This window comes from Magnolia sinica, chromosome 14 (assembly GCF_029962835.1).
Source record: "Magnolia sinica isolate HGM2019 chromosome 14, MsV1, whole genome shotgun sequence".
In the NCBI taxonomy this organism is placed as follows: Eukaryota; Viridiplantae; Streptophyta; class Magnoliopsida; order Magnoliales; family Magnoliaceae; genus Magnolia; species Magnolia sinica.
In genome coordinates this window covers 59,073,393-59,145,481 of record NC_080586.1, presented here as the reverse complement: position 1 = coordinate 59,145,481, position 72,089 = coordinate 59,073,393, and the positions used below count along the sequence as shown (strand labels likewise).

General features: G+C 42.2%; 1 protein-coding gene, 1 non-coding gene and 1 pseudogene across 2 annotated transcripts; all 3 read left to right on the top strand.

Moving 5' to 3' along the window:
* The first annotated feature begins 19,673 nt into the window (after positions 1 to 19,673).
* LOC131225846 (serine carboxypeptidase II-3-like) lies at positions 19,674 to 54,454 on the top strand. The gene is made up of 8 exons (XM_058221442.1): positions 19,674 to 20,376; positions 21,240 to 21,347; positions 21,439 to 21,713; positions 50,063 to 50,329; positions 51,839 to 51,957; positions 53,210 to 53,302; positions 53,526 to 53,631; positions 54,142 to 54,454. The coding sequence occupies exons 1-8, from the start codon at positions 19,905 to 19,907 to the stop codon at positions 54,286 to 54,288; spliced, it is 1,587 nt and encodes a 528-aa protein (XP_058077425.1). The 5' UTR covers positions 19,674 to 19,904; the 3' UTR covers positions 54,289 to 54,454.
* On the top strand, positions 37,224 to 37,330 carry LOC131226480 (small nucleolar RNA R71). Its single transcript, XR_009161861.1, has one exon. It is a non-coding gene; the product is annotated as a small nucleolar RNA R71 (small nucleolar RNA).
* A 143-nt stretch (positions 54,455 to 54,597) lies between the features above and the next one.
* Positions 54,598 to 71,675, top strand: LOC131224984 (serine carboxypeptidase-like 29; annotated as a pseudogene).
* The last annotated feature ends 414 nt before the right edge of the window (positions 71,676 to 72,089 follow it).

Below are 72,089 nucleotides of genomic sequence, written 5' to 3'. Positions count from 1 at the left end.
TCTTCTATCCCTCTCATTTCCTACGATTTGAGGGCACAAAACCTATTTTTCATGGCTCAACATCTCACAACTCAACAATCCGCCTTAATCCCACACTTTACTCCATCCAATGGTCCTTTTCGAACATGTGGCAGCAATCTTCTCCATTTCTACCTTTCTTTCTCTCATGGGAAGGAAGCGGGCTCCTACGGATGAAGTCGGGCCTAGTCGCCCAACCCGTCCAAGGAGGAGAGCGAGCACAGAAGCAAGCACAAGCGCCGCCCGTGAGCACAGGTCAAAGCGGGACCTAGATCCCCAAATCCCAATCGAAAGAGCGCTACTGATAGGCTTCAATTAGGGTTAGTTTAGTGGCTGCAGGGTTGTACTAGAAGTTCACATAGATGAGAGGTTGTTTGGGCTACACCCGATTATGGACCGCTTGGTGGACGTTGAGTGAGGTCCCATGTTTGAAGGTAAGTCTCATGCATGTGAGAATACGGTTCGTGCTTTCTACGCCCATATCCGAGACCCATCACTGGAGCCTCTCCAGTTCACTGTTTCTGTAAGGAGGCAGGAGCACACAATCAATGTGGATCTGGTAGCCCGGATTATGGGGATTCCACACGAGATACCTTTGTGGCCGACTGGCACCCTGGACGCGAGGCAATTACCTCCCATCGACGAGATTGACAGATAACTTCCGTTTGCTTCACCACATTTTCACGTACAATGTGTATCCACGGTGGGGCAACCGTACTAAATGCACGCGTTTGATGATAGACTTCTTGTACAGGATTGGACATGGGGACAAGTTGTGCCTACCCACGTTCGCCCTACTCCAGATAATTCAGACCGTACGCTCTGTCAGGAATGATGTCTCACTCCCGTTCGGTCAGCTGGTATGTAAGATTGCTCGAGAGGTTGGCTATAGACTTAACATGGATGCTATTGCGCCGATCCGATTCATAAACAACGCTACGCTTAACAACATGGAGATCAGCCCTCGACAACGTCGAGCCCGACTCGACGAGTATGGGGAGGAGTCCGATAGTGAGGGGGAGGAAAGTATTGATCTAGAGGAAGAAAGTGAAGGAGGAAATATGAATAGATAGTGGAGGAACAGGAAGAAGAAGAGGAGGCTCAGGACACAGAGGAGAGCTCCCCTCCTACGGCACCGGGACATGACACTGATCGGGCTGCTAGGGAAGCCTACTTAACTCAACTTGAGGAGGGCCAGGCTGCCCTGCGACAGGAGATATCGATGTCCGGGCCCTCGTGAAGCACAAGTTTAAGAAGGTGACCTGCACCTTGAAAACTATCCTATATTGCCTGCAGGATAAGGGCGCCCCTCCTCCATCGCCAGACTCGAATGTCTAGTCACCCATGTCATCGCCCTGTAGTTTATTTTGTTGTTATTTTAGAATATTTGCATTTTAATGTTGATGGGCCTAGTAGTATAGTAGGTAGGAAGTGTGTTTGTGTTTGGTAGTTTGTTCTACTGTTTACAGCCTTGCTTATAATAGCTCATATGCGTTTCCTGTCATGATTCATGTAATGTGTATTTCATGTATTGTGACAATTTTAGTAAATGAAATGCATGAAGTTTCTTTAAACTGTGTGTAAATGTTGTGTGGTTGAGTTTGTGGGCATGTTGAATCTGACCTGGGTTGCACCCTATCTTGTATATAGGGAATGCCACCTAAGGCCACACGGAGTACGGCACGGCTCACTCTTGGCGATTCGTCTGACGGGGCACCTCCCCTAAGCAGTAGCCATACGGACCCCAGTTCGAGCCCGTCTCCCTCTGACACCATGCCAGACTCTCAGCCAGCCACTAGCCCCACCAATGGGCCTACTCCTGTTGTACCACTGGTTCCAGAGGAGAACCGTGCGTCCTCCTCGACGCCACCTATATCTCAGTCGGCTCCCCCTACTGATAGGTTGGAGCAGATGATGATGCAGCAGCAGGAGGTACAACAGCAGCAGCAACAGGCACATCAGCAGCAGAAGTAGCAGTTTTTGACCACCATGGCAGGGATTTTCGCCCAGAGCATGGGCGTGGCTCCACCTGCATCACTTGTGCCCCCTGCTGGGAATGTGGGTGCTAGCAGCCACTTTGAGCGATTCCAGCGCTTACGACCCCCTACCTTTGAGGGTACTCACAGACCCGAGGAGGCCGAGTATTGGCTTGACCGCATCTCTAAGATGTTAAAACCGCTGCACTGCACAGAGCCCGAGTAAGTAGAGTTGGTCACCTTCATGTTCAAGAAGGAGGCCAGCTTATGGTGGGATAGTGTCCTCTGTACTGTTACGGTCGGACACATATAGACGTGGGCAGCCTTTGAGACCCGCTTCCACGAGAAATATTATCCCATCACCTATCACCACGAGAAGGAGAGTGAGTTCCTTCGCCTTCGACAGGTAGGGATGACAGTGGCAGAGTATGAGAACAGATTTATGGAGTTGGACAGGTACGTCCCGTTGAATCTGGCAGATGAGCCGATGCGTATGCGACATTTTTCTGAGGGCATGCGACCAGATATTTGCTTGAAGATATGCTGCGCTAGCATACCTAGTTATGCTGACCTAGTGAGCATGTCCATGAGAGCTGAGCAGAACGAGGACAGGCAGTCCCGTATGCGAGCACTGATGGCTCCTAGGCTGCGACCAGAGATTTCTAGCAGACCATTCCTCGAGAAGAGGCCGTAGGCAGACTCACCTGCCCCAGTTAGGCAACTTGATGTGTGGTGTGCCTACTGCAAGAGGCCAGGTCATACGGAGGTGAACTGCTTCACCAAGATGAGGGATAGCGGCTTCTCACCGCCCCAGAGGATCAACCGCCAACTTCCCCAGGTTATATCAGCACCACCTCTACACTCGGCACTAGCTCATCCATCATTCTGGCCACCCATAGCTCGATTCAGGCCGCCTCAACGACTTATGGCTCCTTAGCCTAACTGATCTCAGTAGGCGCGCATCCATACACTCACAGCGGAAGTGCCTGATTCTACAGCTACCGTACCTTTGGCCTTCGAGCTCACCGCCCACATTAAAGGTACCCATATATTTCTATTGGTGGATACAGGATCCACTATATCCGTGATATCATGTTCTGCAGTCTAGCGCTTAGGGCTGAATACGACTCCGATGGTTGGGGTGCAAGTTATCGTAGCACCAGGAACTTTTACAGATGCCACCAAGATGTGTGAGGGTTGCTTGATAGATCTAGGGAGCAGGACGATATGCATTGACTTGATTGTCACCACGATATACCATTTCGACGTCATCCTTGGTATGGATTGGCTAACTGAAGTGAGGGCCAAGATTGACTACGAGACCCGACTAATGACAGCTCACAGGCCTGAGGGCACGCCCTTTTCATTTCCCATGCAGGTCAGTTGCCCTTTTTGAGTTCTTTGTTATGCTTCCTTACTGAAGAATGTTGACGGCCCGGTACTTGAAAACACACTAGTGGTTCGAGAGTTTGAGGACGTGTTTAGTAAGATACCCGGACTACCTCCTCAGCGCGAGATTGACTTCACTATCGACCTTGTGCCCAATGCGATACCAATATCTCTTCCGACTTATTCCATGACTCCATGTGAGATGGAGGAACTGAGGAAATATATTGATGATCTATTAGATGCTGGCTTCATACGGCCGAGTGTGTCTCCTTGGAGAGCACCCGTGTTATTTGTGAAGAAGAAAGACAGTTAACTAATATTGTGTATTGATTATCGCAGGTTGAACCAAATGACGGTGAAGAACAAGTATCCCTTGCCCAGGATAGATGATTTATTCGATCAGTTGAAAGGGGCGCAGTATTTTTTGAAGATCGATCTACAGTCAAGGTATCATCAGTTGCGCGTTAGGGATGAGGACATGTAGAAGACGGCTTTCAGGACCAGTTTTGGGCACTATGAGTTTCTCGTGATGTCGTTTGGCCTTACAAACGCTCCGGCTATGTTTATGGACTTGATAAACAGGGTATTTCGACCGTTTCTTTATTGATTCGTCATTGTGTTTATTGATGACATCCTGATATACTCCAAGAGTCGAGAAGATCACGAGGAGCACCTGCGGGCAGTCTTCGATACACTAAGGAAAAATCAGTTGTTTACATAGTACAAGAAGTGCGACTTCTGAAAAGAAGAAGTCAAGTTCCTAGGACATGTGGTGTCCAAGGAAGGGATAACTGTGGACCTTGCTAAGGTAGTTGCAGTTCAGGACTGGGAGCAGCCCGGTTTGGTTACCGAGGTGAGGAGTTTTCTTGGTCTGGTAGGTTACTATCAACGATTCATTCAAAATTTCTCGAAGATAGCTAGACCTTTGTCTCAGTTGACACGGAAGGATCTGAAGTTCACCTGGAATGAAAAGGCCAAAGCATCTTTTTAAAAGTTGAAGGACAGGTTGACGTCCTCCCCTCTGCTGGTATTACCAGAGCAAGGGGTCAAGTATGTTATATACACAGACGCGTCTCGTGTCGATTTGGGTTGTATCCTTATGCAGAAGGACAGGGTGATTACATATGCCTCGAGACAGTTGAGAAAATAAGAGGAGAACTACCCGACGCATGACCTGGAGTTAGCAGACGTCATCTTTGCACTGAAGCTTTGGAGACATTACCTCTACGGAGAGGAGTTCAGGCTCTTTTGTGATCACAAGAGCCTCAGATACATATTCACTCAGCGAGACCTAAATATGAGGCAGCGGTGATGGATGGAGACCCTAAAGGACTTCAAGTTCGAAGTCTCTTACCATCCTAGCAAGGCCAACCTTGTGGCAGACGCGCTGAGCCGCAAGAAGGCATTGGCATTTGCAGCACCATTGATGATAGCAGAGTGGGACATGGTAGAGTTCGTGCGAGACTTTGAGCAGAAACTCACGGTGGAGGAGCCGTATGAGGGCATCGCACATATTCAAGTACAGCCCCTCATTGATGACAGGATTATCGCAGCTCAGGCAGACGATGAGCTGTTGTCGAAGATGAAAGAGTAGGTTAGTGCAGATGAGGACTCAGAATGGAGAGTTGGCACGGATGGAAGCTTACGTTACCGTGGCTGCCTATGCGTCCCGAACCTCCCTGACTTGAGGAATGAAGTTCTTGTAGCTGCTCACAATTCAAGGATGGCTATGCATCCAAGCAATACGAAGATGTATCGTGACATGAAGAGGTCATACTAGTGGGATAATATGAAGGCTCACATAGCAGATTACGTGTCCCGTTGTCTCACGTGCCAGCAGGTCAAGGTAGAGCATCGCTAACCTCCTGGACTACTTCAGCCCATGCCCATAGCAGAATGGAAGTGGGATTTCATCTCAGGGTTACCGAAGACGAGGAAGGAACATGACTCTATTTGGGTGATCGTGGACTGATTGACTAAGTCGGCCCATTTCCTCCCAATTAAGGTCTCGAACTCTGTAGACGAGTTGGCCAAGTTAAACATTAGGGAAATAGTGCGCTTGCATGGAGTTTCCATGGAGATCGTGTCGGACCGAGACACGCGATTCACATTTATCTTCTGGACTCGCATCCAGGATGCGATGGGTGTGAAGTTGAAGTTCAGTACCGCGTTCCACCCACAGACTGACAGGCAGACGGAACGGGTAAACCAGGTGTTAGAGGACATATTGCGAGTTTGCATGCTTGATTTCAAGGACAGTTGGGACGACTGTATTCCATATGCAGAGTTCGCTTATAATAACAGTTTTTAGGTGAGTATTGGCATGGTTCCCTATGAGGCCTTATATGGGCGCCCGTGTAGAGCACCGCATTGCTGGACAGAGGTTGGTTAGAAGAGCTTGATTGGCCCAGAGTTAGTACAGGCGACCTTAGAGAAGATCGACATTATCAGGCGTCGACTTCTGACGGCGCAGAGCAGACAGAAGAGCTACGTCGATACGAAACTGCAACCGCTAGAGTTCAAGGTCGGAGACCATGTGTTCCTCAGAGTTTTCCCTATGAAGGGAGTCCTTCGGTTTGGCAAGAAGGGGAAGCTTACGCCGAGATTCATTGGCCCATTCTAGATACTTGATCGAGTGGGTGTGGTGGTGTACCGCCTTGCGTTGCCCACACCACTTGTGGGTGTGCATAACGGGTTTCATGTATCTATGCTGAAGAAATACGTTCTCGATCCTTCCCACATTATCGATGGGAGCAGGTGCAGTTGAGCAAGGACGCTACATATATACTGCGACCGACGTGTATCCTAGACAGGAAGGAGCAAATATTGCGTAGCAAAGTTATTCCACTTGTGAAAGTATTGTGGACGCATCACACGGAAGAAGAGGCTACTTGGGAGACAGAAGCCGAGATTCGAAAGAACTACCCTTAGATTCTCGAGGAGTACGAAAAGGTACTAATTTCGAGGATAAAATTTTTCTTTAAGGGGGATAGAATGTAACGTATCGGAAAAATTCGTACAAAGACCTGAGTACCACCTTAGGCAGAAATCACATAGGACCAAATCCTTTAGAAATTAGGCGAGAATTGACTAGCGCTAAACTAGAATACTTGTGAAACTAACACTAATCACTTTAAATATGACCTGCAAGACCTTAAACGTACAGAATCATTGACGCTACATTACCCTGAAATCTAAAATCCACCTCTAATCCCGGTTGCTCTCGGGAGCACCTTGAAACTTCGTATCGGATCTGGACCGCACGTCGAAAGTCCGATTATCCTAAAACTAGACGGATGTAACTGCATTACTGGACTTAACAACCCTCTCGGAAATCAAGTCCTAATAGTGTCCAGAAACGTACAACTTGAGCCCGGAGCGAAGTGTGTGAGAAACGTGAATATATTTAGAAATAAAATCTGAATTTTAAGTAAACTGAGTCGTGTCACTTACAGGCAAAATATAAGGATTCAGACCGTCAGATTCAGACCCAAATACACTCTTAGATCAGGAGAAATGTCCCACACATGTCGGTGTATTTGTGGCCCTGATCGAGTGCCGGTGACCGTTAAACTGAAACTGGTCCGCCACGGCTGATCGGTAAACCCGATTGGAACGAAAACTCAGCCTGACTTAGATCCAATCTCAGCGAGCTTAAGTCCGACTGCACGTAGAAAGGGGGGCTCCAGAAGTGCTCCGTTGGACCAGAACAGTCCGTATTTGGATATAACCTAAGTATATCATGGCCCTGGGGCCATTCCCATCAGTTCTGGGCCTATATATGGGCCTTAAGCTCTCTCTCTCATATTCCATACGAATTATAAAACCCTAAGAAAGAGAGTAGAGGAAAAGGAAAGGAAAGAGAGAAAAAGTGAGAGAGTGAGTTGGAGATTCCTCGTGGGATTCGATCCCATTGCTCCTTGGGTTTAACTACTACTTCTACATCGCTATTCTGGTGATTCCGACTCCGTACTTCGGTAAAAAAACCTAACCCTAACTTGTTTTAGGATTTCTGACTAGTGTAATAGATGAATTAGCTAACATATTCCCTGTTATAGGTTATTGTGGTGTCGTAGACAAAGACTTAGCTTTTAAACTGAGTTCGTTACGAGTCTACCGACAAAAGGTGCGGACTATAAACGTATAGGTTATGGTTTTTAAGGCTTTCAATGTGGGTTAATGGTTTATTACTAATGTGGGTGCTATTTCACATGTCAAATGCGATGTTTGTTTCACGTTTCAGATATATGTGAACTATATTGAGTTTAGTGTATTCCATGTATTTATAAAAAGGATCGTATACGTATGAAATTTGAAAGTGTGTTTGCCATGATTAATTGTCGTGTGTTTATACTAGTTGTATGTGTAACAACTCCTTGGCGAAAGGATTTGGCATAGTATATGTTATGGCCAACATACGTTGTTTATGTTAAAAAGGTGTAATCTGAGTGTTCGTAGAAATGTCTGAATGAGGAAGTACTTGGCATCAGGTACTTTATATGAGTGTTGAGATAAGATTCTCAACTACCTTAACTATGTGTATGATTTCCTCCATGCAACTTATATTATATTGTCTATTTTACTTATGAAATGCGCATGTGTGAAATCCTGTGTATATTGTACTTCATAACATGCTTAAATGGTTGTAGATTAGAATTATGTGTTTATTACTGCTTGACTATTTCATATGAACACTTGTTGGAATTGGATATGTTTGGGACTACGATATAGTCCAGGCAATCGGTAACAGGCCCTGATTTGGTGGTTGAGGTTGTTTTCGCCCCATAGGACGTGTTCGATGAGTCCGAGCCGTACTTCAGTTGTTGACAGTGGTTAGGCCACATGGAGTGCTCGTGCACTTCATGTCGGTCAATTTGATGTACGCTCGTATCGGTCGAGCTCGTCAAGTAACTCGATTGACCCGATGTATGTTCACCATGTATGGACGCTACTACTTGAATCTAAGGTACCAAACTCACCAATGAAAATTCATTTAACCTTGGTACCTCGATCCGCTAAGACTCATGAGTCAGGAATGGTGGTATGGGACACCGTGGTCGAGCCATCGGCCTACACTGGGGTGACGAGCCTCCCCGTAGTGTCTAGTGAACAACACAACCTCGTGAACTGAATACGGTGGTATGGGACACTATATTCAAGCTGTTGGCCTACACTAATAAGGTGACGAGTCCTTTGTAGTGAGCTCAAGCGTACTCTAAGACTGCGTAGAGGCGACGAGCTTTTCCATAGCAACAAGAGTACAAACTAGGCCTATACTGATAAGGTGATGAGCCCTTTGTAGCGACCTAGAACCGTAACATCGTATGAGATTTACTAGGACTGACGACCCTAGAATGGATCATCGTTTGGGAATCGATATAAGGGAGGTACCTTAGCTTTCCAATCCTGCTATATGAAAAGGACTAATAAGAACTTGGTAATCACGCTCATGCACCGCACTGCATGTGTCGTTTGGCGTTGAGTAGAGAGCACGAGGAAGTGACTGACATGCTCGACCTTTAGATGAAGATCGCAGAGGGAGTGCAGGCGAGGGCATGCATCATTTATACATACCATTCTTGCATTAATCAGAGTACTTAGGGATGTTTGATTGTATTGTTTTATTATTACTGCTTGACTGAATTGAGAACATGTTAACCTTTGTTTTATTGTTCCACTGAGTTGATACTCACTCCCACGTTACAGGATAGTATTTTAAACACCAACCAGACTCTGTCTTAGTTGTAGATGGAGACCCGAATGATGAGGCAGAGACGAACTTCGCAGACGATGAGGATGCTTTCTCATATATGCAGTATTCAGGCGGGTTTATATAGACCGCCCTGAACGACGGGGCTTCAGGGTCATACTTGTGGACTATCATTTTTTTTTTGGAAATTTGTGTTTTGAAACAGTACTTGTAATTATTGACCTGCCAACACATACAGACTTTGGGGACCTATATTGGTTTATAAAGTTATACATATTCGTTTCAGTCTTCTGCTTGCATACTACAATTGTCCCTGGATTATGTTTTACTGTTTTGGCTTAATCTCATTCATGTTTTATGCACTAATACCGACAACATACAACCATCATTAAATATGTTGCATAAGTGATGCGTTGGAACTCGGGAGTTGGGTACCTGCTCGACCCTTGATTTTCAGGGCGTTACACCCATTCTCGGCTCCTAATGCAACATACGCCAGATTCTGAACCTAGGACCCTACAAGGAGGATTTTCCAACCTACATTTATCTCGTAAGAAGCATAACCACAAGTTTACCCAAATCACAAAGGCAACATCATCATCACATATCTACTAACATAAATATTTAAATACAATGCTGAAAAGGAAATACATATGTTGAAATCAAAGCCCCAGAAGACTACTGCATGCTCCAAGCTCAACGCTACTGCGACCTAACGCCACCTATACGCATCTATCGTACATAAGCTTATAGAAAGCTTAGAAGGTGGTGAAAATGTGTGCGCAAAATAAGTGTCAAGCACACAAATACAAAGCCATCAAATATACAATATCGGAATAAGCAGAAATACTGGCAAGATCATGAGTCATATAATATCAGAGTACGCAATGCAACTCATAATGAGCCAAATATCATATATTGCGGATGCAATACAATATGCAGATCCTGCCAAGTCCGTCTAAACCATATAAGTACAGAAACGTAGCAATCCAAAATGTCATGTCATGGATGAAATGCAATATGCAATGCGAATGAAATGACCAAGCTAGAATGAAGTCAGGATGATAGCACGTAGTATCGCAGGCTATGGGGTCCATCACAAGGTAATTCTATCTAAACCAGTCCCATACCTAAATTTGGATAGTCAAACACAATGTGGTAAACTCTTAATATCAGGTTAGTCATGCACCCCAACCGAAATCCTTGCTATTGCGAAGGTACACGTAACAAATGGTTGTGCACCACCAGCCCGAGTGAATAGTGAATGGATGAATGAGTGAGTATGCAACTCCTTCTCAGTAGCCTACCAACATAGTAGCCTGGCAACCACTGGTAGCTCGCCTAGGCCTCAGCCCCTCCCACATCACACCCACCCACATCAGCGTCTGCCCACGTGCACCCGCCCACATGTGCAACAGTGACAGGGTGTCATAATATCATGTCAGTCCTCATATCAAGTCCACATATCAGTACAGTTCCTCTCTGGGATATCACCGGGGTCTATTACACTCCACACTGACTGCCGCCTCCCTAGCCCCACAGCCTAGTGAGTGGAAGAGACCATACTATCTGCCTGACCAGTAGTTTGTCAATACCTACCCGGCTCGTCGATAGCGGACCCATTTGTGAGCTGGTCAAACTCAGCCTAGCTTATAACTCCCTCACTCGAGCAGATAAGGCCACACCCCCTTCTAACCGACCACAACACAGTGGGAGACACGGCCTCATGGTACAGGCACCAACGCTCATATTCCACTTGGTTTAGATGTTAGAGCATCTCCTAGTACCAAGGAGGTTCTGGGCATTTCCGGTGTCCCATCTGACCATCCACGATGTGTCTATGGAGGCCACAGCCCTGATGTCACTGGGACGTACAATGATCATGTTACACATATGTGAGATGCATGAGTCACACTGTCCAGTCATGCAACAATCCTACGCATACCACGCGCTCATATGGGTAACTCCTATTAGTGATTCCCATAAGTAATCTGTCCAACGACATATGCTATAATCAGTCACTACTCATATCAAGCATACATATGATGCGTATGGCATGAGTCATGGAATTATACTAAGCATGTTATGAAGTAATGAACTATCCTTACAACGCATATGGGCTTAAACGGCCTACACACAACAAGTATGGGCCTATCAATGGGCCCTAAGGAGAGTTACAATGCGGATGTTTAACAAACATTGTACTTACAATGTGGACGTCAAACCATCATTGCTCCCAAGGCATAGCCCGCCATAAACATCATTACATAAACCATGGTGGAATCACACATTGAAATGGGCCTTATATACATCCCATTGGGCCTCGACCCATGGGCCTTAGATACATCAAATGGGCCGCATAACATGGGCCTCATATATATCAAGGTGGGCCTCAACAACGGGCCACAAATACATCAAGATGGGCCTAACCACCTGGGCCTTATATATATCAAGATGGGCCTCAACCACGGGCCACAAATACATCAAGATGGGCCTAATCACATGGGCCTCATATATATACCAAGGTGGGCCTCAACAACGGGCCACAAATACATCAAGGTGGGCCTAATCACATGGGCCACAAATGCATCACCTATGGACCTCATACGTGGGCCTCATATACAACAAGTGGGCCGCACTGCTTGGGCCTCACCATATACGCCATTCAACTATATGTTAAAGATCATTTTAGAGCATTTCACAAAACAAAAAAAAATAAAACATATTAAAAGATTATCCGGACCGCACACCAAGTAAAAATGGTGATAATGATTTCCACCATTAAATTCTCAAGGCCCACCATAACATTTATTTTCTATCCAATCAAGGTCACACAGACTTAGATTAAGAGGAAAACAAATTTCGTAATAATCCAAACTTTTGTGGCAACTAAAGAGTTTCAATGGCAGAAGCTCAATCCCCACTACCTTTTTGTTGGGTGGTCCACTTGATCCTAGATCTGTCTCATTCTTTAGCTCATGCCATAAAATGAGCTTTCAAAATGGTTAGACGGTTTGAATGCAACACATGCATCATGGTGGGGTCCACTAACCGTCCAACCAATGGAGTGGACGGTGTGGTAAAACACGTACATCGTGGTGGTTCCCACCATCCAATGGTGTGGACTATGTGAATAAAACACATACATCATTGGTGGGTCTCACGTGGGGCCCACCACAACATAAATTTTCCATCCAATCTACTGCTAAGGTCACGCAGACCTGGAGGCAGAGGAAAAACAAATTTCATGTTGACCCAAAACTTCTGTAATACCCAAAAAGGGTTCAATGGCAGTCGTTCAATCACCACTATTTTCTATGATGTGGGCCACCTAAGCCATGTATATGGCTAATTTTGGGAAGGGGGCCCACTGCCCTAAGGGGCCACCAATGCACGGCGTGGATGCTCAACACACATCACGATGGGGCCCAGGTATAGGACCCCTGTCCTGCCCGCCCATCCACGGTGACGCCAGCAATAGCGTCCTGCACTGCTGACGCTGCAACAGCAGCTGCTGCATGATTTTTATTTTTTTATTTTTTTTAAATCGATTTCTTTCGGTTTTTCCCAAGTGGGGCCCACATCAGATGGATCCACTCCACCCATTGAATTCCATAGCTCAAGACCGTCCAAATGAGCCCAATATGCAGCATGTTTCAGTGAGTAGAACATCAAGGTGGGTTTTCAATGGTAACAATACGGTTTTCTATGCTATGGCCTGCCAGAAAACTGGATTGACTTCATTTTTTGGCTCAACGCCTAAAACGGGATGAGGAATGGAATAGACGGCGTGGATTGAATACATACATCAAAGTGGGGCCTGCATGAGCGAACCTTCCCAAAAGCTTGAACCAAAGCTAATATTTGTGTTTTCAGTTGACGTCCAGCGTCCCTGGACACTGGACGGTTTGAGCTTACCACGCATATAAGGTGGGCCCTGCTCAGGTGGGCCACCGAATGATGGATGATGTGGATACAACACATATTGAAAGTGGGCCCCACCTACAGATGGCTTGGATAAAATACATGCTTCATGGTGGGGTCCATTTGGGTGGGCCACACGGCCACATCATCACATACAATAGGAAAAAAAAAAAAGAGAAAAGGAGAGAGGGAGAGAGAGAGAGAGAGAGAGAGAGAGAGAGAGAGAGAGACATATGTGTGATGGATGGACTCCGGCACTATGGGCCCTCCTTTGCATGATTTACAACATTCATCAAGTGGGTCCCATTACATGTGGGCCCACCGATCAACATCAATGGTGAAGATTCCTTCTCCATTAAAATAGAAGGTCTAGATGCCCTCTTTTAAAACTAGAAAGTAAACATCATGATGGGTCCATGGAGAATGGCCCCATCATGGAATAATCATGAGGATCAAGGTGGGCCATCGGCCACGTCTAGGGTCCAAAGTGAGATCCATACCATCAATCGGTAGGCCCCACTTGACCCATCATCAAAAGAATGAAATTTAAGCCTATATAAGCACCCACCATTCGATCTTCTTAGTCCGATAGAAAGCTGAGCTCCTTGTATCTCACTTTGATGGAGGATGATGAGAAATGAACAGTTAAGATGAAGGATTTTGGGGTAGGAAGTGGGCCACACACATCTCACTTTCTCTCTTGGAAAACCATGAACGTCCACCACTTTGCTTGGGATTTTTGTTGCTTGGAAAAGTGTGAAGAGAAAGAGAGAGAGGGGGGTGGTTGTAAGAGAGGTGATGGGTGATGGAGTGATGGTTGTGAGGTGATGGTGTACTTGACATGTATGGGTGTGTAAGAGAGAGGGTGAGAAAGAGTTGACTTTGGGGTTGCTCTTAGGGATGGGACATGTACTTGACATGTGAGGTAATTGATTGGATTGATTTGACAAATTGTAAAGATTCTCTTTGGATTGTAAATGCGTGGCATTTTCCTCGAACTGAACGCGGGCCCACATCTTCTGACTTGGGTATTGAATCGGTGCACGAGTCGTGGCGTTGGAACGCAGCGACGGTGCGGTCGCTAAGGTACAAGTCTCGAGTCAAGCCGACTCTGATATATGGGGACACAACTTGGGATCATGCGCAACTGCTGTCTATGCGTCGCAGGTCGCCGAAATTCGACTGGGAGGACTGCGGAAACCTACAGAACAGTATAGGCTTGGATACGGGTCTTACAAATCTACTATGAAAATATTGGCGATCCACAGTGAATATCAACGATTCACAGTAAATATCAATTATCCACCATGCAACATTTATCAATTACAATATACTTCAACCTCAGCATTCTTTCATTCTAAAAATTGAACCATTACAAAAGTTATCAACTCCAACATTCATCACATTCATCCATTACAAAATTCATGCATTACAACATTTTTCTATTACAAAATTTATCCATTACAACATCCTTCCATTATAAAAAGACATCAATTACAATATTCTTTTACACCCAATTCATTTTTACAAACTCCATCATTCATACCAAAAATAAAAAATAAAAATAAAAATAAAAATAAAAATAAAAATAAAAACTATCATGGGAAGAAGGAAGAAGGGAGTCAAAAAACATCATCCTCCCTACCGCAGCTTTAAAAAAATAAAAATAAATAAAAAATAAAAAAATAAAAAAAGGGGGGGCGGGGGGCTAAATGGTTCTTGTGTGGAAGGGCTCCACGTTTTGAATCCATCCACTTCTTATGTGGAGCCCACTAGATTGTCTAGAAATAAATCCATCTCGTTCACATGTAAAGGGTTTTAATTTCACGTAATCGGCCCAAGTTTAAAAGAAAAAATCATCACAGATTGACCATATAAGAAAAATTAGTTTAAAATTAATACACATTATTAGTGTAGTTATGGGCCACTGATACCTTCAAATATAAAACTAAAAGAACATTTCAGTTGGTTCACGGCTATTTGATTAAAATGAATAGATTATATCAATCAAGGGATGGGCCAAATTTTAATTTTGGACGAGGTCAATGCATATTTTTAAAAAGACTTTCCATTTTTTGAGATGAGAGCCCAACGTAGACAGCGGGCCATTAATTCAAAGCACAAGGCCACGTGGACCAAGGGCATGTTAGTCTTGAGCTCCAGCTTTGGCTACGAGGGGCCACTATAATGTATGGGGTCACTGTCAATCCATTTGGACATATCATTTTAAGTGATAAAACTAAAAATTAAACAAATTCAAAACTCAACTAAAACACAAAGTGGTATTGAACGTGAACTGTTGAAATTTTCTCGAGGGTCACGTAAACATTTTTACAAAGCTAATATCTGTATTTTCCTTTAATCCATATCTATATGACCTTATTAACAAGCTGGATGGGAAATAAACATCTGAGTGGGCCTTAGGAAGGTTTCAACGGTGGCCGTTGCTAGCACCGCCGCTTCCTATGGTGTGGTTGGATCTGCCTAATTTTTTGAATTATAATCTAAAACAATATGTTAAAAAGGATAAATGGTGTGGATAAAAGCCATACATCATGGTGGCCCCATCAGAGCCCCGAGCTCGGGTCAGGGAGGGATAGTAGTCAAACCGCGTCCTCGCTCTCCATGGAGACTTATTACTAACATGTCCCTGTCAAAATATCCCATCGATTAATTGCGACTTTAGAAGTGAATTTTTCTATACTTTCTGCTCACACGTACGAACGTCACACACACGTATTAGATAGTCAGTAACCATCTGAGCCCCACCATGTGGACAGCCAGTCTCTCATCCAAGGTTTATACATACAGGAGGCGGTTTGGCTAGTGTCGCTGTCATTAACCCGGTGGCTAGTGGTCGGTGCTCTGTGGGCCCCACCATCAAGTATGTGTTTTATCCATGCCGTCCATCCATTTTTATAGATCATTTTAAGGTTGGATCCCAAAAATGAGATGTATAAAATCTCATTTGGACCACACCACAGGAAAACAGTTGTGATTGGATGTCCACCATTAAAATCCCCCTAATGCCCACTGTACTGTTTATTTCACATCCAATCTGTTGATTAGGTCATATAGACCTAGATGAAGGAAAAACATAAAGATCAACTTGATCCAAAACTTTTATGGCCTCCAAGAAGTTTTTAATAGTGGACGTTAAATTAAAACTGTTTCCTTTAACGTGGTCCACTTGAGATCGGGATATACCTTATTTTTTCGGCACATACCATAAAATGATCTTAAAAAATAGATGGACGGCATGGATGAAACACATACATCATGGTGGGAGCCACATAGCACAGCGAACTAGCCATTCGCTAGTGGCAGGGTCCCTAGCCAATCCGCTCTCATACATGTACAGCCTGTGGCTGTTGGTCCTGTTTTTTCTCACTCTTCATTTTCCAGTAAAGGTAGTTTGGCAGCTTCAATTTGGGTGTATTTAGGTGCATTCAGATGCCAAAAGTAACTGTATCTGAGTGCGTTTTGATTTCAATAGTCTTTCAACTTTGGTATAATTGCAATGTAATCAAGCAACGGTGGACAGGCGTTATTAGACTAACAATCCATTGTACATGTAATATTATTCAAAATAATTCAATTAGAATAATTTGAGCCGTTCAAACATTAATCATATAAAATCAATGGTTAAAAAATGTTGGGATGTAACTTATTGATGATCATTAGCTTGTGGCTATGCAGGCCTTGAATTTTGTCATTTACAAGCTACCATTGTCACAAATTGAGTAGGATTGACTTTTGAAAAATGGTATCTATGAACCCGAGAACACCACGTCAACACTTAGCCGCCTACCTTTCCCAGAAACTTCCTGCGGGGGAAAGCTAGCTGGGCCCTACCATGATGTTTGTGGGAATCCACTTGTTTTATCAGTTTCTCCGTATCATTTTAAAACATGCCCCAAAAAAAAATAAAAAATGAGACAGATCTAAACTCAAGTGGACAGCATGATAGGAAACGGTGAGAAGTGAATGGCTACAGTTGAAACATCCATGGGACCCACAAAAGTTCTGGATTAGGTTAATATGTTTGTGTTTGCAATTCATCCCATTAGGAATGACCTTAACAATGGTATGAATGGCATATAAATATCACAGTGGAACCCAGGGAGTTTTCAACTTCGTGCAACCTAATTGCGTTTCAGATCTGCGTTAGTTTTTGGTCCATATCCAAACATGATCTGGAAAAACATATGGATGAGATGGATTTTTCAAAAAACATCACGCGTGCCCCACCCAACAAGCAATCTATGTCCATATACCATGGCTCTTGGTAGAGTTGTACACAGGTGGAGTTAGCTAAGAGCTCGCTGGGCTCAACTCGGAAAAGCTCGACTCACCTCGTCTCAAAATTGAATTCAGCCGAGTCGAGCTTATTTTTTAGAACTAAAAAAAATTTTGAGTCAAGTTCGAGATTGCCTCGATTTGGATCGAACCTCAACTTGAATTGGCTCGGTAACTTAATTTTTTTGATACTGATGAAATGACTCAACAAAGTGTTGTTTCGGGTGGATACATTCTCCGTGAGATTGGTGGGTGGTGAGGAATGAATGTATACAAAACAAATCACTATGTTTTAGGTTTATACATTCTCATCATATCTTGATTTTGATGATGCTCGCTGAGTGTCTAATGAAATACCCGTAAGAAGTTGTTATTGTTTTGCATTATGTGAGAAATTGAAAATGCACTATGGGTATTTGAGGAAATGTTGTAAAAGCTTGAACTCGGCTCAAATTGGCTTGAGCTGCTGCTGAGCTGAGCTGGATAGTTAGGCTCAAGGGCTAAATCCAGTCGAGTTCGAGTTGGGGTTAGCCACTGGGCGAGCCGAGCCAAGGTGTGAAAAGCCCGATTCAGTACACTTTGCTTGCAAAGTAAACTTTGTGAGGTTCACCATGATTTATGTATTTTATCCACTCCGTCCATCCATTTTACCAGATAATTTTAGGGCTTGAGATAAAATGAAGCATATCAAAAGCTGAAATGGATCAAAGGAAACAATATGAATTAAAAGTCTACCGTTGAAATAATCTTAGGGCCAAAGAAGTTTTGGATCAAGCTTATATTTGTTTTTCCCTTCATCCATGACATGTATGATATTAAGAACAGGTTCGATGACAAATAAACATCACTGTGAGGCCTAGCATGGTTTCAACGGTGGAAATCATTATTCCTACTGTTTCTTGTGGTATGATCCACTTGAGTGTTGGATATGCTTCAATTTTGAACACAACCCCTTAAATGAGATGAAAAAATGGATGGACGGCGTGGATGAACCACGTACATTCACTGAGGGCCGAACTGATTTTTTCAGTTCGATAAGAGCGTACGGAGTAACTCAGTACGCAATCCGATTTCAGGTTTGCCCCAATACATCCGGATGCACTGCAATAACGTACATCCGGACTCACTGTCCAATGATCCAAACCGTTTATATGACAATTTTATTATAATAGGTTGGTATGTACCGGAAGAAACCACTGCCGAGAATTAGGAAATGGCGGGAGTGTAGTGTAGCCGTTGAAACTGACGTAACGTGCGGTGATCCAAAACGGTAGTCCTGACGGCACACGAGGATGAGGCGTAAAAGGGATGAGACTTTCGTGTGACCGTCCGTGGGGCCCACCGGGTTGTCCGTGTCACATCCATTCCATCCACTAGTTTTGCCAGCTCATGTAGGCAGATCCAGAACTCAAGTGGACCCCACCGTACGGAACAGTTGGATGGACACCGTGGCGTTTGAATGCATCCAAAGCGCTCATATGGTTATTCCCATCCGCAATAATTGAAAACACAACAAAACTTCTCTAGCCCCACAACGATTTGACGGTTGGGGTTCAATCCCGGTGTTTGCCCACTTCGACTTTTTTATCTGCTTCAATTTTGGGTCATGAGCTGGTGAAACTAATGGACGGATTGGATGTGACATGAATATTTCGGTGGGCCCGACAGAGATTCCGTGCGTATAGGGGACGCGGATTGCCCACTCATGTTGTCAATAGCCAGTAGCTACTGGACAGTTATCTGTGGGCCCCACCATTATGTATTTGTTTTATCCATTCTGTTCATTCTTCTTTCCAAATTATTTTAAGGATGTGAGCCCAATCAAAGTCTTATGTGTACCACATCATACGGAACCGTGGCGATTGAACGCCCTTCATTAAAACCCTCTTGAGGGACACAAAAGATTTGGTTGAATTAAGCTGATATTTGTATTTTCCCTTTGTCCATGTCTGTGCGACCTAATCAACGGGTTGGATGGAAAATAAACATTACAGTGGGCTATAAGAATTTTTAATGGTGGCCGTTCAATTACCATTATTTTCTTGTGGTGTGGTCCACTTGAAATTTGGATATGTCTTATTCTTGGGTTCATGCAGTAAGATGATCTGGAAAAGCAGATGGACGGCGTATATAAAACACATACATCATGGTAGGGCCCACACTACAGACAGGGACTCCGGTTGGGTGGGTTGACTGGCAAGTCGCGTCCCGTTGGGAGTCTTCTTCACGATTCGAGTCTTCTGCACGATTCGAAGGCCCAAAACTCCACCCCAATGTCCCTCAAAAACAATGGTTAAAGAGACGGTCCATGTTCAAAGAAAAAGAGTAAAAATATCAAATGGTGGAAACGTTCCAATCTGATCATTTCCTTTTTGGGTATACCAATCCACGGCCAGGCCCATCCAATGAACGGTTTGGATCATTGAAAAAAATGACCCCCAGATTCAACCGCTTGGATCATAATGTTGTAGCAAACCACAGCAGCAAAATCCGGAATCAACGGTACCAATTGCATTGAATTTGGAAGCATGCAAACAAATCCCTTACGTACCCAGAGCCGTTCCCTCAATTGAAAGAGCATTTGAATCATGTTTCCTTTGTGTATGTATATAAATACACACACAGTCTCTGTTTCTCTTCCATCCATCCACCATCAGCTGAGATTTTTGGGTGGAAGGAATAAAAGAAAAATGGTGAAGAAGCCCAGTTCCCTTTTATTCTTCTTCATCTTCTCTCTCTTACTATGCATTTCTCCATTGACAATTGATGCCAGACAAAGCGACGCTCTCGACAAGCTCTTGAAGAACCGTGGGCCAGCCGACGACCGCCCTTTTGAGGCCGAAGTCGTCGAATCAGATCATCTTATTATTCCCCAGCAAGGATCAAAGGAGAAAGACAAGATCATCAAGCTACCAGGCCAGCCAGAGAATATAGATTTTGCGCATTATGGTGGTTATGTGACCGTTGATGAGAAAGCTGGAAGAGCACTCTTTTACTACTTTGCTGAGGCTGTGGAGTTTCATCAGGCCTCCAAACCTCTCCTCTTGTGGCTCAATGGAGGTAATTAATCTAGATTATCGTCTTGCTAATGATAAACAGTTGTAGGTGTTCCATCCTCGTCAATTATTTGATTAGGATCGACGTCGAATCGAAATAAGAATTCGGTTTGGGCCACGTTTGGATGCGCAAGTGCATTCAATTGCAAAATCCTAGTATTCCTAATTAGGAACTAGCCTTTGAATTTGCAGCCAATTCAGATAATGAAATCTCAATGTGAATAAAAAGAAACGGTTTTGAGATTCAATTTGATAGTGCATCCAAACAATATTAATCATGATTATAGTTTTTCTTTTCTAATTAGGCACTGATTGTTCCTCTTGGGCATTGAGCAATGTAAGAAATCCGATTGATAGTTCTTCAATTTCTTCATATGAATGTTATTAAGAATAATTTCACTTGATTTCTATATCAAGTGAAATATCTATTTCTTATCTCCTTCTCCTTGTAAAATTTCCTGGTCATCTCTCCTTTCAAATCTTCTTCTTGTCTCTCTCCTTTCAAGTCCCTAACAATCTTCTACCAATCTTCTATACCAAGATATGAAATGTATCCAATTATTCTATGCCTTGTTGCATCTAAAAGCACTTTAAAGAAAACATTACTATAGTGAAAATCTAGTAGTTGAACTACTCATATATTAAAAATATAAAATAGCCTTCAAAACCAACCTACTAATCAGTCCTTGTAAGTGAGTGACTCGTCTTGAGTCATACCGTGTCATGTTTAGTTGGCTGAGAAACCAACTATTAATAAAGAAAATACAATCTAGTAGTACAAATTATTTTAATTCAGTTGGATAGCCCATCCAAACGCACCCTTAGCTAAATTAATTGCAATAAAGGATTATGTTTATGTCTTCTTAGGGCCTGGTTGTTCTTCACTTGGGTTTGGAGCAATGGAAGAATTAGGACCTTTTCGAGTAATGAGCGACGGTAAAACACTCTATCGGAACAAATACGCATGGAACAAAGGTTGGGATTATTCTTATTTTTAATTTTCATTTTTCTTCTCTTGATTTTGGGCTTTTGTCTAATGTGTTGGATTGGAATGGTGTTGTTACAGTGGCGAATGTGTTGTTCTTGGAGTCGCCAGCTGGGGTGGGGTTTTCCTACTCGAACACGACATCGGATTATGGTATGAGTGGTGACAGACGAACAGCAAAGGATGCTTATGTGTTCTTGGTGAACTGGTTGGAGAGATTTCCAGAGTATAAGAACAGAGACTTTTATATAGCAGGGGAGAGCTACGCTGGACATTACGTTCCACAGCTTGCACATTCCATCATCAAACACAACGAGTTCGCAAACACGACCATCATCAATCTCAAAGGAATCACTGTATGAACTCTCTCTCTCTCTCTCTCTCTCTCTCTCTCTCTCTCTCTCTCTCTCTCTCTCTCTCTCTCTCTCTCTCTCTCTCTCTCTGATGAATGGGTTAGACGGCATACACACAATACGGTGGGCCCCACAGAAAGTGAGGAGGGTTTTATTGGTTGGGTGTCCTATTCCAACTGTTCCTGCTCGTGGTGTGGCCCCACCTGGAAGTTTCCATTCGGGCTCATCTATTGGACGGGTTGTATCTGATGCACAGTTCCCGTGGGCTCCCACAACAGCCCACCAGATCTCTCCTGATGAATGGCCCTGATCTTTCACATGTGTTAAATTAGTAAGCGTGTCGTGAATTGCGTCCCTATAGTATTTTTGTTCAACGTTATGCATGGTACTTTCTCTGTGCAATCATAGACTCTGGAGCTATTCCCGAGAGAAGTTTGAAGATCCCCAAATCAGTACACACGTGTGATATATCTGAGGTCATGAATGATGCGGCAATGGATTGGCTACTGACCCTGCCAGTAGCCAATGGCTAGTGGTCGGTGCTCTGTGGGCCCCACCATGATGTACGTATTTCATCCATTCCGTCCACCCATTCTTACCGATCATTTCATAATACGATCCCAAAAATGAGGTTGATCCAAATCTCAAGTGGAGCGCACAGTGTTGATTGAACGTTCACCATTAAAAACTTTTTGGAGGCCACGAAAGTTTTGAATCAAGCTGAGTGGACATTTAATGAGTGGATGGGCCTGATTTATGGGACCCACACCTGGACGTTGAACGTTGAACGTTGAACGTTGAACTAATTAGACAATGATTTTTATTTTTTATTTTTCCATTCCCACCATTGTATACTAGTTGCACACTTGACTGATGATTGGATGGGCCTCACGCGTATATGTTGAATGTTGAACGTTGGTTTTGTCTCCAGTAATAATATGGTAGTGAAACACGTGATTAGTGGACCATCCTGATTTTCAGCTGTACATCAATAGTACATCTGACGATGATGGGACACGGATTACCCAGGAATTTCCTGGGACAGAAAGGTAGGTGGGGCGCACCGTCATGTTCGTGGGAAATTCACCACATTCATTTTTCCATATCTTGCCAGGACATGGGCTGAAAAATGAGGTAGATCCAAAACTTAAATGGCGCCAGGACAGGAAACAGTGAGGATTAAACGTCCACCGTTGAGAAATTATTGTGCCATTGAAGTTTTGGATCAGGCTGACATTTGTCTTTTTCAGGTCATTTCTAATCATCCCAGTAAGAACGACCCCACGAACCGTGTTGATGGCATATAAGCATAACCCTGGACCTTAGGAGGTTTCATCCATCAGTCCTTCCCTAACCACTTTTTCATGCTGTGGGGCCGGCGTGAATTTTAGATCTCCCCGATTTTTTAGCCCCTGTCCCCACATCATTTAACAAAACAAATGAATAAAGTAAATTTGTCACAAGAATCATGGTGGGCCCACATATGCTTATACTGTGGTCTTTAGAAACTGATAGGCAAAGTGTATTTGTGATATAGTTATAGCCCGAATAAGCATACACGAAGCTTAGGAGCTCGTGCCCGATTGTGAATTTGTGATATAGTTATAGCCCGAATAAGCATACACGAAGCTTAGGAGCTCGTGCCCGGTTGTACCGTCGACCAACTAGTTGACCTGGGAAGGAGAAAACTATCCTTCGAACAGGCTTTGTTCATGTCGGTGTAATCAACACAGACCCGCCACTTCCCCTTCGACTGTTTCACCAAGACGACATTAGCGACCCAGTCAAGATAGTAGATCTCTTCAATAAAACCTGCTTCGAGGAGTTTCTGACTTCTTCACCGATGATGGTATATCATTCTAGTTCGAAAGCACGTCGCTTTTTCCTTACTAGTCGGTGGTCAAGATCAACGTTCAACTTGTAGACCATTACTTCCGGGCTAATGCCGGGCATGTCTTAGTGGGACCAAGCGAAAACGTCGACATTGCATTGGAGGAGGTCCACGACTTCATCCCATAGATCCGGGGCTAGTGATGAGCCGACCTATACAGTACGGGTCAAGTTGGATTTACTGAGGGGGATGGTTACAAAACTTTGTTCAGGTCGGTGTAATCAACACAGACCCTCTCTCGACTGACTCTTTCCGGGGATCAAGGGAGGTGATGGCGATCGTGTGATGCTACGTCCTTAATGCTATGGAATAGCACTGACGAGCTTCCTGCTGATCTCCTCTGACCTACCCGACACTGTGCTCGGTCAGAAACTTCATTACGAGGTAGTAAGTCGATACTACCGTTCGTAAGGCATTGAGGGACGATCGTCCAAGGATGACATTGTAAACGGAAGGGCAATCGACCACAAGAAAGTCGATCATCGTCATTGTCTGGTTTTGTCCTTCTCCCGCTGTGACTGGAAGCTGTATGGATCTCTCGGAGATGATTTTGTCCCTTATGAATCCGAGCAGTAGAGTTTTGAGAGGTTGGAGTCGGGACCTTCCAACTCTCATTTTATCGAAGGCGTCGGTGAAGAGGATGTCGGTCGAGATGTCGGTGTCCACCAAAATTCGAAACACTTTATGGTTGGCTATGCTTATGGTCTCCACTAATGCATCGTCATAAGGGCAGTGGACACCTTCAGCATCCTCCTCGGTGAAGGTTAGTTCACAGGAGGCCACTTTCTGATCCTTTGGAGGTCTGTAGGTGAGGTAAACCTGATGTTCCAAGCTGTTGTGGCTGATGCTCTGGGAATTAGCTCTACGTGGTCGGTTCGAGCCTCCTCCTCCCGCGAGCTTGCCGAAGATAGCCTCATTGTTGTTTCCATTGTTGGGTTGCTCGTTCTTCCGATCTGACCGTTCTTACCTCCTACTGACATACTCCTGCAAATGTCCGTTGTGGATGAGGATCTCGATCTCTTCTTTAAGGTCGAAGCAATCGCTGGTGGAATAGTCGTGGTCATGGTGGAAGTAGTAGTACTTCCGTTTATCCCACTTGTCGGAATCGGTCTTCATCCGATTCAGTCATTTCAGGAGTCGCTTGTCCCAAACTTTCATGAGAACCTGCTCAGGTGTAGCATTGAAGTGAGTGTAGGAGCGGAATCGGCTCTCAGGTCGTTTGCTCAGATGTTGACCCCGGTCGGATCATCGTCTCTCCTATGCTTGTTGCCGTGAGCGGATGCCTACTCATCCTTCGGTCGTTTCTCCATGGTCGAACTTCCTCCATTCCTGGTGGCTTTTCAAGAGCTAAAAAGTTCTTCGGCATAGGAGTACTTCTAAGCTCTCGGCCAATGTCGTCGGGGGATTCTTGCCGAGTGAGCAGAGGAATCTCCCCTCCTTCAGGTCGACCATCATAGCGGCTAGAGCAATCTAATCTGAATAGCCCTCCACTTGCATTGCCTCTAGGTTGAAGCGTTTGATGTGGTCCTTCAACAACTCGTTCTCCTTTTGAGTGATAGTGAGGAGGTGAGTCATTAGTTTTAACTTTTCTTTTCCTCTGATGAAGTTAGAAATGAAGGCTTTGTTGAGCTGAGTAAATGAACTGATGAACTTTGGCTTCAGCTATCGGAACCATTTTCGATTTGCTCTTGACAGAGTTAAGGAGAATGCTAGGCACATTACTGCAGTCGAAGCACCATGGAGCTCTATCCACGCCCTGAAAGATTCTAGATGCTCGGCCAGGTCGGTGGACCCAGAATAGGCAGCAATTTGTACCATCCTAAATCTAGGCAGGAGCTGAGCTTGTATGATATCGTTGGTGAACGGTGGCTCAGTTTCGTCCAGTATAGCTTCTATCAAGGTTAGAGTGTGTGCACGATATGCTTGTCGTATGTCGCCGATCTAACCTCGTAGCTCGTTAAGTTCGGCCTCCTAAAGATCCTCATTCTCGACCACTATTTTAAGAGTGACCTCTATCTTGGGAGCCTTGTCGCGCCTCTATTTCTCTAACTCATGATGTAGATCAGAGGCAGCCAGCGCGACAATGCCTGAAGCATGGGAGGGTGCACATTTCGGTGCTTTGCAGGCCTGCTTGTTCCTCTAGGAGCCGACGGGCCCTTGAGATGGTGCAAAAACTTCATTGGCTGCCCGACCACTAGCTTCCTTATCCCCCTGGTTGGGAGGAGGATTATATCGTCTATCATTTGTTTTATCTAATCGATGTTGTTTGTCAATGCTTCAACTTTATACTTGATTGCTTACCTCCAAGTGCAGAGGTTCGTAAGTAGTATGTTGTGAATACAAGGTCAATCCCACAGGGAGATGAATTGCGATAAGGAGAAAATCAAATGCAAAACAAACTAAGTAATTAAAAAAATGAACTGATGATTTGATTTTAGGAGTTTTGAATGGATGTAATTCAATTGAATTAAAACAACACCCAAGCTTCAAAGTTCCACATATAGGTTAATGTTCCAAAATCATGATGACTTAGATAACACAGCTAGGATCTGAGCACTATGGTTAGCCTAATTGAAAAATAAAACAGTTTAAATATTTTAATAAATGATATAAAAGATTAGAAAATCATGGATTTGCATCATTGATATATATTCTCAAGTACCAGTGATTTTAAGAATTTAATATCAATGAGATAATGAATATCAAAGAAATATAGCATGTTGAGAACCTCTCCTATCTAAGAAATGTAATTGATCCAGGGTAAGCCTATCCATCAATGTGGATATCATATGATGGAAACATATAAATCTCACATGAGGATAAAAAAGCTAAACCTAAATAATGGATAACATGCATACATCATTCTTCTCATCATTAAAATAATCAATCATCATAACTATGAAAACATTAAACTAATGTGCTTCCCTTCTAGCTTGGGCTAGAGGAAACTAGAAAAAAAAATAACTAGAAAAAAGAAAGCAACGAAAAAGAATAAATATCTACAAGCTTCTAAAGAAAGAAAAAATAAAACTATGAAACTTTTCAAAAACCCTAGATAAAACTCTCTAAAAACTCTAGATCTTACTTTGGGATGCTTTGAATGATGCTTAGGAATGCCTTGGGAAGCCCTATTTATGAGTGGGGAACTCTAACTTTCGCACCAAGTTGGAAAACTCTAGAAATTGCCTCAAATTTACGCAGTTTGCTAAAATAGACTTCTCGCTGCTCAGTTTTCCAAAATAGATTTCAGAGTTTTAGAATATGCTTTTTCAGGATAATTTCAGGATTCTTCACTTCAAATGTTTGATTCTCTTCATTCCTCACTTGGTTTTCTTGAATCTTTGGGATATGAATTCTTCAATCTTGGTCTCCTAAGATCCATTCCTTACCTTGGTGATTCTTGAGCATCAAATTCATGCTTTTAGCATCCTTTTCAATCCAAGCTCTTAAATTTACATTGCAACATAAACGTGAGTAAAATAGAACATTAAGCTGATTCATGTTCATAAAACAAAGATATAAATGGAGAAAATTATGTAATATTTGAGTCTCAACAATACTCTGAGGAGACAAGCTAACACCCCCCCCCCCCCCTCGGGTTCTGGCACCGCTGCACTGGACCTGCGAGGGCAGAATCAGCCTAAAGTTGGGAGGTTGAGTCCCTATAGTCCACGGACTATTCTGCTAGCGTAAGACTAGATGTAGCAACGACCTTCTGGGCTTTCTATCTCCCTTTCACCATTGTTGAATCACTGTAGATGATGAGAACGACTTCCAATGTCGTTCCCACAGACGACGCCAAAATGTTGATGCAGAAATTTGGTTAACTCTTCTTCGACCTTCAAATACCTGCACACAGAGAAGACAAATGAGACCATGGTTGCAGTAGGGAACCCTCTAATGCCTAATTCAGACAGGGAAACTGGGTCTAGTAAAGAGTATGGTTTTTTTGTGTGGAGTTGTGTCTATCTTTCACCATTAGAGATGCTCATATTTATAGTTAAAAGGGGATGGTGGCGTAGAGGGCAATCTCCCTATTTAGTAGGTGCGTGTTGTAGAGGGAATCATATCCTGAGCATATCGCAATGATCTTCTGAGATCTTTAGCTGAGATCTCAGACAGACCCGTGTTGTAGTTGTCTCCCGAGATCCTCGGCTGAGATCTCGGATAGATATCTTTAATAAGATCTGGACGGTCAGAACCAGTAGAAACATGTAGTAGGAGGTCGAGGTCAAGAGTTATAAGTGACTTACATAGACATTCCGAAAGGTAATTTGCCGACCTAGATTCTCTAGTGAGCCGTGGTCGAGTTTTCCCTTGGCATTGAGTAGATTACCGATCTGCTGACTTGCCCTCGGGAGTTGTGTCTAAGTATTAAGACAGAGCTCCTTTCCTTAGTAGAATGTAGACGGAATCAGGGATGACCATTCTCTTCATCTTACTGTACGGGGCAGGGTTTCCCCGAGTGTAGTGACTTGGGGTCTTACCTCATGCAGGGTCGTGCCTCGAGGGCCTTTGTTGAGAGATATTTTCAATCAGCAACTCGGAAATGGATGGGACCGTGGGAAGGGCTTAACATCTGTTGGAAGTAGAGATACTTTATCTTCTGATGGCCGAGCTCGAGGAGTAGGTCGTTTCCTTAGTAGTGTATTATTGTTTTTAGGCCGTTGAGGAGCTCATTAGTCGTGACCAGCACTAGCTGATCACATGATGAGTGCAGAGGTCCGAGCTGACCTCCTTTATTCAATCAATCTATTTTTACCCATAACAAGCATCACCCTGGACCTCAGGGAGGTTGTCACGCCCCAAACCTGGAAATCGGATTTACAGGAATCCCGATCACCGAATCCGGTGACGACAGCCTCTATAGTACCCCATTCTCAGCTCCCAGCGCCCATATGCCAAGTTCTGATCCTGGGATCCTACAAGGAAGATTTTTTAACGTACATTTATCTCGTAAGAAGCATAATCACAAGTTTACCCAAATCACAAAAGCAACATCATCATCACATATCTACTAATATAAACTTTGAATACAATGCTGAAAGGGAAATACATATGCTAAAGTAAAATCAAAGCTCTAGAAGACAGCTGCACGCTCCAAGCTCAACGTCGCTGCAACCAACGTCACCTGCATGCATCTATTGTGCATAAGCTTATAGAAAGCTTAAAGGGTGGTGAAAGTGTGTGCGCAAGATAAGTGTCAAGCACATAAATACAACGTCATAATCATACAATGTCGAAAATTGTTCACTCCCCAAGTATAGGGTTGTGATGTAGTAATAAACTCGGTAAGACCGAGGTCGAATCCACAGGGACTGATACCTGTACGTTATCTGAAATCAAGCAGAACTAGAACTAGACTAAGATGCGATCTAAATCAAATAAAACTTAGGGAATAATTTGTGGAATAATTATCTAAAACTTAAGTAATTCAAAGGAAGGGAACTAGGGATTCAGAGGATCCACTTGTAGAGATCAGGGAGATCGTATGCCAGGATCCCAAATTATGGAAATTTACTGAACTGCCATTGATATAGGTTTCAAGAGATGAAAGGTGTATGAATTAGAATGGATTCCATCATCTAACCATGCCCAGGAGACAAAGTAAACAACAAGATTAAACTAATTACCAACCATTCAACAATGTATGAAGATCAGGAAGGGTACTATCATCCTACCATGCCCAGGGGACTATGGTGAACAACAGGGTCTCCTGACGTCATGAGCATCAAAAAGAAGAAAGAAATACTCAAAATCATCGCAGATCCATTGTAATTTCAGTCACAACAAACCCTTAAAAATAACTGAAAGTACTCTTTTTAATTTGAACAAAAATCAATATCAGTCCATCTAAACAATAGGCACCAGCAAAGTTTCTCCCATCAGACCACAAGCTTCACCTCTTAGCCCTAGCTAAGAGGTTCAGCCACACATTGGCATGATGTGGATGAATCTCTTAAACAAATTAAAATGAAAGAAAATAAACATAGCACAGTACCAACTCAGCCACTTTTCTTCTTCCTTTTCTTCCTCACGTTCAAAACCCAAACCCAAGCCACTAAACTTCTGCTCCTCTTTCTCTCTCCCTAGCTCGTCCACTCCTGCCGTCTTTCTCCCTGACCGTACACAGCAGCAACAATTGCTCCAGCCGTTCCAGTACGCACAGCAGCCACACTCTTGCCAAATTCCACGTTCCCAAACTTCTCCTACTCACTTTTTTTCTTCCCGTCCTCTTGTTTTCTTTTTCTTTTTCCCTTTTTCTTCCTTCCTTTTCTTCCTTTAATAGCAGCAAGGCCGGTGGAAGGGAGTCCCGGCTGGAGTCGGTGCGTGAGGAGACTCCTTTCACAGCAAGGAATCGGCAAAAGGACTTCGTGCGGCCCGCTGTTCACTTTCTGATCAATTCTGCCAGCGTGGAAGTGGATGCATCTTCCCTCTCTATCATTTAGACGGTTCAGATCATCGAGAAGATTGATGATCGTGGCCCACAACTCCCCCGAATCTCCGGATTTCCCGGACGCGCGTAAGGCGTACGCAAAGGCGCTGACGTGTTCGGTGGGCCCCACAGAGGTGTTTTCGGAGAACTCCATGGATTCAGGATGAAATTTCGGTCAAGAATGGGTAGTTTTGAACATCCATTGACGCGGAATCAGAGAAGAAATCTTCCAAACATCAATTTGAACGTTGCAGGGCAGTCCACTTATGGCCTCTGTATCGTGCACGTGTGCTTGCATGGGTCCAAAATTTTAGCATGGGTTTGAAGAAATCATGGCCCTCTACAAGATGGCTGGCTTGGATCATCCGAAAATGTACGCTGTGGGGCCCACTACCATCCGCAAAACGGTCCGTCCGTCTCGCCGCGTGAAACGGCCACCGCCATATTTGAAGAGGAGATGCGGGTCAGCGCTGCTGACCCGCGTAGCGTGGTTCGGTGCACGGCCAGTGCCGTGTACATGGTGTACACGCACTGGCCCTGTGGGGTCCATCGTGATGTTTGTAAGAAATCTGCTCCATCCATCTGTTTTGACACGCAGTTTAAGGCGTTGAGACCAAAATTGGGGTATATCCAGATATCAGGCGGGGCCCACATAATGATTAAAGGGGCTGATTTGTCCGTTGGGCCACTTCCACAGTGATCCAGGAGTTGAAATTTTACGTGTACGGTTACTTTATGGTCCTCAGGCCATATATGGAGTTTCGAACTGATCGGATGGTGAGAACCCTATGATCTTGCATTCTGGACACTTTTCAGGCCATTTGAGCTTCAATTCCTCGATTTTCTTGGATCCCTGGCATGCAAATCTATCGATTTTGGTCTCCTAAGGTCCGTCCCATGCTTTAGTGTCATCAGATCGGTAAATCCATGCTTTTTAGTGTCCTTTCCCAGTCCAAGCTCATGAAGACGCCCTGCATCACAAATACAATTAAATTAGGCTATTAAACGGTGTCATGCTTGTAAATCCATACAATAAATGGGTCTGATATGCAATATTTGACCCTCAACACAACCCCCAACCAGCATTTTGCTAGTCCCGAGCAAAGTATGCGAAAAGTAAGTTGAGAAATTCAGACCAATTTCTACAAACTCGAGAGATTTATGAAAAACAATTCAGATATTCGAATTCTAAGATTCATGAATGTTGGCAGCGCTTTCTCTTAGAATCAAACTCACGGTACTTCATAATCAAGCTCAAATATTAATCCACCAATTAGAACGATTCTAGCCATTGAGATCTATGAATGTATAATCTAATCTCGACTTGTCGACCTTAAGATTCACCTTGATATCTAAGGATATCATTGGTAACAACTGAGAGAATTCATGATAACTCTTCTTTGGCTTACACATTATCTTTTTATTCTTTTAATTTAATTTGATTTTTTTTTTTTTTTTTTTTTTTTTTTTTTGTTTCAGAAGTAACGCCAAGAAGAATGATCAGATCTTCACCTATAGGGAGCAAACCTAAGGTAAAGACTGTACACCCAACTTTTTCACATATCATTCATGAGAAATTAAATCTACACCTATAGGGAGCAAACCTAAGGTAAAGACCATTTGCCCAATCCTTTCGATTTCTCAAGTTGGTTCCTTTCATGTTTAGTGATTGCCAAGTTAATCCTTTAATATCGAACTAAAACCTTAATATACAAGCGAGATGTGTCCTGCGCATTCATGACTCAATCAATGTTTACAAATTCTAATAATGGATTAATAATTCAAACTTAGCTGTGAAATTTAATAGATAACTGAATCCAAAAGTCATGAAGTACCAACATCACATATCTTGAAATTCTAAGTCCAAGATGGTCGTCAAAATCACTTCGAATTCATATGAAATTCTAGAAAAATTTAAAAATTTTCAAAAATTTTTTTTTATTTTATTTTTTTTTTTTTTGTTCAAGACCAAGAAAACACTGATTAGGAAACCTAATCTCCCACCCCCAACCAAAAATCTACATTGTCCTCAATGTAAAAAAAAAGGAAATAGATATGCAATGCACATGAGACAACGGGAAAAAAATAAATAGGAGTGATGGAAAGATAGTACCTGAATGATGAATCATGAGAGACTTTCAAAGAGATCGCAGCATGGAATCCAGTCAGCACGAGAGAGAAAATAACACTAACAAAAATAAAATCCTACCTATACCACTTTCGCAGGTGCTCTCGATTGCATTTAGCGCATGCAACAAGCCTTTAAACCCCTAGGTTACCCCTAGTGGACGAGTTGTAGTCTCGTGAGGGTTTGCAGTAATGTTACCCACAAACATTGAACTAACTAATGATAAAAATGAAATGAAGAACTGGGTTGCCTCCCAGGAGCGCTAAGTTTACCGTCTTCAGCCAGACAAATAAAGCAACTACCCTAGACCTAAGAAAGCGATAAACCTACCTATACCTCCATCAGACTAGGAGATCAGTCCTGGTAAACAGGATCGGTCAGAGGCATGGACATGTCCTCTGAATCAAATTTCTCGACAAATGGCTTTAAACGATGTCCATTTACTTTAAACTCCTTGCCATTGTCGGGATCTCTTATCTCGACGGCCCCATGAGGATAAGCAGTAACAACAATGTAAGGGCCGGTCCAACGAGATCGAAGCTTACCCGGAAAGAGATGTAATCGAGAATTATACAAAAGGACTTTCTGGCCTGGCGTGAATGATTTTCGTAGAATATGTTGATCATGAAACGCCTTCATCCTGTCCTTGTAAATTCTCGAATTTTCGTATGCGTCGTTCCGGATTTCTTCAAGTTCATTCAATTGAAGTTTGCGTAGCGAGCCAGCGTTGTCCAGATTGAAATTGAGATTTTTGATCGCCCAGTACGCTTTATGTTCCAACTCCACAGGCAGGTGACAAGCTTTTCCATAGACAAGTCTAAAGGGAGACATTCCAATAGGGGTTTTAAAGGCAGTACGGTATGCCCATAAGGCATCGGTCAGTCGGATTGACCAATCCTTACGATCTGGGTTAACCGTTTTCTCCAAAATGTGTTTAATCTCCCTATTGGAAATCTCAGCTTGTCCACTTGTCTGCGGATGGTATGGGGTGCTCACCTTATGAGAGATACCGTATTTCTTCATTAAGCTCTCGAATGGTCTATTACAAAAGTGTGAGCCCCCATCACTAATGATGGCTCGAGGCGTTCCGAATCGAGAAAGGATGTTCTCTTTCAGGAATTTAATGACCGTGCGATGGTCATTCTTTCGACACGGAATCGCTTCGACCCATTTAGTGACATAATCCACGGCGAGCAAAATATACAGATTTCCAAACGATTGGGGGAATGGTCCCATGAAATCGATGCCCCAGCAATCAAATGCTTCAATGATAAGAATGGGATTCAAAGGCATCATATTTCGACGGGACAATGCTCCCAATTTCTGACAGCGCTCACAAGCTTTGCAAAACTCATGAGTGTCCCTAAACATAGTGGGCCAGTAAAAGCCACACTGCAGAATCTTGGCTGTGGTCTTTTTAGCAGAAAAGTGACCACCACAGGCCTCTGAGTGACAGAAGGAGATGATGCTCTGATGCTCATCGTCTGGCATACATCTCCTTAAGATTTAATCTGGGCAATATTTAAATAAATATGGATCGTCCCAAAAAAAGTTGCACACCTTGGTAAAGAATTTCTTCTTATCTTGCGCAGTCCAATGTGTTAGTATAGAACCTGTGATAAGATAATTAGCAATATCAGCGAACCAAGGTGAATGGGAGACTCTGAACAATTGTTCATCAGGGAACATATCATTGATATGGGTCGCCTCAAGGGAATCAGAGGTATTAAGGCGAGAAAGGTGATCGGCCACTACGTTCTCTACTCCCTTTTTATCTTTAATTTCCAAATCAAATTCTTGGAGTAGAAGGATCCATCGTATCAAGCGGGGCTTAGAATCATTCTTAGAAAGAAGATACTTAAGTGCCGCATGATCTGTATAGATAATGATCTTGGATCCGATCAAGTAGGACCTAAATTTGTCCAAGGCGAACACTACAGCTAAGAGTTCCTTTTCCGTAGTCGAGTAGTTCACCTGGGCAGGATTTAGAGTCCTACTCGCGTAATGAATGACGTATGGCTTCTTATCTTTTCTCTGGCCTAGGACTGCCCCAAGAGCATAATCAGAAGCGTCGCACATAAGCTCAAAAGGGAGGCTCCAGTCGGGTGGCTGCATGATAGGTGCAGTGGTTAACGTGCCCTTAAGCTTGGTGAAAGCTTCCTGGCATTGCTCAGTCCACTCGTACGGAGCATCCTTTTGAAGAAGATTACATAAAGGACGAGAGAGAAGACTAAAGTCCTTTATGAATCGCCTGTAAAATCCTGCGTGTCCTAAAAAGGATCGCACGTCTCTGATGTTCTTGGGTGGAGGTAGGTTAGAGATAAGATCTATTTTTGCCTTATCTACCTCGATTCCTTTGGATGAGATGATATGCCCAAGGACAATTCCCTTCTGAACCATGAAATGGCACTTCTCCCAATTGAGTACCAAGTTCTTCTCTTCACATCTTTTCAGCACACATTTAAGACTTTCCAAGCACTTGCTGAAAGATGGACCATAAACAGAGAAGTCGTCCATGAAGACCTCTAGATATTGCCCTACCATATCAGAAAAGATACTAAGCATACATCGCTGAAAGGTAGCAGGGGCATTACATAGTCCGAATGGCATCCTTCGATAGGCAAAGGTGCCGTAGGGACATGTAAATGTGGTCTTTTCCTGGTCTTCAGGGGCTATCTCTATCTGGTTGTAGCCCGAATACGTCAAGAAAGCAGTAATAGGAATGACCACTAACCTTTCCAGGATCTCGATCAATGAATGGTAAAGGGAAGTGGTCTTTCCTCGTGACGGTATTCAACTTCCGTAGTCAATGCACATTCTCCAACCGGTAGTGACTCTAGGTTGGCACGAGTTCATTATTAGCATTGGCTACGATGGTGATTAGGACTTCTTAGGGACCACTTGAGTTGGACTCACCCATGACTATCGGATATAGGGTATATAATACCCACATCCAATAGTTTAAGAACCTCGGCTTTACCCACTTCCTCCATCTTTGGATTTAGTCGACGTGGTGGTTGCCGAGCGGTTTTTGCATTATCCTCAAGATATATGCGGTGAGTACAAATCGAGGGATCGATTCCCTTGAGGTCTGCTATCGTCCATCCCAGGGCTCCTTTATGTTCAATGAGAGTAGATATGAGCATACTCTCCTGTTCTTTCTCCAGGTGGGCAGAGATCACCACCGGGTATGTCTCATCTTGACCTAAATAGGCATATTTCAAATCAGAGGGCAAAGGTTTTAGGTCAAGCTTCGGCGGCTTGAGGTTAGACGGTAGAGGCACTACATCGGTTTGTGGCAATTCTTCAAATTGTGGCCTCCATCGGTTAACTTCAAGTACCGGTGTAGTATCAAGCAAGGCGCACGTCTCCCTAATCATGTCATCATCAAAATCATGGGAGTGGGCCAGGCACGTCTCTAGATGGTCGGAGGATAAGGTCAGAGGTGTCGTATCTTCCACGAAAGAGTCAATCATGTTAATGTCGTGGAAATCGTCATCATCCTCTGAGTTGCTGCCGTTATTGAAAAAAATGTTTGACTCCAATGTCAAATTTCCAAAAGACATAGTTATGATACCATTCCTACAATTGATAATTGCATTTGACGTGGCAAGGAATGGGCGACCAAGAATGACGGGAATCTGAGTGCTCATGTTATTGATGGGTTCGGTGTCCAGAATGATAAAGTCTACAGGGTAGTAAAATCTATCAACTTGGACCAACACATCCTCAATTATCCCTCTTGGTACACGAACAGAGCGATCAGCAAGTTGTAGTGTGGTTAGGGTGGGTTTTAATTCACCCAAACCTAACTGTTTGTATACCGAGTAGGGAATCAGATTGACGCTCGCTCCTAAGTCAAGAAGTGCGTGATCAATTCGATGGTTCCCGATTACACATGATATGGTTGGGCTACCGGGATCCTTGAATTTCTGTGGCACGTCTTGCTTCAGGATGGCACTCACTTTCTCAGTCAAGAAGATTTTCTTTTGAATAATTTTCCGTCGCTTGGTCGTGCATAAGTCTTTTAGGAATTTGGCATATGAAGGTATCTGTTTAACGACATCAAGTAGAGGAATGTTGACTTTCACCTGTTTCAACACCTCTAGGATATCCTGAGAGTTAGAGAGAGGTTTTGGTGAAACCAACCGTTGGGGGAATGGAGCAATTGGCTTCTCTAAAAGTTCCGGTTCCACTTTTTGTGGGACATCACTGGATCCATCATTGTTGTCCTCTTTTGGTTCTTGAGGCTTTTCGGGCCTAACCGGAAGAGTTTTATCAATGATCTTCCCACTCCTAAGAGTGGTGATGGATTTAGCATGTCCCATCTGATTTGAAGAGCTGGGATCATTATTCTCGTACTGCGGTTTAGGATTGGGGAGAGGTTGTGCAGGAAGCATCCCCTTTTCTATAACCGTCATACGAGAATCTATTTTTTGCATGAAATCTGTGATTCCCCGCATTGCCTGAGCCAGCTCTTGTATGGGATTTTGAACCGGTTCCTCTTGAGGTTTCACTTGATTTGGATTTTGATTGAAGAAACCTGGAGGAGTCGCCGTTTGTCCATTCCTCCAACTAAAGTTTGGATGATTTTTCCCAGGATTGTATGTGTTGGAGTTAGGTCCAGTGAAAGGTCTTTGATAGTTATTTACGGCATTGGCTTGTTCATTCAACACTCCTCGAAAGGCGGTATTGTAGGACAGTTTTCAGTTGTGTGAATGGCAATCACAGATGCCGCAAACAATTTCATTGACCTTATCCTTCTTTCCTTCCATGGCCTCAACTTTCCTTATGAGCGTAGTCACTTTACACTTGAGATCATCCTCTTCTTTCAAGAGATATAATCCACCCTTCTCCTTTAATTGAGTTGGCCTAGACGTGGTGTTCGACTTTGGGTAATAGTCCCAAGATTGTGTCTTTTCAGCCAAACTATCGAGGTAGTCCCATACCTCGTCGATATCTTTATTAATGAACTCTCCATTACACATTGTCTCGACCATTTGGCGCATGGAAGATGTCGGTCCATCATAGAAAAAATTTGTAATGCGCCACGTTTCAAATCCGTGTTGTGGGCATGAACGGACCAAATCTTTGAACCTTTCCCAACATTGAAAGAATGTTTCATCTTCCTTTTTGGGCAAAGTTCATGATCGCTTTTCGAGGGTAATCGTTTTATGATGTGGGAAAATTTTATGAATTCCCTCTGCATATCGTTCCATGTGCCGATGGATCTAGGACGCGATGAATGTAACCACGTCTTAGCTTTCTCTTTTAAGGAAAAAGGAAAGAGTTTCACCTAATTGTATCCTCGGATACATTAGGAAAACATAATGTAGCTATTATCTCATCGAACTCTTTCAATGTAAATATGGACTTTCAGATTCAAGTCCATGGAATTTGGGAAGGAGTTGGATAACTTCTAGCTTGATGTCCATTTGTCCTGTGTTTTCGGGAAAAATCATGCATGAGGGCGTACTCACTCCCGCCGGTTGTAGAAAATCTCGTAAAGTACGAGGCGGGGTGCTGTTGCACCTCATTCTCATCTTGGGTATCCTCCACCCCGGGTGGGAGTAGAGGAGGTTGGTCTTCACCATAACTTCAATTAACTCCGGGGATTTCGAGTGGTGTCTAGTCTGCGATGGATAGTCAACCCCTCAACCAATCCTCCTTCATCAAGAGACGTCGAGTGTCGTCACGGGCCCACTTGGGCATGAAAAACACTCGCAGCCCTCGATTAAGAACCTAATCCTAAGAAAGGAAAAGAAAATCTAGAAAGAAAGAGAGAGTTGGAAAGAAATTACCAAATTGGAGTCCTAAGTTAAAAACCTGCAAAATAAAACAAAAATAAGTTAGATTCCTAAAAAGAGAAGAAAAATAACAGTAAATTAATTTCTAAAAGAAGGAATTCTTAAAAGAAAGTGGAAATTTCTAAAGTAAATTAGGAAAGATCTAAACTAGAGAGTAGATTATTAAAAGAGAACTGAAAGATAGGGAGTAGGGAAAGAGCTTACCAAATTAGAAATTTCTATCTTAAAGGCCTACAAAATAAGAAGGTTAGTTCCTAAAAAATATTCTAAAACAAATTAGGAAAATAAATTAGATTCTAAAAGTGCTAGAATTAGAAAATTTCTAAAATTTAAACCCTAATTCTAAAAATATGAAAAAGTAGAGAGATTAGGAAGGAATTACCAATTGAGAAACTTATGTCCAGATCCTATAAAATAGGAAACAAGTTAATTTTGAACTCAAATAGAAATAAATAAATAAAACTAAGGTTAGTAAAATCCTAATCTTAAACTAATTCTAAAACCAATTAATTTCAGAAAATCGTAACCGTCAGTCCCCGGCAACGGCGCCAAAAACTTGTTCACTCCCCAAGTATAGGGTTGTGATGTAGTAATAAACTCGGTAAGACCGAGGTCGAATCCACAGGGACTGATACCTGTACGTTATCTGAAATCAAGCAGAACTAGAACTAGACTAAGATGCGATCTAAATCAAATAAAACTTAGGGAATAATTTGTGGAATAATTATCTAAAACTTAAGTAATTCAAAGGAAGGGAACTAGGGATTCAGAGGATCCACTTGTAGAGATCAGGGAGATCGTATGCCAGGATCCCAAATTATGGAAATTTACTGAACTGCCATTGATATAGGTTTCAAGAGATGAAAGGTGTATGAATTAGAATGGATTCCATCATCTAACCATGCCCAGGAGACAAAGTAAACAACAAGATTAAACTAATTACCAACCATTCAACAATGTATGAAGATCAGGAAGGGTACTATCATCCTACCATGCCCAGGGGACTATGGTGAACAACAGGGTCTCCTGACGTCATGAGCATCAAAAAGAAGAAAGAAATACTCAAAATCATCGCAGATCCATTGTAATTTCAGTCACAACAAACCCTTAAAAATAACTGAAAGTACTCTTTTTAATTTGAACAAAAATCAATATCAGTCCATCTAAACAATAGGCACCAGCAAAGTTTCTCCCATCAGACCACAAGCTTCACCTCTTAGCCCTAGCTAAGAGGTTCAGCCACACATTGGCATGATGTGGATGAATCTCTTAAACAAATTAAAATGAAAGAAAATAAACATAGCACAGTACCAACTCAGCCACTTTTCTTCTTCCTTTTCTTCCTCACGTTCAAAACCCAAACCCAAGCCACTAAACTTCTGCTCCTCTTTCTCTCTCCCTAGCTCGTCCACTCCTGCCGTCTTTCTCCCTGACCGTACACAGCAGCAACAATTGCTCCAGCCGTTCCAGCACGCACAGCAGCCACACTCTTGCCAAATTCCACGTTCCCAAACTTCTCCTACTCACTTTTTTTCTTCCCGTCCTCTTGTTTTCTTTTTCTTTTTCCCTTTTTCTTCCTTCCTTTTCTTCCTTTAATAGCAGCAAGGCCGGTGGAAGGGAGTCCCGGCTGGAGTCGGTGCGTGAGGAGACTCCTTTCACAGCAAGGAATCGGCAAAAGAAGCGCGGGTCAGCTTACGCAGACAGTGATCAGAGACTTCGTGCGGCCCGCTGTTCACTTTCTGATCAATTCTGCCAGCGTGGAAGTGGATGCATCTTCCCTCTCTATCATTTAGACGGTTCAGATCATCGAGAAGATTGATGATCGTGGCCCACAACTCCCCCGAATCTCTGGATTTCCCGGACGCGCGTAAGGCGTACGCAAAGGCGCTGACGTGTTCGGTGGGCCCCACAGAGGTGTTTTTGAAGAAATCCACCCCGTCCATTGGATTCAGGATGAAATTTCGGTCAAGAATGGGTAGTTTTGAACATCCATTGACGCGGAATCAGAGAAGAAATCTTCCAAACATCAATTTGAACGTTGCAGGGCAGTCCACTTATGGCCTCTGTATCGTGCACGTGTGCTTGCATGGGTCCAAAATTTTAGCATGGGTTTGAAGAAATCATGGCCCTCTACAAGATGGCTGGCTTGGATCATCCGAAAATGTACGCTGTGGGGCCCACTACCATCCGCAAAACGGTCCGTCCGTCTCGCCGCGTGAAACGGCCACCGCCGTATTTGAAGAGGAGATGCGGGTCAGCGCTGCTGACCCGCGTAGCGTGGTTCGGTGCACGGCCAGTGCCGTGTACATGGTGTACACGCACTGGCCCTGTGGGGTCCATCGTGATGTTTGTAAGAAATCTGCTCCATCCATCTGTTTTGACACGCAGTTTAAGGCGTTGAGACCAAAATTGGGGTATATCCAGATATCAGGCGGGGCCCACATAATGATTAAAGGGGCTGATTTGTCCGTTGGGCCACTTCCACAGTGATCCAGGAGTTGAAATTTTACGTGTACGGTTACTTTATGGTCCTCAGGCCATATATGGAGTTTCGAACTGATCGGATGGTGAGAACCCTATGATCTTGCATTCTGGACACTTTTCAGGCCATTTGAGCTTCAATTCCTCGATTTTCTTGGATCCCTGGCGTGCAAATCTATCGATCTTGGTCTCCTAAGGTCCGTCCCATGCTTTAGTGTCATCAGATCGGTAAATCCATGCTTTTTAGTGTCCTTTCCCAGTCCAAGCTCATGAAGACGCCCTGCATCACAAATACAATTAAATTAGGCTATTAAACGGTGTCATGCTTGTAAATCCATACAATAAATGGGTCTGATATGCAATATTTGACCCTCAACAAAAATACTAGTAAGATTATGAATCATACGATATCAGAGTAAGCGAAAATACTGACAAGTCTATGAGTCAAACAATATCAGAGTACGCAATACAAATCAACTATGCAAATGAGGAGTCATAAAGAGCCAAATATCAGATGCCGATGATGCAATGTAATATACAATTCCTTATGAGTTCACAAATACCATCAGCCGTATCTAGACCCTATAAATGCAAAAACATAGTCACCCAAAATACCATATGCCACGGATGTAATGCAATATGCGGTGCGAATGGAATGACCATGCTGGACTGTGAAGTCGAGATGATAGTAAGTAGTATCGCAGGCTATGGGGTCCATACAAGGGACTTTTATCCAAACCAGTCTCATACCTAATCTGGATAGTCAGACTCAATATGGTAAACTCCTGATCTTGGGTTAGTCGCGCGCCCCTACCGAAATCCTGGCCATTGTGAAGGTACACGTAACAAATAGTTGCACACCACTAGCCCAAGTGGATAGTGAATGAATGAAATGCAACTCCTACTCAATAAGTCTACATATCAGTACTTTTTATCTCTGGGATCATTACCAGAGTCTATTACACTCTACACCAGCTTACCGTCCCTATCCGAGCGCACAACTGGGTAAGTGAAAGAGACTTCACTATCCGTCTACCAATATCGGGCCCGACTTGTCGATAGCGGACTCATTCCTCAAGCTGGTCAGACTCAACCTAGATATTGCCTCCTCACTCAGGTGGGTAAGGTCACACCCCCTCCCAACCGACCACGACACAGTGGGAGACATGTCCTATTGTTATACGGCCCTCATGCGCTCATATACATTCACTCGGTCTCGACGTTGGGGCGTCCTCTGGTACCAATAGGGTTTAGAAATTTTTACCCAGGGTCATTTATGATAACCCAATGCTAATAACAGATTTTCAGTGTCCCATTTGGCCATCCATGATATGCCTGTGGAGGCTATGGCCCTGATGTCGTTAGGGCGTACAGTAATCACAACACACAATGCATCAGTCATACAATCCAGTCATGCATCAATCCTACGCATACTGTGCGCTCATGTGAGATAACCTCCGCCTATTAGGGAGTCTCATATCAACATGCCCAATGACATATACAATGGTCAATCACATCTCATAACAAACATGCAAATGATGCTTATGGGCATGTATCATGATGTTATGCTGTCACATACTCATAATTGGTATCAGATGATATACTCATAATCGGTATCGATAACTAACACCGATAATCGACCTTGACAATGTGGACATTTAACCAACATTGCCCCCAAGGAATGGCCCACATAGAGCCTAACATATAGTGGACCCATAGCCTCACACAAGGGTCAAATATACAACACCATCGGCCTCACTCAAGAGCTTAATACACATCATGATGGGTCTTTCACATGGGCCTAACATACATCACAATGGGCTCCAACGTCTGGCCCTCAAATGCATCACAATGGGCCTCATCACATAAGCCTCATATACATCACATTGAGCCTTAAACATGGGCTGAATACACATCACAACGGGCCTCAAATACGGGCCACATATACATCACATTGGGCCTCAAACACGGGTCGAATGCACATCACAATGGGCCTCAAATATAGGCCGCATATATATCACATTGGACCTTGTCAATCAACCTCGATATCCGGCCTCGACAATCAAAATCAGCCTCGATAATTAACATCGACAATCGGCCTATACAATCGGCTTCAACAATCAGAATCAGCCTCGACAATCGAAATCGGCCTCGATAATCGGCCTTGACAATCGGAATCAGAATCGGCCTCAACAATCGGCCTCGATAATCGGAATCGGCCTCGATAATTAGAATTGGCCTCGACAATCGAAATTGACCTCGACAATCGGAATCGAAATCGGCCTCAAAAATAGGAATCGGCCTCGATAATCGGAATCGACCTCGATAATCGACCTCGACAATTGGAATCTGTATCGACAATTGGAATCGGCCTCGACAATCGGAATCGGCCTCGACAATTGGAATCAACCTCGATAATCATAATCGGAATCGGCCTCAACAATCGGCCTCAACAATCAGCCTCAATAATCGGCCTCGATAATTGGAATTGGCCTCGATAATCAAAATCGACCTCGACAATTAGAATTGGCCTCGATAATCAAAATCGACCTCGATAATCGGCCTCGACAATCGAAATCTGTATCAACAATTGGAATCAGAATCGGCCTCGACAATTGAAATCTGTATCAACAATTAGAATCGACCTCGATAATCAGCCTCGACAATCGGAATGGGAATCGACCTCGATAATCGGACTCGGTGAGAATTAGCCTAATAAGGCCTAAGGGAAGGTCACAATGTGAACTCCAACCATCATTGCCCATCAATGTAGACATTTAACTAACATTGCTCCTAAGGAGTAGCCCACACGGGGCTAAACATATAGTGGGCTCGTGGCCTCACATAAGGGTCATATACACATCAAGTGGGCAGCATTGCATGGGCCTCTCACACATCACATCGAGCCTCACCATCTGGGCCTCACATACATCACACTGGGCCTCAATCCTGAGCCACATATACAACTCAATGGGCCACACATATGGACTGAAAATACATCATAATGGGCCCTACCAAATGGGCCAGAAATACATCACAATGGGCCTTGCCATGGGCCTCTCATACATAACATCAGGCCTTGCCATCTGGGCCAAAAATACATCACAATGGGCCACAACCCATGAGCCTCTCATACATAACATCGGGCCTTGCCATCTGGGTCGGAAATACATCACCATGGGCCACAACCCATGGGCCTTAATACACAATGGGTGAGCCCTACACGTGGGCCTAATATATATCACAGGTGGGCCCTACACATGGGCCTCATATACATCAAGTAGACCGCATTAATGAGCCTCATAGACACAACAGGAGGTCCCTATACATGGGCCTCAAATACATAATATGTGGGCCTTACGCATGGGTCTCATATGCATCAAATGGGCCATGCCAATGGGCCTAATACATGTCACAATGGGCCTTGCCCATAAGCCACGAATACATCCCAATGGGCCTCGCCCATGGGCCTCGAATACACCACAATGGGCCTTGCCCATGGGCCTCAGATTTAAGCAGGTGGGCCCCATCATATGGGTCGGGTATACATCATATTGGGCCTCGAACATGGGCCATATATACATCACATTAGGCCACAAATATCAGCCTCATATACAATGAGTGGGCCGCATCAATGGGCCGCACTAATGGGCCTCATATACAAGAGTGGGCCGCATCAATGGGCTGCACCATTAGGCCTCATATGCATCAAGTGGACCGCATCCACGGGCCGCACTAATGGGCCTCATCACAGGGCCAAATACAATCATAATGGATAGCGTGGAAATAAAATGCATGCATTAGGTGGGTCACACGTCCCGGGGATGGACGACATGGAATGAAACACATCCATCAAGGTAGGCTTCATGATCTGGACGGTTTGGATGACCCAGATACACATGGTGGGGCCCACATACAGCAATGGACGATGTGGATATACATACATCATGGTGCACGCCACACAGCACACCGTCCAGATAGGTGGTGTGAATTAAAATACATCCAATCAAGGTGGGTCCGCAGTACCGCCCAAACACTGTACAGCATCGTCCAAGCATTGTGGACGGTGTGGATGAAATAAATACCACATGGTGCGATCCACGGCACCACCCAAACATGGTCCAGCAAATCAGCACCGTCCTTGGACGGTGCAAATAAGGCACATACAACAAGGTGGAATGGACGGTGAGATAGAACATATATATCAGGTATGCCCCATAGCTGCTGGCAGTGTGGGTGCAACACAGATACACGTGGGGTCCACAGCTACTGGTAGCGTGGACAAGACATACATCACGGTGGACACCATCTCTGGGCGGTGTGGATCTAAAACACGAATCATCAGGGTGGGGTCCACGTACATGGCCCATCAGATAGTCGAATCTGCTCCATTTAGTCTCAACAGGTGGGTCCCACATGGGGCCCACCACCTACATATATTATATGCATATATAATATAATATAATATATTATATTATATTTTATTATTATTATTATTTTAAAAATCAACCAGCGTCCAGATAGATGGACCGCTGGATAAAATACATACATTGGTGTGGCCCACCATCCAAGCAATGGACGGTGAGGATCTACACGTACTTCATAGTGAGGTCCACCATGATATGGACAGTGTGAATATAAACCATACATCATGGGGTGGTGCCACATCCCATGTTCAGCACCACTCAAACATTAGCCATGTAAATCAGCACCGTTCAACCATGTCCAGCACCGTCAAACTGTCTGGATGGTGCGGATGGTACTCATCCAGCAAGGTGCATCCAGCACCGTCAAATTGCCTGGACGATGTGGATGCAACACATGCATCAAGTGGGCCATTACACAAGGAAGAGAGAGAGAGAGAGAGGAAGATCGGATGGTGATGGAGGGACCCCGCCACTATGGGCCCTCCATGATTACAATGCATACATCAAAAATGGGTCCCATCACAAGTAGGCCTTCTAATAGAAAAATCAATAGTGGATCACCCATCTATTGGCCTCCTTCTTGGTCCGGTGGAACGTCGAACTTCTTGGCTTCAATCTTGATGGAAGATGATGAAAAATGGAGGGTTAAGATGGGAGATGAGAGGGTAGGAAGTGGGCCGCACTAAAGCTCCTCTCATGGAGCTCTCATGCTTGGACGTTGGGTGTTTAAGTTACTTAGGAGAATGAGAAAGAGAAGTTGTAAGAGAGAGAGGGATGGGTGAGTGATGGGGTGTGATGGGTGAGAGATGGGTGATGGGTGATCGATGTGTACTTGGTTGTGAGAGAGAGTTGACTTTAGGTGAGAGAGGGATGGGTGTTGGTACTTGACATAATGTGATATGGTACTTGATTGATTGATGTGATTGATGGGACATTCTCTTGGGTTTTGCAATGCGCGGTGTTATCCTTGAACTAAACGCGGGCCCACATCTCCTGGCTCGGGTATCGCCTCAGCACGTGAGATGCGGCATCGGAACCATGGCAACTGCCCGGTCGCAAGGATATAAGTCTCGAGTCGAGCTGACTCAGATATACGGGACACAATTCAAAATCACGGGCAAATGCTGATAACAGATCGCAAGTCACCGAAATTCGACCGAGAGGACAGCAGAAGCCTACGGAACGGTACAGGCTAAGATACGAGTCTCACAGAGGTTCCATCAGTCAGTCCTTCCCTAACCACTTTTTCTTGCCATAGGGCCAACTTTAATTTTAGATCTAGCTGATTTTTGAGCCTATCCTAACATAATTTAGCAAAACAGATGCCCAAGGTGGATTTCTCACAAGAATCATGGTGGGCCTCACCTAACTTAGCGAGGCAGGACACTCTTACGAGAGGCTTTGGCAGGCATGAGCCACCACACTAGAAAGAGTAGCACAGCTGCACAGGGGACACAGTTTGGACCCCAACATCAGACAGCTAGCTGGTATTACAGCTCTGTCACCCCAGCATGATTTATGTGCTTTATCCACCCTGCTCATCCATTTCTCCAGCTTATTATAGATCATGAGCCCAAAAATGAGATAGATCCAAGTCTCAGGCGGCCCACAGGAAAACAGTTTTGATTAAACATTGACGCAGGGATGAACGTGATGAGGTCGATCACCATCTTCCTCAAGGATATCTGGACTCCTCACAGAGACTTCTCAAATCCACGAGGAAAAAAGCAATAAAATAGAAATAAATTCTAAATTTGATTGATTAATGAATTAAATGAGTTCACAACCCTTTAAATAGGGATACGAATCAATAGGAGAGAAATCAGAAGCAAACTATAACTAAAACTCCTAGAAATTCGTAACTTACTATAAATAGTAAATTTACTTTTATAGTGTCCTATGTGGCTTAACCACGTTATTCTCCTAATTATTTTAAGAACTTTTCATGTTGGACACAACTCTTAAAGTCTAACGGATGAAGAGTTATAATCAAACTAAAACTTACTATTTATAGTAAAAACGGAACTAAACATGTAATTCGGCCATCGATATGATGGAATCTCGCAATTTTGGCATGAGTAACCCTACATAGCCGGGTTGGTTGGCTAAAGTTGCTCATCTTACCCCAAAATCATATATGGTACGTCGAGTTACTCATTCCGGTTTGCGAGATATGCCTATTTTAAGGTTCTGACAGTCTTGATGGCTTCTGCCTCTAATCGAGCCTTCTCTGGTACATCTTGGACATGAAAGTGTCTATGACCCGCTCTACATCAGTCCCCTCCACTTCAAAAGAATTGGCCCTCGAGTTCTCGTGCTGCGTCGGATCATAATACTTCGTCTGGTGCGCCATAACGATACCCAGATCAAAAGTTATGATCAATTTATGGTCTACCTTCTTTTGGTCCAACCTTGTTAGGAATGTATCTGTGACACGTTCTACATCAAACCCCTCTGCTTGGAAAAAAAAAAACTCATCCTTAAGTTACTCAAGTGACTTGGTTCATGAATCTGAGATAACTTTTGATGCTGATGTTTCTTAGCCATTTTCTTATACTTGGCATTAGGCTCTTGAGTACACAATACATGTACCCATGCTCTTCTTGACTTGGCTAGTATGAATCAGTTCCTTCACTTCTCCCTTCAAGATCTCATATTCATTCTGATAATGTGGGTAATTAGGCAGACTTATCTCTGTGATAAGATCAATATGGTTTTGTATATCTCGTATGAGAAGCAATTTATTAGGGAGTTCATCGAGCACAATCACTTTAAACTCCTGCAACACTGGTTTCAAATCCCCTGGAGTGATCACTAGCTTCATATATTCTTTCTTTTTAATTAATGCATATATATCTCTTGTTTCCTCATATTGTTTAACAAAAGCCTGTTCAGTTGTGAGAGACTGTTCCTCAACTTTAGAAGTCGTGGGTTGGTTCTCTGCTCTCATAGGGAGGAGGCCAACTTTCTACCATCTTTAGTAAATTTAAATACGTTATCATGACCTTTATATGTAACAATAGCATTAATATTATTTTTTCATGGTCGACCAAGTAACATATGACAAACTTCTATGTCGACTACGTCACAAGGTACTTGATCCTTATAATTTTTTTCAATTGAAAACGAGACAGTACATTGTTCGGTTACCTCTATTTTGTTGACCTCCTTGATCCATCCAATCGTGTATGGAGATAGATGATTTTCTATTTCCAGTTGCAGCTTTTCCACCATTATTTTCGACACTAGATTCTCACTGTTCCTAACATCGATGATTACATTACAGATTTTTTGGCTTATAGTGCACCTCGTTCGAAAGATGTTGTCTCGCTATAATTATATTTCTACCTTTGGCATGTATAACGGTTTCCTCATGATCAAAGTGGTGGCCTGTGATTTACCATCATCTTATTGTGGTTTACAGAAATCGGGGTTGTGTCATAAAGTGACCACGGGCGATTAAACATTACTTCGAGCTCGGGGCAAAATTAGCGCATTTGTAATACGGTTAAGGGTTGCCTGCAGCCCTTGCATGGTCAACTGACTTTCCTAGTGGAAAGCTTCCATTCTTCCCGAAAGATAACGAATCTCTAGATCACCGTCCATAGGATTTTGGTTCATACCTTTGTTATTTGTCATCGGCCTAAGGGAAGTCCTCGCTTTGATACCAATTGACACAGGGATGAACGTGATAAGGTCGATCACCGTCTTCCTCAAGATAACTACTTCGAATCCACGAAGCATCTCTGGACTCCTCACAAAGACTTCTCGAATCCACGAGGAAAAAAATAATAAAATATAAATAAATTCTAATAAATTCAAAATTTGATTGATTAATGAATTAAATGAGTTCACAACCCTTTAAATAGGGATACTAAGCAATTGGAGAAAAATCAAAAGCAAACTATAACTAAAACTCCTAGAAATTCGTAACTTACTATAAATAGTAAATTTACTTTTATAGTAAGTGTCTTATGTGACGTAAGCACGTTATTCTCCTAATTATTCTAAGCACTTTTTATGTTGGATACAACTCCTAAAGCCCAATGGATGAAGAGTTAAAATCAAACTAAAACCTACTATTTATAATAAAAACGGAACTAAACATGGAATTCGACCGCCGATATAATGGAATCTGGCAAATTTGGCGTGGGCAACCCGGCATAGCCGAGTTGGTTGGCTAAAGTTGCTCGTCCAAACCCAAAATCATATATGGTACGTCTAACTCATTTCGGTTTGCGAAATATGTCTGTTTTAAGGTTCCGATGGTCTTGATGACTTCTGCCTCTGATCGGGCCTTCTCCGGTCCTTCTTGGACATGAAAGTTTCGGTGACCCGCTCTACATCAAACATCCACAGTCCACCATTAGAAACTTTCTAAAGCCTCCTGAAATGTTTATTTGCTATTTGGAGCATTAACACCATTTATTATTATTATGTTTGGTACATCCCCTTTTTCTACTTTTCTTAGTCAATGGCGCACGCAAATGCACGTGGAATTCTAATATATAAAAATGACTTATTAAAATATTTCTTATCAAAATTTCCCTAATTCAATCATTTACTTCTATAATTAAATTATTTTAATTTAAAAGCAAAAAATAGTAAATCCAGATCCTATCATGTGAACATGACCCGCATCATGGTGGGGCCCACAGATGCCCACCGTTGGAACATTTTTGGAGCCCACCATGATTTTTACATTCAAATGGTGAGCCTTCAATCCCTACCATTTTCTATAGTGTGGTCCACATCAATTTTTAATTTGCCTGATTTTTGGACTTCTACGCTATTGTGGTCATTAGAAACTGATGGACCTAGTGAATCTGTGACGTGCATCTCTGTAGACCCATATAGGTCATCTCTGTGGGCTCCACATAGCTTCCCACCATAAGAACTTCCTGTGGCCAGGGGCATAGGTAAGTCATGTCCCATTACTCCTTGTGGTGTGGACGACCTGAGCAATTGATCTAATTGATTTTTAGCCTTAGTTCTTCACTTCAAAGAAGGAAGAGCTTATAGAGCATTCCCGTCCACTTAAATAATAAAAATTATAAGAGAAAAATGCTAAATTTTAATAAAATCTTGTTGAAATTTTCAACTTTTGTTCATATGAATCAAAATCATCAAGGTTTTGAGATTTTTATTAATGCTAAATAATTAAATTTCTTGTATATTGCAGATCGGCAATGCAGTGATCCATGATCCAACGGACAATTGCGGCATGTATGATTACTTCTGGACCCACGCACTGATATCAGATGAAGCAATCAACGATATCCATAAGTATTGCAATTTCAGCCCAAACGCAAACGCAAGTTCCCAGCCCCAGCAATGCGACAATGCCAGCGAGGAAGTGGACAACGGGATCGGTCCGATCAATATCTACGACATCTATGCCCCGCTATGCTTTTCTTCCAATCTTACCATCAAACCCAAGAAGGCTACGGTAAATATATGGCTGATTAAAATTTTATTAAAGGTGCTTAGATGCAAAAGCCAATTGAATTTTCAACAGGGCAAATGATAAAAGTGGACCCATTTGGACTAACCCAGCATAAGAGGGTTTTCAGCCCGTAATTTTAGCAAGATTGGTTTTTGGCAAGTGGGCTTTTTGCAAATCCAAAATCAAATCTGAGTTTAACTTAAAACGACATTTGGAACTTCAACACTCCTCTCGAATGTGCATCCAAGCAGATCCTAAAGTTTTCAGCCAGCAATTTTAATAAGATTGGTTTTTCGGAGAGTGGGCTTTTTAGCAAATCTAAAAACAAACTGGGGTTTAGTTTAAAACAGTATATTTTATTAAATTACTAAACTAATAAATTTAAATAGTTATTTAAATTAAATCTTAAGTTAATCGCTAAATTCCAAATTTTAGAAAATTAATTTATTTACCAAATTTAAAAACAAACTAGGGTTTGGTTTCAAACCATGTATTTTATTGAATTACTAAAATAATAAATTTAAATAACCGTTTAAATTAAATTTTAAGTTAATTACTAAATTTCAAATTTTAGAAAATTAATTTATTTAGCAAACGCAAAAACAGAGTAGGGTTTAGTTTAAAACAATGTTTCGATGGTGCGTCCAAATGAGCCCCTGTGTTTATCATCCTGCAATTTTATGAAAATTGATTTTTGGTAAGTGGGCTTTTTAGTGAACTTCAAAACAAATTGGAGTTTCGCTTAAAACAGCATTTCGGCCTCAAACGTATCATTTGAAAGTCCACCCAAACATTCCCTAAGGTTTTCACCTTGCAATTTTAGCAAAATGAGTCTTTGGCAAGTGGGCTTTTTAATAAACCCAAAATCAAATTGAGGCTTGGCTTCGAACATAGGCTCGACTTGAAACACCCCTTTTGAAGGTCCATCCAAATGGACCCTAAATGATGTTAGCAAATTACAATTGTGCATCCAAACGTTTATTTCATGGACTGATTGGATGATTCTAAAGATCAACAGCTGATCCAATGGACGGTTAGGATTTGAGCCATCGATTTTTTTGGGGGGTCCATCATGGATCTGCCATTGTTTTTTTGGATATTAAAGATTCTTGGGTCGTACCGTCCGGAATGGGCCGAACATGGTTGATAGGCCCTATGCTCTTCAGCACCTTTTTTTTTAAATTGTGGTGATTCTTCCACTGTACACATGGCTTAGTTGTGCTGGCAATCGGACCGTCCAAACTGCTGATTTGATTGTCAATGGAACGTGCAAAAAATAATCAGAATGATAGATGATAGTAACCATCTAACCTGCATATTGAATCCAGACCATTCAATTTTTTTTATAAACCTCTAACCATCCGTTTTAATTTGATGGATAGGATTGCTTGATCGGTGTGACCCTTAAACCAGGCGATCCATCCACATGTGCCAATAAATGGATCATGATCAATGATGATCTTGTTTGAATTGATTTCTGCTGTGAGTTTGATATACGGCGTTTGTATGCAGGTATTGAAATACGATCCATGCACAGATTACTACGTGAATGCATATCTGAATACTCCTGAAGTCCAAAATGCCCTTCATGCTAATGTCACTAAACTCGATCATCCATGGTCAGCCTGCAGGTATGAACGAAATACGTGCCAGTTTGGCTCACGTGCGTTACATCCCTGCCATACATTGGAGAGGGGTGAAACGAGCCATTCCCTCAGCCCATTACATAATCACTATGTCAGGACCGGCCCACCAGCCAACTACTGATTGGAGAGATCATCTCCCCTCATTTTAATAGTGTTAAACATCTCAGGCCTGAAACTAATGATCAGATCCAATGTAGATGCATCCCAAATCTAACCTGAAATGGGCCCTACCCACAGATCTTAAGGAATCAATAGCCCTGACTGAAATGGGCCAAGGCTCGTCCAAAACCAGCAGATCAGATACCTATCTGACCTCCTAGATAAGCATGTAGGCCTAAGCCCAGGCCTGAAAGCTAGTCAAGTGCCTGCCTATTAGTAGGCAGGTCAGGACTGAAATGAAAGGAAATTACCCGATTAGATCAGGCCCATAAAGAAGCCCATTTCAACATATCAAGACTACGATGTGACTTTTTAAGTCATGACCCATTTAAGATGAGGCGGATGAGGCCCACCGGATCATTCATATATTAGATGCTACAATTCATTTTCTTTTCTTTTTTTGCATCCATACAACGAAAACCATATTCTTTCTTAGGGGTTCACACGGTTCAGTTCGGTCGGGTTCTAGGGTGAAATCGGAACTGAACCATTCCCAACGGTTCTAGGAAAAACAGAACCAGAACCGCAACCGGACCGTTTGCACCCCAGAACTGAATTGGAACCGGACTGTAGAAAACTGTTTGGGTTCCTGTTCAGTTCTACGGTAATTGCATGGTTTGTTATTATAATCCAGTCCAATTGAATAGTTTTTCTTTTTTTTAATAATCCAGTTCAATTGTACGGCTCTTGGGAGACAGAAAGAGGCCACGAAAAGGGGGAGAATAAAGAAAGATTATTACTATTATTATTATTTATTTTATTTTATTTTTTGCTTTTTATGTTAAAAATAATAATATTTATTGACTGAGGGGTATGATTCCAGGTTCATATCCAATGTTCGGTTCTACCGTCCAGTTCACAGTTCAGTTCAATTCTACATAACCTATAACCAAGAATTGAACCGAACTAAGCGATTCTTTGATTTTTGGAACCGGAACTAAAACCAGTGCGCTTCAGAACCGGACCAAACCGTATGACCTGTCGGTTCCATTACGGTTTACCGGTTCCACCGGCTCCGTGTGCACCCTTATTCTTTCCTATTGTAAAATTCTCTACTAAAAAAATATAATAATTGCAGTGTTGTGTTATACCATTGGCGCGACAGCGCATCGACAGTCTTACCCCTCTTGAAGGAGTTCATGGCTAAGGGCATCCGCGTTTGGGTGTACAGGTAAGTGTTCATATGCGGGTGAAATAGGTCTCTTGATGAATCCCACCCAGGCTATTCAAAATCAAATTTTGAAGTGGCCGAGGCCCATCCAATTTAAAATCTCCGGCATGGCCCATCGGCAGCCCTACCTTTGAAATTTGATTTTGTGGTCTTCTTTATATTATAATCAAATTGAAAATTTGCAATTTGATTGAATTTGATTTTGTTGGAATTTGAAATGCAGTGGGGACACTGATGGGAGGGTTCCTGTTACTTCTACTAGATACTCTTTGAACGTGCTCAAACTTCCTGTGAAAACTCCATGGAGGCCTTGGTTGCTCAAAAGGGAGGTAAGCCCAATCACAGTTCTTACGTCTCACTGCATATTTCTCTTGATTAGAGGGTGACGATCCCAAACTTTCGTATTTTGGGCCCACTTAAATGGGCTTAGTCCATCTATTTGAATTGGAGGGCATGGTTGATTAAATGGTCCACAGCCATTGGAGAACAACCCAGAAAGAAATTCCTAAACCATTTCCACATTGAATGGGAAAAGGCTAAAGATTGGATGTCTTGCATTTTCTAATCTCACACACATGATCCTGTACATGTGGGAATATGGATCTGAATTCCATCTGATGGGTCCCACCATCAATTGGGTATGACCAAAAGTTTTCTGTAATAACTTGGTTTCTTTTTCTTTGCTTGATGATATATGCTTGAGTCGAGTCAACTCAGCTGAGTTGGGCTGAGTCTAAGCGACTCGGCAGAGTCAGGTCTTTTTTCTTTTCTTTTTTTAGTAATTAAAGAGCATAGTGTTGTGAAGTGAATAGGCTGATAAAAAGATGTAATTGTATCAGGTTGGTGGATACACGGTGGAGTACAAGGGAGACATAACACTAGTAACAGTGAGAGGGGCAGGTCATGAAGTTCCAAGCTACCAGCCCCCAAGAGCTCTGGCTCTTATCCAAAGCTTCCTTCTTGGAAAGCCTCTCCCTTCTTCATAATTTCTTTCTTAATGTTTTTTATTTTTTTCTTTTTATAGTAAAAAATCAGTAATAATTTGCTGATGATAACATTTAATATTTATATTTACTTTATTTATAGGATTAGAAAAATAAAACTGAATTTGGTCAGGCCTATGCTAATCTATCATTTCCATTGCTCATCCAATCCATACTCTTTTTTAATGCAAAGATGAATGGATTTGATTTTTATGTAGTTTATGAAATACAACTTTAGATGGTCTACTAAAGTAGACATGAGAATGCCTTGCTGATTAGAACCAATCAAAGGGCAGGTGTTAATGCAGATAGATGCATTCTTATGATCAGATTAGTTTGAGAAATGTGTTCAGTGTTTCTAAAATTGGAATAGATGCCAACCCATTTCATGGCAAGGGCAACCTGGCCAGTGCTTGCTTGATGTCTTCCGGGTGATCATATGACACCTTCAGGGACTCATTTGAAGGTACTTGAGCAAATGAGAGTTTCTGTAAATTGGGTTTTTTAAACCTGCTTTTGTAATTGGATTGGTATTTCAAATGCACAACACTTACTCAAAACGGGATTTAGGCCTCAACAAGCTAGTTTGAGGGGAGTCATTGGATACTTATTACAATGTGTGGTGATTGATATGTAGGCTATCAGAAATTGTACATGTTGTAAAATGTTGATTTTAAATATATTTTAATATTAAAATTCTATACATATTATATAAAGTATTTGCAAAAAAAAAAACTCATTTTTTGGTGTTTGGGGAATAGTCCCACGTTGGAAAAGAGGAAGGAAAAGTTTGGGTTTATATGAGAAAGGTGGAGTACCTTTATATTTTATATGCTTGGTCCGTGGTGTATCAGGTTTGCGTGTACTCGAACACCCGTGCTTGGCATGTGAGGCAGTGTGGCTGTAGAGGCGCTAGTGGCGCACTTTGCACTTCGCACATCCGTAGTGCAATAAAGAGATAATGCAAGTGGCTGGGATGAGTCTAGAGGTCTGAATGAGACCCATATGACTTATATAGAGCCTGGAAAAACTAGCCGTTGGAGTGAGGTATAACTCCTCATGCACATTAGGACAGACCATGCAGTAATTGCTTGTGGCTAGCCCAACAACTAGGAACGGCTAGCCAATGAGTCTAGACGGTCAGCATGTAGCAGCTGTTATACCACATGCACAACGGTCAGAAACTGCCAATAACGGCTAGTTTCTCACCAACAGTTAGAAACGGTCATATGAATAAAAGGCCATGGACCAAAACTTTCAGCCATCCTAACCTATATAAACAATGCCTAGATGGATTTACGATCCATGACCAACACACTCCAAGCATACTCATTCGAACCAATGAATAAAAGGCCATGGACCAAAACTTTCCGCCATCCTAACCTATATAAACAATGCCTAGATGGATTTACGATCCATGACCAATACACTCCAAGCATACTCATTCGAACCAAAGTGAGAATTACAAACAATGCACTCCAGCAAGACATCAAGGTTCATCCAAACCTTAGCCTGAAGAACAGACCAGTGTTCTGGTCTAAATTGGTTCATCTAAACCTTTGCTTAAAGAACAGACCAGTGTTGTGGTCTAATATTCCTTTTCTCTTTCTAATTATGAGAATTTTCTTTTATTTATTTCTGCCAGAAATTTGTGTATAAGAGTTCTATTGGTTGATCCTCGTATTTGCTGAATGCAAATCCACACCAGGCTCGTCGTATCCTAGAAGCTATTTGTCTAGAACCTTTCAACATAGTCAATCTATTTAAGTAGGGGCAAATAACGCTTTAAGGACAGCGTTCTCATATGTGCTTTAGTCTGTCCTGATTATTTTCGATTTACCTATTTATAAAAAATATTTTTCTGTATTAATTTTTTCAACAATCTTAAAGCGTTATTTTTAGATGGAAGCCGAAAGCGTATCATCCATCAAACTGATGAATTAAGATTTGATTCATCTTGATCGGTTCGATGGAATCAACTTTACAAGGTGGCAAGACAAGATCAAGTTTCTTCTGACGGCGTTAAAGATCTTTTACATCCTAGATCCAAATTTGCAACCGCTGCCTGAAGCTACTGATAAGGACACACCTGAAGTGATCGCTGCCTGCAACAAACGAATTGAAGATGAACTTCTATGCTGTGAAAATATTCTAAATGTGCTCTCCGACTGTCTGTATGATCTGTGCACACAAACATCATCTGCTAAAGAAATTTGGACCGCTCTGGAGTTCAAATACAAAGCTGAAGAAGAAGGTACCAACAAGTTCCTGATAGCCAGGTACTTTGACTATAACATGGTAGATAACAAACCGCCGCTGTCTCAAATTCAAGAATTGCAGCTAATAGTGAATAAAATCACGACCATTAAAATTGATCTTCCTGAGTCATTCTAAGTCGGGGCTATTATCGCAAAGTTGCTCCCGATATGAAAAGACTATAGAAAGAAGTTGATGCATAAGACTGAGGACTATACATTGGAACAAATCCAAAAGCATCTACAAATTGAGGAAAAATCCCGTAATCACAATAAAAAGAATGAAAATGGAAATTCTTCATCCAAAGTGCACGCAATAAAAAATACAAATAATAAGAATCTCGAGAAGGACGATTTCCTGAAACCCAATAAAGAAAAATTTAAGAAAAATCAAAAGAATAAGCTGAAAATTCAAGAAAACTTAAAATGAAAGTTCAAAGGCCCTTGTCATGTCTGTGGAAAAATTGGGCATTATGATCAAGTTTGCCGATATCACAAATCAAAAAAAAAAAAAAAAAAGCTAGTGCAGTAGAAGGCGATATAGTGGCAATGATCACTGAAGTGAACACAATCCAAGGAAAAGTTCCTAATTAGTGGTACGATACTGCTACTACCGTACATGTCTACTACGACAGATCAACCTTCAAAACTTATGAGGAATTGACCATTGGTCAAGAAGTCCAAATGGATAATGAAGTTAGATCGAAGATTGTTGGCAAAGGAACCATTGAACTGGTGTTTACTTTTGGGAAGAAAATGATTCTGACAAATGTATTGCATGTTCCAGACATGAGGCGAAACCTAGTTTCTGTGAATCTTCTTAGTAAACCTGAAATAAGGGTTGTTTACGAGTCAGGAAAACTGATTCTGTCCAAGAATGAGGACTTTGTCAGAAAGGGATATGCTTGTAATAGTATGATCAAGTTTTCTCTTAATGAAAGTAGCACTTCTGTATATATGGTTGAATCCGTTGAACTATGGCATGATAGACTAGCCCATATAGGATATAGTACCTTAAAATTCATGGCTAAGAATGATTTAATCTCATACACAGATAATAAAAATGATAAATGTGAAGTGTGCATACGATCCAAAATGACAAAAAAACCTTTTCCTAGTGTCATAAGATTATCCCAGATATTGAATCTTATGCACAGCGATATCTGTGAGTTAAATGACATTCTTACTCGTGGAGGAAGAATGTATTCTATAACCTTTATTGATAATTACTTTAGATATGTGTATGTATACCTATTAAAGAGCAAAGATGAAGCAATAAAAATGTTCAAAGTATATAAAGAAGAAGTAAAAAATAATTAAATTAGAAAATTAACATTCTCCGCAGCGATAGAGGGAGAAAATACTTTTCTAATGAATTCGCTGACTTCTGTGAAGAATATGGACTAACACACCAATGTACTGCACCATACACACCGCAACAAAATGGTATAGTAGAAATGAAGAATAGGACGGTAGCAGAGATGATCAACTCAATGCTAATACGAGTAAAGTTGTTACTTAATCTATGGGGTGAGGCACTGCTTACAACATGTCACATATGAAACAGAATTCTCTTTAAGAAGTATAAAACATCACCATATGAAACATGAAAAGGTAGAAAACCTAACATATGATATCTTAAAGTGTGGGGGTGTCTTGCATATTACAGAACTCCTGATCCAAAAGAAACCAAGTTAGGGCCCAGAGCTATTAAGTGCGCCTTCATAGGGTACGCATAAAATAGTAAAGCTTATAGACTCCTAGATCTAGAGTCTAACACCATTATGGAATCAAGGGACGTTGAGTTCTTTGAGAACTCACAATCCTCAGAGTCAAAGGATAATAAAGTCCAAACTCCTAATAGAGAACTAGTAAGTATAGCTCCACAGGTAGTGAAAGCTCCAAGTGAACCTCGTAGGAGTCAAAGGATAAGAGTAAAGAAGAGTCTAGACGATGATCATATAAACTCTCAGCGTATCTCTTTTCATCTTGTAGAAGGAGATAGAGATAATATTATATAAAAAAAAAATCCCTATAGTACTATAAAAGATTACCTTAAGACATATACTGAGGTTATGTCTTCTACAGACTCAGCTTTATGGAAAGAAGGTATTAATGATGAAATGAAATCTATAGTGTCAAATCAAACATGAGAACTAATTAACTTACCTCTAGGTTCTAAACCCATGGGTTGTAAGTGGGTATTTAAGAAGAAATATTACATTGATGGGATTATCTAAACCTTTAAAGTTATATTAGTAACTAAGGGTTTCAGACAAAAAGAATGGATATATTATTTTAACACATATTCTCCTGTAACTAGGATAACATCCATTAGGATTTTATTTACGCTAACTTTCATACATCATCTTCATATCCACCAAATGGATGTAAAGATTACATTCCTGAATAGTGACCTCAATGAGGAGGTATACATGGAACAACATGAAGGATTCGATCTACCAGGAAATGAGAATAAAGTTTGTAAAGTAATTAAATCTTTGTATGGATTAAAATGAGCACCAAAACAATAGCATAAGATGTTTGATTCAAAAATACTATCTCATGGTTTCATGCATAATTTAGCTGATAAATGCATATATTCTAAAGTTGATGGTAGTTGCATAATTATTATTTGTCTATCTGTTGATGACATGTTAATAATTAGTAATAAAATGGAATGTGTAACTGAAATAAAGAGGTTTTTATCTTCCGTATTCAAAATGAAGGATCTTGGAGATGTGGATACCATCCTAGGTATCAAAGTTAAAAAAACATAGTGGGGGTTATGTTTTGTGTCAATCTCTTTATATTGAGAAGATACTAAATAGGTTTAACCATCTAAATATAAAGGAAGCAAAAACCTCATTTGATCCAAGTATCAATTTGAAAGATAATAACAGAAGAGTAGTTACGCAACTAGAGTATGCGAATGCTATAAGAAGTCTTATGTATCATATACAATGCACTAGACTAGATATCGCATATGCTGTGAGTAAACTTAGTAGGTTTACTAGTAACCCTAGTGTGGTGTTAGGTTTTGGACTGTGGAATCACACAAATATGGATCTAGGATAGCAATCCAAGAGCATCAAGCAAGCACAAAGAGAACACAAAGATTTAACGTGGAAAACCCTTTCGAAAAAAAAACTATGGCACAAAGCGACAGAAATTCACTATGAAAGCATAAATTACAAAGAGAAAAGAATTACTCAATTCGAACAACCTCAAATCTCACCCTTGCTACACCCTTTGAAACCCTAGAATCCTTTCTAAAAATCCTTTGGAATACTTTAAAAAGTCTTAGCATGTTTTAGAATGGCCCTAGGAACTCTTATTTATAGATTAGGAAACCCTACTTTCACACTGACTTGGAATAGTCCGGAAACTGTTTCAAATTTATGTAGTCCGTGCACAAACTGCGTAACCTTAGGCTGGCCAAACGAGAGCTTGGGCTAACCGACCGTCCTTAGGTTGTCCGAATTTCCCGCAAATTCCAAAAGAATATATTGCTCGATTTTCAACCAAACTTTCTTAGACTAGCCGAATTCCCTTGATGTCATTGAGCCTATTTGACAAATTTAAGACATCTATCAACAACGTGTAGAAAACTGGAATGCTATCGGTAAAGTCCTTTGTTACTTAAAAGCAACCAAAGACTTAGGGCTATTTTACTCAGAATTTCTTACCGTATTGGAAGGATATACCGATGCGAGTTGGATATCGAGTGCAAGGGACAAAAAGCCTACTACAAGGTGGGTATTCACCCTAGGAGGTACAGTTATATCTTGGGGATCCAAGAAACAGACCTGCATAACACACTCAACTATGGAGTCTGAATTTATATCCTTGGCTGCAACAAGAAAAGAGGCTGAGTGACTTAGGGATCTTTTATTAGAAATCTCATTTTGTGTAAAGCCTATATCGGTTGTGTTACTACATTGTGATAGTAAAGCCACATTAACTAGAGCTTATATTTTTACTTATAATGGTAAGTATAAACATATTAGTCTACGACATGATTATTTGAGACAATTGATTCGAGATGGAATTATTGTTATTTCCTATGTGAAATCAAGTAATAACTTAGCTGACCATTTTACTAAACCTCTAACGAGAGAGGTAATAAAGACAACATCTAGAAAGATAGGGTTGAAATTGTCACGCCCCAAACTCGAAAACCAGGCTCACAGAATTCTCAATCACCAAATCCGGTGCTGACAGCCTCCGTAGTACCCCATTCTTAGCTCCCATACCCCAAATTCTAATCTTGGGATCCTACAAGGAGGATTTTTCAACGTACATTTATCTCATAAGAAGCATAACCACAATTTACCCAAATCACAAAGGCAACATCATCATTACATATCCATTAATATAAGCAGTTGAATATAATGCTGAAAGGAAAAATATACATATATCGAAAATCAAAGCTCTAGAAGACTGCTGCACACTCCAAGCTTAACGCTGCTGCGACCTAACGTCACCTACACGCATCTATCGTGCATAAGCTTATAGAAATCTTAGAGGGTGGTGTAAGTGTGTGCGCAAGGTAAGTGTCAAGTATGCAATATCAGAGCAATGCGGAAACATGACGGTAAGTCCATAATTACAATCAACTTTATCTAGGCTATGCGATGTAAAACATAATAAGCCAATATCATATACTAAAGAAATAATGTAGAACAACTATACAATGCGGAGTCATAGTAACCCAAATATCATATACTGAGGGTGCAATGCAATATGCAAACCTGACGGGTCCATGAATACCGTTAACCTCATCTAGGCTATATAAATGCAGAAACATGGCAACCCAAAATGCCATATGCTGCGGATATAATGTAATATGCGGTGTGAATGAAATGACCAAGCTGGAGTATGAAGGCAGGATGATAGTACATAGTATCGCAAGCTATGTGGTTCATCACAAGGGACTTCTATCCAAACTAGTCCCATACCTAAATTTGGATAACCGGACTCAATATGGTAAACTCTTGATCTTAAGTTAGTCGTGCGCCCCAACCAAAATCCTAACCATTGTGAAGGTACACAATAATTAGTTGCGCACCACCAGCCCAAGTGGATAGTGAATGAATGAATCAATCAAATGCAGAGTATGCAACTTCTGCTCAGTAAGTCCACATATCAGTATCGTACATCTCTGGGATCATCAACGGGGTCTAGTACACTCCAGGCTGACTACCGCCCCTGCCGGCCACGCAACCGAGCGAGTGAAAAAGATCTCACTACCCGCCTGCCAATATCGGCTCGACTCGTCGATAGCAGACCTATTTGTGAGCTAGTCAAACTTAGCTTAGCTTACAGCCACCTCACTCGAGCAGATAAGGCCACACCCCCTCCCAACCGACCACGACACAATAGGAAGAACGGCCTCTTGGTTTTTGGCACTTGGCGCTTATGTGTTGCACTCTATCTAGACGTTAGAGCATCCCCTAACCACGGGAGTTTAGGGACTTTCACCCACAGACATCCAAAGTGCCCATATACTTAAACCAAATATTTTTGGTGTCCCATCTGGCCATCCATGATATGTCCGTAGAGGCCGCAGCCCTGATGTCACTAGGGCGCCAAATGATCATGTCACAAAATGCGAGATGCATGAGTCATACCATCCAGCCATACATTAAACCTGCGTGTACCATGCCCTCATGTGGGGTAACTCCGTCTCTCGAGGAGTCCCATAAATAATCAGCCCAATGACACATATTATGTTCAATCACTCCTCACAACATGTATGTGAATGATGCATATGGGCATGTATCATGAAGTATACTAAGTATGATTATAATCACATACATTATGGTGGGCCTGTATAAGGCGGCCCATGGCCGGTAATAATGAATGAGTGGCGTGCACACAATCACATACACATAGTGGGTCTCACACATCACAATTGGGCTTCACACATACAAGGAGTTTCACACAATCACAATGGGTCTCATACAATCACAATGAGCCTCATATAATCATAATGGGCATCATACAATCACACAATGAGCCTCATACAATCGCGATGGGCCTCACATAGTCATAATAAGCCTCATACAATCACGATGTTATGCTAACACATACTTAGTGTCTATACCAATCATAGTCGTAATTAATAATCGGCTTATATATATGGCGAGGTTCATAGAAGGACAGCAAATCTAATCCATAACATGAGGATCGATCCTCAATAGTGGATATACCAAACCTGATACCACCGATCTTTCCATCTATGGTGACGATATTCTCTCCTCATATCAAGAATAGGCCTAGATGGCCTACTTTTATCAAGAATGGGCTTAAGAACAAGGAGTGGGCTTCCTTGCCCATTCTATCACGTATCAATCTGGGCTTCCTAAGGGCCCAATAAGCATAAGGTAGACCACATTCCCTATGGAAGGCTTGGTACGAACACAAGATAGGCTTCAAGGCTTGGGTGGTCCTACAGGATATGATGGAAAGCATCATTATCAAATGGGGGCCCAACGGATTGGGATAGCCTAATCAAAGGGAAAGATGGGTAATATAATCATCAATGGAGGCTCAGCGGTTTGGGTTAGCCCATTAAGGGGAGATGAGAATGGGCCTAACAACGGGCCCTAGGGAGAGTTATAATGTGGACATCTAACTATCATTACTCATACAACGTGGACATTTAACCATCATTGCTCCCAAGGCATGGCCTGTTTAATATCAACTAGGAACATGGATGGGCATCATTACACACATCTTGGTGGAATCACACATCACAATGGGCCTCATATACATCACCTTGGGCCTCACAAAAGGGCTTTATATACACCACATTGGGCCTCACTCATGGGCCTCATATAGATCACATTGGGCCTTATACTTGGGCCTCAAATACATCACAATGGGCCGCATCACATGTGTCTAATACACATTACAATGGGCCACATCACATGGGCCTCACTCATGGACCACATATACATCATAATGGGCCACATCCCATGGGTCTCATGTACATCACAATGGGCCTTAAAGACGGGCCGTATGCTCATTATAATGAGCCTCATATATGGGCCTCATATACATCTCAATGGGTCGCAACAATGGGCCTCATATACATCAAAATGGGTTACATCACATAGGCCTCATATACCTCAAGTGGGTTACATCACGTGGGCCTCATATACATCAAGTGGGCTACATTGCATACATCTTATTGGGCCGCATTTAAGGGTCACACAAACATCACATGAGCCGCACTTATGGGCCACACAAACATCACATTGGGCCTCACTCATGGCCACATAAACATCACATTGGGCCTCATCACATAGGCACAATGATCCTTATTACAAAGGCCCTACACATCACAAATAGGACCACACTAATGGCCAGCGGGGTTATAAATACATGCAGCAAAGGTGGGCCGCTTGCTGGACTTCTAGCCCACCTGCATGGGGACCAACTGGACTTCAGTGAATGGATGGCCTGGATAACATAAAAATATCTGGTGGGCCTCATAGCCCCTAACTAGGCTTCAACCAAACATCGCGGTGGACCCAAAGAAAATCAATGATAGACATCAGTCCCACTGTTTCCTGCGGTGTGGACCAATTGAGGTTTGGATCTGTCTCCCTCTCAGGCCCATAGCCTTAAATAATATGGAGGATTGGATGGATGGTTTAGATTAATGCATATCACGGTGGGTCCCAGTAGATGTGGGTCGTCCAGAAGGTGGGCCGACCCTATAAACCCACCCAAACCAGTGGGCCTAGGTGCTTAAAACACATACATTGCAGTTGGGCCTGCTGCCGTTAGACAGATCCTTGCTCCTGGGCCTGTCCAGACCTTGGGCCCAGTCCCAAAATGATATTTCAAGATGTACGGTGTGGATATAGAGCTCATACATCAAGGTGGGTCCCACATAGCACGTTGGGTCCAAGTAGATTGGATGGTTAGGATGCAACACATACCTCACAATCAAACCCACTATCCAAAGGTTTGGATGGTGTGGATCCGAAGTACATACATCAAGGTAGTCCCTACGTGGGACCCGCAGACGGACAGCATGGGTGAGACTCGTACGTCAGAGGTGGGTCCACACGTGTGGCCCACCTCAGCTTGAAATGAAGCTGATATTTGCTTTGTCCCTCCATCCAGACGGTCATTGGTTTGGATTTGCTGCTGCAACGGTGCAGCCCACATGTGCTGGATCTGGGCCATTGAAGAGGGACGGTGTGGATATAATACATGCCGCGTGATGGGGCCACAGAACTTACTAACGTCAACAACAGCTCAAGATGTTAGGGCCCACCGTCCCTTGGACGGTCTGGATACAACATTACATCATGGGGGGCCCCACTGAACTTGTTGACGTCAGTGGACAGCAGCAGCTGTTGCGTGGGGCTCACAACAGATGGACGGTGTGGCTATAGGCCACATGCAGAGAGGTGGGTTCCCACTATCCAAGGTTTGGACGGTGTGGATGAAACCCATACGTCACGTGGGGTCCACATGTGTGGGGCCCACGTTACTGGGCAGCATGGATAAAATACATATATCATGTGCGGGCCCCACAAAATTTGCTGACGTCAATACCACAGTTGTAATGCTATGTAATGCACACCAGCCAATCCGATCCCCACCGTTCAAGGTCTGGACGGTGTGGATGCAAGATACATACATCATGCGTAGGGTCCACGATTCCAGTCAGTGGATGGTATGGATCTCACACGTGCAAGATGGTGGGCCACGTGGATGGGATCCACGAACGGACAGCGTGAATAAGACACTTACACCCTGGTGGCCTCTCGTCCAAGCCCTGGACGGACAACCTGGATCTAAAGCACATACATCATTATGGTCCCCACACGGTGGCCAGTCATGGATGAAAGGCATACATCAAAGGTGGGTCCCACATACACATGCCCCCACTGATTTAAATCAAGCTGATATTGTGTTTTACCTACTCTTATCCAGGCATCCTGGACGTCCAGCGGATGGACGGCCTGGATGGAATACATCATCAAGGTGGTCCCATGTCTAGCAAATGGGCAGACGGTTTCGATGTCTGGGCAAATCAGGTGGGCCACACATCACTACAATAGAGAAAGAGAGAGAGAGAGAGAGAGAGAGAGAGAGAGAGGAAGAGACATGTGAAGGGGAGGGACCCCACCACTATGGGCCCTCCCTATACAATGGATACATCAAGTGGGTCCCACCACAAGTGGACCCACAAATAGAAATCAATAGTGGAAATCCCAAGATCACCCACCAATTCCGCTTCTTCTTGGCTCCTTAGACTCCTAAACTCCTTGACTTTCCCTTTGATGGAAGATGATGAAGGTTGGATGGCTAGGATGGGAGATTGGGTGGTAAGGAGTGGGCCACACTTGAGGTTCTCTCTCCCTGGAAGGCTTGGACGATTGCTCCCTTGGTAGTTTGGGAGTGAAGAGAGAAATGAGAGAGAGAGAGAGAGAGAGAGAGTGAGTGAGTGATGGATGGGAGAGAGGGATGGTGATGGGTGTAAGGAAGGGATGGGTGGAGAGAGAGAGAGAGAGAGAGATGACTTTTAATGGGAGAGGTATGGGTTGTCATGCCTTGTTGGTAAGAGAGGGATGGGTGTTTACTTGATTGATTGATGAGATTAATTTGATAGATTGTAGAGATTCTCTTCTCGAAATTTTCCACGCGCAACGTTTTCTCGAAATAAACGCGGGCCCACAACTCCTGGCCTGGGTATCGCATAGGTGCGCAAGACACAGCGTTGGAATCGCGGCGACTGCGTGATTGTTAGGGTACAAGTCTCAGATCGAGCCGACTCAGATATATGGGATGCAACTTAGGATCACGTGCAAATGCCGGTTATAGGTTGCGGTTTGCCGAAATTCGACAGGGAAGATTGCAAAAGTCTACAGAACGATACGATCTAGGATACGGGTCTTAGAGAAACTCTTCAACCAAAGTTCCATCGGTAATGGTAACCCAACCTAAAATCAGAAAATCTCTAATTTCGGGTTCAATGGGAAAAAAATAAGTTACTGATATGTGGAAAGTTTTCAGCACTAAAATTATATACGACATCATCCATAATAGATAAATGCTAAGTGTTACAAAAGAGGGTTGAGTCTTAAAACTCTTAATGAAATCCAGTCTAAAGGACAAGTTTCTTAATAGTAATGAAGACACTCAAAGGATTTCACCTATGTAGACGTAAAAATGGTGTCGTCTCTCATGAGAGTTGGAGTTTCTTTCGGGATCATTCATGAAATAGGATGAGTACAGGCCGCTAATTGTGCTGAGCAAGATCGTGGGAACTCTAATATACACAAAAATAAATATGTGTGTAGTTTATCCGACTCTGTTATATAGGAATAAATGGTTCAACGTTGTAGCTACCAGTAATTTCGATAGAGCTTTAAGATACTTACATTAAGGAAAGATTCAAATTGAAAGATATCTTTTTTTATCCATATAAGTTGTTTCTATTCTGGCAGATATTTTCCAAAAAATATATTTTAAAATCAAATGAGGGATTGTTGTAAAATGTTGATTTTAAATACATTTTATATTAAAAATATATACATATTATATAAAGTATTTGCAAAAAACTAATTTTTTTTATGTTTTGGGAATAGTCCCACGTTGGAAAAGTGGAAGGAAAATTTTGGGTTTATATGAGAAAGGTGGAGTACCTTTATGTTGTTTTATATACTTGGTCCGTGGTGTATTGGGCTTACGTGTTCTAGTGCGAAATACCAGATTTTGCTAAGTGATAATTATATCGATGTGCTTGGTTTGAGCTTGGTTTAAGCTTGAAATACTGGATTTTTAGCCAAGTATAATGTGCTCTAACTATCACAACGAACTACCACCACTTTTTACTTAAATTTCAATTCTTCTAATAAACTCCTCAACTAAATAGTCTTTTTGCATGATTGAGTAGCTGACATGTACTCTGCTTCTACAATAGATACTACAAGAAAAATGACCTATAGCGGCAAATAACATCTTCCACCACAATAAATAACATATAATAGCGGAAAGAACCAGTCTCCCACTGTAGGGAATAATCCAGACCAATGGCGGTCGTCACTAGCAGCGGATTTTGTTTTCCACTTTTATACACTATAAACCGAGAACTTTTTGGACATTTATATAGTGGCAGATATATAATACACCATATTTCCTCATTCAGAGCCCACCAGGTGGCATGTTTCGGTTTTCTCTAAGTACTAGGTTCTTTAGTGGAGGATAATTATATCCTCTATTGTAAAAATTACCGCCATTTTCCACCACGAGCAGCTTCATTCTCGCCATTTGTTTAGCTATATAATGGTAGATAGTTTTCATCCGCTGTTATATGATTCCTACATCGGCAGATGAATATATCTGCCACTATATCCTTATTTAAAGACCCATCAGATGGCGCATTCCGAACTTTTTAAAGAAAAAAAATGTATCACAGTATGGAACTTCAACACACTTCAAGACTAGAGTGCGCCTCAACATGTTAAGAGTAAAAGGTTCAAAATATTTTCAAGAAAAAGATCAATTGTATGCCAACCTACAGGTAAATACGACCTTAGAAAAGACCCTAAGATAAAGTGCAATATTATGGTTTTTCAAACTTTAACTTGTAGCTAATTTTACTGGAAAAATCAAGGGTGTTCAGCTAGCCCAACCATATCTTCGGCCAGCCGAACCATCTCGAGTCAGCCCGAGATCAGCCTAGGTCAAGTTTCCAGCAACTAAAATTCTTTATATTTCATGGACCTTCTCCCTGCCCGACCCTGCCTTCAGCGAGCCTGAGGTCAACTCAAGTCAAGTTTACAACGATGCATATTTTCTGATTTCTAGAATCTTAAGCTAGTCGAACCCGTATCCGGCCCGCCAAAGATTTGTTCAGGCTAGCCTAAGTTTTAATAAAATTAAATCCCGTTAAACCTGATAGCCATTGGAACAGTATCATGGAAATCGGATCGGCCGAAGGGATTTAATTGTAAATGGAATGTGCAAAAAATAATCAGAATGATAGATGATAGTAACCATCTAACCTGCATATTGAATCCAGACCATTCAATTTTTTAAACCTCTAACCATCCGTTTTAATGGATAAGATTGCTTGATCAGCGTGACACTTAACTAGGCAATCCATCCACAATCTGGATGGCGATGATCACCATACATGTGCCAATAAACGGATCATAATCAATGATAATCTTGTTTGAGTAGATTTCTGCTGTGAGTTTGATATACTTTGTGTGGCATTTGCATGCAGGTATTGAAATACGATCCATGCACAGATTACTACGTGGATGCATATCTGAATTGAAGTCCAAACTGCCCTTCATGCTAATGTCACTAAACTTGATCATCCATGGTCAGCCTGTAGGTATGAACGAAATATGTGCCAGTTTGGCTCACGTGCGTTACATCCCTGCCATACATTGAGATGGGATGCAATATAAGTCATGCCTCACCCGAGGAGAGGGATGAAATGGGCCCATTGCATCAGCCCATTATATAATCATCTATGTCAGGCCCGACCCACCAACCAAGTACTGATTCTTGAGATCATCTCCCCTCATGTTAATAGTGTTAAACATCTCAAGCCTGAAACTAATGATCAGATCCAATGTAGATGCAGCCCAAATCTAACCTGAAATGAGCCCTACCCACAGATCTTAAGGAATCAATAGCCCTGACTGAAATGGGCCAAGGCTCGTCCAAAACCAGCAGATTAGATACCTATGACCTCCTAGATAAGCATCTAGGCCGAAGCCCAGGCCTGAAAGCTAGTCAAGTACCTGCCTATTAGTAGGCAGGTCAGGACTGAAATGAAAGGAAATTACCTGATTAGATCAGGCCCATAAAGAAGCCCATTTCAAACGTATCAAGAATACGATGTGATTTTTTCAGTCATGACCCATTTAAGATGATGCAGATGAGGCCCACCAGATCATTCATATATTAGACGCTACAATTAGTTTTCTTTTCTTTTTTGCATCCATACAATGAAAACCATATTCTTTCTTAGGGGTTCATGCAGTTCAGTTCGGTCGGGTTCTAGGGTGAAACCGGAACTGAACCATTCCCAACGGTTCCAGGAAAAACAAAACCGGAACCAGAACTGGACCGTTTGCACCCTATAACTGAATTGGAACCGGACTGTAGAAAACCCTTTCGGTTCCTGTTCAGTTCTACGATTATGGCTTTTTATAATCCGGTCCAATTGCATGGTTCGTTATTATAATCCAGTCCAATTGCATGGCTTTTTTTATAATCTAGTTCAATTGTACGGTTCTTGAAAGACAGAAACAGGCCATGAAAGACGGCGAGAATAAAGAAAGATTAATGTTTTTTTAAAATTAATATTTATTGACTGAGGGGTATGATTCCAGGTTCATATCCAGTGTTCGATTCTATGGTCCAGTTCACGGTTCGGTTCAATTCTACAGAACGTATAACCAAGAACTAAACCGAACTAAGCGATTCTTTGATTTTTGGAACTGGAACTAGAACCAATACGCTTCAGAACCGGACCAAACCGTATGATCTGTTGGTTCCAGTACGGTTTACTAGTTCCACCAGTTCCGTGTGCACCCCTATTCTTTCCTATTGTAAAATTCTCTACTAACGAAAGTATAATAACTGCAGTGTTGTGTTACACCATTGGCACGACAGCCCATCAACAGTCTTACCCCTCTTGAAGGAGTTCATGGCTAAGGGCATCCGCGTTTGGGTGTACAGGTAAGTATTCATATGCGGGTGAAATAGGTCTCTTGACGAATCACACCCAGGCTATTCAAAATCAAATTTTGAAGTGACCCCAGGCCAAGCCAATTTAAAATCTCCGGCTTGGCCCATCAGCAGTCCTACCTTTGAAATTTGATTTTGTGGTCTTCTTTATATTATAATCAATTTGAAAATTTGTAATTTGATTGAATTTGATTTTGTTGGAATTTGAAATTCAGTGGGGACACTGATGGGAAGGTTCCTGTTACTTCTACTAGATACTCTTTGAATGTGCTCAAATTTCCTGTGAAGAGTTCATGGGGGCCTTAGTTACTCAAAAGGGAGGTAAGCCCAATCATAGTTCTTACTTCTTACTGCATATTTCTCTTGATTAGAGGGTGACGATCCCAAAGTTTTGCATTTCGGGCCCACTTATATGGGCTTAGTCCATCTATTTGAATGGGAGGGCATGGTTGATTAAATGGTCCCCACAGCCATTGGAGAACACTACCCGGAAAGAAATTCCTAAACCATTTCCACATTGAATGGGAAAAGGCTAAAGATTAGACGTCTAGCATTTTCTACCCTCACACACATGATCCCATACATGTGGGAAAATGGATCTGAATTCCATCTGATGGATCCCACCATCAATTGGGTATGAGCAAATGTTTTCTGTAATGACATGGTTTCTTTTTTTTTCTTTTTTTCTTTTTTAAAGTTTTTCTTAGCTTGATGATATATGCTTGAGTCGAGTAAACTCAGCTGAGTTGGGATGAGTCTAAGCGACTCGGCAGAGTTGGGTCCCTTTTTTTTTTAGTAATTAAAAAGTAGAGTGTTGTGAAGTGAAAAGGCTGATAAAAAGATGTAATTGTATCAGGTTGGTGGATACACGGTGGAGTACAAGGGAGACATAACACTAGTAACAGTGAGAGGGGCAGGTCATGAAGTTCCAAGCTACCAGCCCCCTAGAGCTTTGGCTCTCATCCAAAGCTTCCTTCTTGGAAAGCCTCTCCCTTCTTCATAATTTCTTTCTTAATCTTTTTTCTTTTTTTCTTTTTATAGTAGAAAATCAGTAATAATTTGCTGGTGATAGCACATTCAATATTTATATTTACTTCATTTATAGGATTAAAAAAAAAAAAACTGAATTTGGTCAGGCCTATGCTTATCTACCATTTCCATTGCTCATCCAATTCATACTCTTTTTTTTATATGCAAAGATGAATGGATTTGATTTTTTATATGGTTTATGAAATACAACTTTAGATGGTCTACTAAAGTAGACATGAGAATGCCTTGCTGATTAGAACCAATCAAAGGGCAGGTGTTAATGCAGATGGAATGCATTCTTATGATCAGATTAGTTTGAGATATTTTAGCAGTGTTTCAAAAATTGGAATACATGCTGATGTAGAGCGGGTCACGGACAGTTTCATGGCTAAAATGGATCAGAAAAGGCCTGGTCAACAACAGAAGTGATCTAGACCGTCAGACCTTAAATCGAGTGCATCTCGTAATCCAGAATGAGTTGTTCAACCTACCATATATAAATTTGCAAAATACCATCACATCAATGGTCAAAATCCTATTTTATCTTCATTTTTACTATTTATATTAAGTTTTAGTTTGAGTATAACTCTTCATCATTTGGGCTTTAGGAGTTGCACCCAACATGAAAAGTGTTTAGAATAATTAGGAGAACATCATGGTATGGCTAAATAGGACACTTACTATTTTTGGCTGAAAACCATGCACACTAGTAGACATCACGACCATCTATAAATAGTAAGTTTACTATTTATAGTAAGTTGTGATTTCTAGGAGTCT

What these genes read in the sequence shown, in the direction of transcription:
- LOC131225846 (XM_058221442.1), top strand. Translation starts at nt 19,905, where the DNA reads ATGTTTCCTTTGTGTATGTATATAAATACACACACAGTCTCTGTTTCT. An exon ending in CATCCATGGTCAGCCTGCAG is followed by an intron (nt 51,958 to 53,209) that starts GTATGAACGAAA and finishes TAATAATTGCAG; the next exon opens with TGTTGTGTTATACCATTGGC. An exon ending in CTTGGTTGCTCAAAAGGGAG is followed by an intron (nt 53,632 to 54,141) that starts GTAAGCCCAATC and finishes TAATTGTATCAG; the next exon opens with GTTGGTGGATACACGGTGGA.